Source organism: Bufo gargarizans, chromosome 1, assembly GCF_014858855.1.
Source record: "Bufo gargarizans isolate SCDJY-AF-19 chromosome 1, ASM1485885v1, whole genome shotgun sequence".
NCBI classification, from domain to species: domain Eukaryota; kingdom Metazoa; phylum Chordata; class Amphibia; order Anura; family Bufonidae; genus Bufo; species Bufo gargarizans.
The window spans coordinates 161,908,054-161,980,142 of NC_058080.1; the positions used below are offsets into that span (position 1 = coordinate 161,908,054).

A 72,089-nucleotide genomic window follows, 5' to 3' on the forward strand; every position below is an offset into this window, starting at 1 on the left:
AGGTCGAAAAACGGGGGCCCTTCTCAGCCAATAGGACCCAGAATTACTTTTGAGAGAGTCCCCTATCCTGAAAGTTGCGGGTCTTTGGAGCAGTCTCGTTGGGGCCCACCTCTCAGCCGTGCGTGGTGGGGGCCCAGTTGCTGGAGTTGAGAAGACTGGGACATCAAACCAGTCCGGCAGTGATGGGTGGGATGTCCAGAAACTATCTAAGCTCTCCCGCCTGGTCCGGGAGTGTAGGGCAAATGTTGTTCCATTCTTACAGATGACCAGGTGGAATGGGTGGCCCCAGCGATAAGTGGCCCCAACATTAGTAATAACTTGCAGAAGAGGTTTGAGAGAACACCTCATGAGCAAGGTTCTCCTAGACACATCAGCTAGGATTTGAATCTGTGATCCAGCGAATAATGTAGGGCCCTGCCTCCAGGCTCTTTGTAAAAGTTCCTCTTTTTCTCTAAAGAAATAAACTATACATAGAACGTCACGCGGAGCTGAGTTCTCTGGACGCCTAGGGCCTAAGACCCTTTGCACTCTATTGAGTTCTATTTCAGACTCTGCAGGTCTAGAGAGAAGAGAGTTGAATATAGTGGACACAGCTTTGTGCAAATATGTGGCGGAGACCTCCTCAGGAATCCCACATAGATTAATATTATTAAGTCGGCCCCTGTTTTCTTGGTTGTCTAGCTGTAAAAGTAGATGCCTGTTGTGAGGCAATTATTGTTTCCACATTGTGCGTCCAACTCAGTTGAAACTTGAGCTTGTGAAGCCAGTTTAGTAGAAATATCTTGCAGAAATTCATATCATTTCAAAGGGTTCACATACTTTTTCTTGCAACTGTATTACATAATAGCAGATACCACAATTTATAAAATACAATGGGTTTAGTAAGCAGTAGTGTTAAGCGAACACCGCATGTGCTCGAGCGCGATGTTTGAGTCAGTGTATTTAAATCTAATTTAGCCTTTATTTCTTTGCAGAAGATTGCTGTACAGTGAGGGAATCCGCTGCTTAGGAGTCCCTGCTATGACTCCATATATATCTAAGTCCATATATAGAGTCAGTGCTTGTGGATACCCCAGTGTATTTAAATCTAATTTAGCCTGTATTTCAGAAAAGCTTCTGCCGGGATTCGACCTTTTGCATTAGAAGAAAAGCACTCAGCTATAATAGCTGCATAGCCAGTTACTTTAAAAAAATTAAATAAAATTAGACTTCTACTGAGACCTATACAGTAGAAGTCTCTATTTTTTTATTTTTTTTTGGTGACTGGCTATGCAGCTATTTAGTGTAGTGGTTAAAGTTCTGGGCTATGATGCAGAAGCTGTGAGTTCAAATCTCGTCAAAAACTTTTTCAGAAATAGAGATTAAATTAGATTTATGTATTTTATATTTTTTTTAGTACCGTATTTTTCGCCGTATAAGACGCACTCCCCCCCCCCCCCCAAAAGTGGGGGGAAAATAGCAGTGCGTCTTATACGGCAAATGCAGCTTATTTTGCGATTTGCAAATTTTCGTACGAATTTCCGCGCAAATTTTTGCGCGATTTTTTTGCGCAAATTATTTTGCAATTTTCAATGATACACCCGCCACGATGCAGGCTGGGAGGACGGGCGCTGGCAGTGTGTGAGTCATACGTCACGCGCCTGCGCCGCCCACTTTATGAATGAAGCAGGCGGCGTGGGCGCATGACGTATGACTCACGCTGCCAGCGCCTGTCCTCCCGGCCTGCCTTCTGCCTCCTCCCTCCTCTCGGCGAGCGCTTGTAGTTGTAAGTACTCCGCTCATTATGCGATTATGCACATAACTATTTACTATTAGACATACGATTATACAGTGAGCGGGGCCCGTGTAGTAGAATACAGTCACTGCACGGGCCCCGCTGTCATTATAAAGCCAGATGCCGGCCCCCAGACCTGTATTGAGGGTCATTCACTACAGGGACACTTATGGAGGGGATCTGTGGATGACACATAGCATAAGATGCTATATATGTGTCATCCACAGATCCCCCCATAACTGTCATACACAGATCCCCCATAAGTGTCACCCACAGATCCCCCATAAGTGTCACCCACAGATCCCCCATAAGTGTCACCCACAGATCCCCCATAACAGTTCGTCACCCACAGATCCCCCATAAGTGTCACCCACAGACCACAATTAGTTCAAAACCCACCAAAAGCACACCTTTTGGTTCAAAATAATTTTTTTCTTATTTTCCTCCTCAAAAACCTAGGTGCGTCTTTTAGGCCGGTGCGTCTTATAGGGCGAAAAATACGGTAATTGCAAAATATGTATGGCACAAAATAAATGTGTAATGACTAAAAATAAATAAATATATAAAATCATACTTTTGATATACAGTATATGAATGCATAATATGTGGGAAACTACTGCTGATGTTTTAGCCATAAAACATTTACAAATATTATAATATATAATATATTCTAAATATATAATATTGTGTGTAAATATATTATGGCTATAAACTGTATAGGTCTAGTAGAAGTACAGTACAGTCAAAGTTATATATTATATATTTTTTTTAAATAAGTAAGTATCTGGCTATGCAGCTATTATAGCTGAGTGGTTAAGTGCCTTGCCTCTAATACAGAAGGTCATGAGTTCTAATCCTGACAGAAACTTTTCTGAAATACAGGCTAAATTAGATTTAAATACACTGGGGACCTCAAGCACTGACTCCATATATGGACATAGCTATATATGGAGTCAGAGTAGGGATTCCTAAGCTGAACTAGAGTCCCAACACCCTCCCCTCTTCAGAGCAGGGGGTGCCTGGGGTTCTCCCATTAACTTTAATTGTGCTCGGGTATGGTGAAAATAACCTTGCCACTGGGTTTTGGAGGGGCCTGTTTGCCAGCCTCTTGCCTCAGGACTATGGCCCATATACTAACTTTGAAGGAGAAGACAGACCGACCGTACAGCCTAAATCTGGGGAACTGTTTTGGGCAGGAAAGCCATGCTTGCGGTCGGCCAAATGTGACTTCCATGGAATTCGGTGACCCGTGCTCGGATAATGGTGATTTTTGGATATGTTGTTCACCCAGATCAGAGCTTTCAATGGATGTAGAAATTATGGGGGGGGGGGGGGGTTGAGGTGGTTTCTGTGTTTTGGGGAAAAATTTGTGTTTTCTGCCTGTGAGTGATTAAGTTAGCCCATTATGTTTGGTAATTGTATCACAGGCAGAGCCCATTGTGTTTTGGCAATTGTATTTAGTTGATTATGTAAAAAAGGCAATGCCTATTCTGTTATTGAGTGTGTCACAGGCAATGCCATTGTGTTTGTTAATTGCGTCCCAGACAATGCCATTGTGTTTGTTAATTGCATTACAGGCAATGCCATTGTATTTGTTGAATGTATAGTTTTTGTGTTTAAACTGTAAAACTGTAAGGATTGGCTGCTATGTTATGTCCTCAGTTCCCAACCAGGTCCACGGGGGTGGTACCCTTGTTGGAAAATGTGTATATAAGTCAATGCTTGTGTGTTCAATAAAGAGTTTCTGTTTTTCCCTTCATCATGTTGAGGCTGGTGTTTGGGTAACTGATCGTCACTGGGGATTGCTATATGCTGAAGATTTGCTATACTCCCCTGGCTATAACTACTAGCTCTTGTAAGAGCTGTTTCTGTTCCTGGTTCCTGTGGTGGTTATGGTGTCGAGTTGAGTGCTTGGAGTCCTTGGGAAGCACTAGGAGGCTTCCATCAACGGAGGCACCCAGTCGGGGGGGGCAGGAGATACGTTACAGTGGTGGCAGCAGTGGGATGGCATCCTAGTGTGAGGAGAAGCAGCTCGGAGACACTGTTCGTGGAGTATATTGAGGGCAACGCTAGTATCCGTACAGCGCCCCTGGCTACAGCAGGATGGAATCGCTAATCTTCAGACAGCATTCCACTACAAGGAGGAGGATGACCCAGACTGTAAGTCAATGGGGACGGATCCGTTTGAAGATGCCACAATATGGCTCAATCTTCAAGCGGATCCGTCCCCCATTGACTTTACATTGAAAGTCTGGACGGATCCGTCCGAGGCTATTTTCACACTTAGCTTTTTTTAGCTAATATAATGCAGACGGATCCGTTCTGAACGGAGCCTCCGTCTGCATTATTATGAGCGGATCCGTTCAGAACGGATCCGCCCGAACGCTAGTGTGAAAGTAGCCTAAGGATTATGATGGCCCTGGCATGTTGTTTGAGTCCTTCGCAGAACCGGAGTTCGTAGATGCTGGAGAGTCCTGGTTCTGGGATATCTGTGACTACAGGGAGGCTATGCATGATTGGGCTACAGCGAGATAGGTGAAACAAGACCTGGCATCTCTAGTGACAATGGAGTTGGAGCTTGAGCAGGATTGCCAATACTTCCTCAGCTCAATTCGGCCCCAATATACACTGCCGGAGAGCTGGGTGGCAGTCCCAGACCTACAACCCTATAGCTGGAAAGACCTGACTGAAGTATCCCCTGCTTCATTACCAGCTGTGGAGGTAGGGGACCTCAGAAACTTGTCCTGGGGGGAACCCCATATGGCAGGTGGAGATGGGACCGAGGTCTCTCCACCAGCCCTACAGGGATGTTGGGCAGTCGGCCCAGATCCCCAATGGCAGACGGATTTTCAGGGAGTAGGAACAGTCAGTCCTGCTCCTAAGCGGCAGTATGTTTTGCAGGGAGAGAAGAGCATCGTCTCCACTCCCCAGTGGCAGAGTACCTTGAAGGGAGAGGAGACAACCGATGTCTTACGTGTTCGATAAAGAGTTCTTGTTTTATCCTCCATCATGTTGAGGCTGGTGTTTGGGTAACTGATCAACGCTGGGGATTGCTATACGCTGAAGATTTGCTGTACTCCCCTGGCTATAACTATTAGCTCTTGTAAGAGCTGTTCCTGTGGTGGTTACGGTGTCGAGTGGAGTGCTTGGAGTCCTCGGGAAGCACTGGGAGCATCCATCAACGGAGGTACCCAGTCGGGGTGCCAGGAGATCAGCTACATCGGGTGCTCGGTACAACACCCAAGCATGCAAAGTGTTCTACTCGAGCACACAAGCACTTTGGTGCTCGATCAACACTAGTAAGCAGTTTAATGTTTCCTTCCATGTTTCTAGTTGCGACTCCTTATGCCAATAGGGCTCAAAATCAGTAATAATTACTGCTGTAAACTTGCCCTATAGTAACAATATAGGAGTTATGCATATGGAATCTAAATATGCTAAATAGCATATTAATAATACAAAGTATTTAAAAGAAAAAGAAAACTGAAAAGATAAGAAAAAAAAAACAACATGCTGAAATAAAGAGAGCTAAGAAAGGAGGAAAAAAGGGTGGGAGGGGAAAGGAGGGGTCCCACATTGTTTAGGGCAGCCACTCGCTGAGTAGTCCACACAGATAGAAAAATAAGGGGTATTCGTGACTCCTGTTTAGCCAGCTGGACATTTCCTCAAATTTGTATATCTGATTAACCTTAGACCTCCACTCTTGAATAGAAAGAGATTGTACATCTAGCCAGTGTAGGGGATAAGCGCTTTCACTGCTGCAATAAAATGGATCACAAGGTTCCTCTTCGTCGGGTTATATAGCTTAGTCGGTCTAGCAAAGACAATCATATCCAGAGTGATCTGAAAATCTGGTGTAGTGAGTTTTTTTATCACTTCACTAACCCCTTCCCAATATGGTACAATCAGGGGACAAGACCACCAGATGTGAGACAAAGATCCTACCTCTCCTCCACATCTCCAGCACCACTGAGAAGCAGACATGCCTCTCTTGTAAAGGAACTCAGGGGTCCTATACCATCGGGAGAGACGTTTGAAATGATTCTCTTGGAGACGTACACATGGTGAAAAGCCATGGGTAGATGCCAATATTCTTTTTGTCTCTTGTTCCGTCATTACCACCTTAAAGGGCTTCTGTCACCCCCCATTTAGCAATTTTCAGTATCGGACATTAGCTATTTGCTAATGTCAGTTGAGCCCATATATTACTCTTACCTCTCTCTGTGCTGTAATTTCTTATCTGCCCATGAAATTCTGTGCCTACTCCGTACCGATCCTCATTCAGCGCAGGCGCTCTGAGAGAAGGACGCTCGCTTGCCCGCTCCTTCCTCAGAGCGCTACGCGCTCAGCGTACACCCGGAAGAGAAGACTGTCGATTATGTCAGTCTTCTCTTCCGGGTGTAGTGTGACCTAATCGGCGCAGGCGCACTGAGGAAGGAGCTGGCAAGCGCACGTCATTCACTCAGTATGCTTGCGGCTCGGATGCGGACCCAAACAACGGTGTTGTGCATGAGGCCTATGTAGAATGCCATCTTTCCCCCTGACCTTAGGTATATATGTCACATTTTTTTCTTTTTTAAGTAATGAGGACATCAGTTTAACTTCTTTGTTACTATGTGCATATGTTTTATATTGAAAATACAGCATCTGCTTTGCAGCCCTCTGCGCAAGAAGTCTATGGAGCTGGTGTCTAAGTTTAGTGAGGTCTCCCTGAGAAGCCAGGCTTGTGGATTGTTTACTGAGTCTTTCTAACGTGGCTATCTGTGCAAGTAATGAATTTATGGCTTTTTGTTGTTCTTAAAAAGTGAAAATTTGATTTATGATTATTATTCTGTCCCATTACTTTTGGTTCCTTAACAAGTGGGAGGCACTTATGCAAAATATTGTAATTCCTACACCATTCACCTGATTTGGATGCAAATACCCTCAAATTAAAGCGGACAGTCTGCAATTAAACCACATCTTGTTTGTTTAGTTTCAAATCCATCGTGGTGGTGCATAGAGCCAAAAATGTAAGAATTGTGTCGATGTCCCAATATTTATGGACCTGACTGTAATATGTCATTCCTATTGTCTTCCTGATCATGATCATCCAGTGATTAGGGACCTTCAAGAAGTTTCCTCAGGACAGCAGCGTGATCCCATATGGACCCCACCCCCTGAGGATTATCAGTCTCAAATTCCTTTTGAGGATGAGTTTATGGGCAGCTTAGGAATCAAAGCTGACACTGCAGGCTTCACGGAAATTGCTTATTTTTTTTCCAAAATCTTTTTCTCTGAGGATTTTATAAATTTAATGGTGGACCCAACTAGTCTTTCTACCCAGCAACTTATTGGCCAATACATCAGGGGTGGTTTAAGTGCATGATAGGCCCGGGGCTGTCTACCCAACTCGGGCCCATATTTTTTGTATGAAGAGGCTGCGGGGCTTCATGAGCACCACAGTCTCTTCCTAGGCTGTATGACATCACATTCATCGTTCACATGGTCTAAGTACAGCTCTGTCCCATCTGATTGGGTCTGAGCTGCAATACCAAGCGCAGTGCTATCAAATGGACAGCACTGTGCTTGGTAAGGAGCAAAGAGGCTGCGGTGCTCACTGGAATATCACGGTCTTCTCAAACAGCTGATTGGCGGGTGTTCCAGGAGTCCGACTCCCACCATCTCTTAAATCTGTGAGTACAGATGTCATAGATGTTACCTGCAGTTCTATGTAACACCCCACAAAACACTGTGAATTATTGTGTTATGTGGGGTGCTACATAGGACTGCAGGAAACAACTACTACGTTATCTGTACACTGTTATCACTGTTATCTGGGCTGGTAAAAATGTGCCAAATTTTAAATACATATAATTATAATAAAAAAGACTTGGAGTATAATACAGCGCCACATGCCTCTTATATCCAGGAACATCTCCTGTCATGTAGACCTTCTCTTTCCTCTTCTACTGCGTCTGACCCATTACAAATTATTTCAGCCACATCTCGTTTCTACAGAGTTTTTTACACAGACACGTTAGATTTCTCAATTTTTCCATCAACCTCCCCATCCTGGTGTCCCAACAATGTCATTTTGCTGCCACTCCCAATACTGTGCCCACTGTGCTCCCCAATGTGCGAGGTACTATACTGCTGAAAAAATAGTGACCCCAGTAGACATAATTGGGGTCATTTATCAAACTGGTGTAGAGTAGAACTCACTTTGTTGCCTATAGCAGCCAATCAGATTCCACTTCTCAATTTCCAAAGGATCTGTCAAAAATGAAAGGTGAGATCTGATTGGTTGCTATGGGCAACTCAGCTAGTTCTATTTTACACTAGTGAGGAGCGGCAGGGGCAATATTCGAATTTGCGATATTTTGCGAATATTTGTCATATATTAGCAAATTCGAGAATTTGCAATTTCTTTTCTTGCTTGTGAAAATCAGTAATTTAATATGCTCGTATTGCACGCGCGCAATACAGGCGTGGGTCACTGTTGCTACATTTTTTAAGCTGCTAAAAGTTTCCTGAGACTGTAGAAAATGGTTGGCATGGCAGAACATTACAATAGCTTTATATGCAGATAGAGTGCTCCAATATATTTGCGATTGCGCAAATCTGCAATTAATGAGGTGTACACTAGAGACGAGCAAATTTAATGTTATTAAATTCGTTTTAGCTTCGTTTGGTGGTGAAAGGTGAATTGCGTTATGGATTCCGTTACCACGGACCATAACGCAATTCTATGACGGATTGCATAACGGAATGCCTTTAGAAACATTCCGTTATTTATTACGTCATAATAGAAGTCTATGGCATGCGTAACGGTTCCGCCTGGTCTCCGTTATGCATTCCGTCATAGAATTGCGTTATGATCCGTGGTAAAGGAATCCATAACACAATTCAGCTTTTACCACCACCCGAAGCGAATACGAATTTCAAAATATAAAATTCGCTCATCTCTAGTGAACACCCCTAAACTAACATCTGTGTAGATAAAGCAAATACATTTTAAAAGGAGGGTAAAATTCTGCCGATACCTGTCCAGCAAGAGGGCAAGGTATGGCATTAAACTGTATAAGCTGTGCACCCATTGGTTCTGGGTTTAAGAAAGGAAAGAAACCTGGATTGTACCCCCAGAATGAACCTCCTCCCATCCTAGGATTAACTTGAAAGATAGTGTGGGCCTTAGTGCACCCAATGCTGGACCAGGGTAAGTTCCTAAGTTCCAGAGGTACTGTAGTTTTTGGCACTGTATGCAAAAATCTGAGAGATTTTCCTTGGTCCCTGCTTGGGCAGCCACTCAGGGTGACAGCAAGGCTCTCTGCAATGATAAACTTTATGTTACACAGTTCACAGTAACAGAACCTACTCTGCCCCTGTACAACGTACTACTACCACTACCCCCAAACCATACTGCATACTGGACTACAATATGTACATGGGAGGGATTAATCTTTCAGATCAAGTGCTAAAGTTGTACAGTGCCATGTGGAAAAATAAGGTGGGGTACGAAAAACTGGCTGTGCACATTGTACAGATGGCACCGTATAACGTTTAACATGTTAAGGCCAGGAAAACCAGGAAAGGGAGGGCCTAAGTACCTCTGGAAGTGATGGTACCCATACTGTACCAGACCAACTTGTCCCTGGTGAAGTCCCCTAAACAGCAAGGAAGGGAAGGAACCCAAAAAGTTGCAGAATGTGTTCCAAAAGGGGGATGCTTAAGGGTACCATTTATCACTTTGAAACCTGCGCTGGAAAACCTGGCCTAAGGATTGCTTCAAAGAGTATCACTCATCCATTGATTATTACTTTTATACTGTATGTACCCTGTAATTTTAAAAATCTTTGAGCAGTATAGTTTCCAAAATCAGGTCATCTCTTAAGGGTTTACACTGAAGGGGTACCTCAGTGTCAATTTAAATGCAACATAGTGCCTGAAAACTATTCCAGGGGAATCTGCCCTCCAATACCCAAATGATGCTCCTTCCTTTCTGAGCCCTGCATTGTACATTTGCAGCAGTTTACAACCACATATGAGGTGTTTCCATTTTCAGGAGAATTTATGGGATGTTTTTTTTTATTATCACCTGTGAAAATTATAAATTGGGACAAAAGCAAAATTTTATTATGATATTAAATTATATTTTTTATTTTCATGCCCAAGTGGTTTTATATTCTATGAAATGCCTGTTTGGTCAAAGCACTCTATATACCTCTCAAGAAATTCCTTGAGAGTTGTAGTTTTGAAAATGGGATCACTTTTTGAGGGTTTCCACTGTAGCGGCACATCAGAGTTCTCAAATGCTACATGGCACCCAAAAACCATTCCAGCGAAACCTGCCCTCATAAAGCTATATGGTACTCTTTCCTTTCTGAACCCTGTGGTGTACCCATACAGTAGTAGGGATGGAGGTAAAAAAAACAATCATTATTTTCTGGGTGAATACAATACTGATAATACCATTTTTTTTTTTAAATTTTACTACTTTTGCACAGTTTTTTGTTAACTGTCACCACATTCCAAGACTCATGCCATTTTTATTTTTGCAGGACAAGTTGTAATTTTCAATACAATAATTTTGGGGCTACATGCAATATGACTTTTTGATTGCTTCCTTCCCTGTTTTGGAAGGCAGATAATCAAAATACTACAGTTTTAAAAGAGTTTATCACTTCATCCTGCTGGAGTGCCGTCCTTTTCTGGATATATTGGTTGGGTGGGAGTCGATTCCCCAGGACGTGCCCCGTTTTTCCTAGGCAAGCCAGTGCCCATTTTAATATATAGTATATAAGATATATATAGAATATATATATATTATACATAGAGTAGAGAGAGAGAGAGAGCGAGGAGAAAAAGTAAGGCAGCACTTCGGTCTTCTGGTGAATACTTTCTTACACCCAACACCTATTCACCTATTTCTGCTCTACATTCATTGTTCCATGTCCTAGGAACAGTTGGGGATTTGCACCTGGCATCTAAGGAGTTTATTTTATTTGTTTCTATTTATAAATATATATATATATATATATATATATATATATACAGTACAGACCAAAAGTTTGGACACACCTTCTCATTCAAAGAGTTTTCTTTATTTTCATGACTATGAAAATTGTAGATTCACACTGAAGGCCTCAAACCTATGAATTAACACATGTGGAATTATATACATAACAAAAAAGTGTGAAACAACTGAAAATATGTCATATTCTAGGGTCTTCAAAGTAGCCACCTTTTGCTTTGAATACTGCTTTGCACACTCTTGGCATTCTCTTGTTGAGCTTCAAGAGGTAGTCACCTGAAATGGTCTTTACTTCACAGGTGTGCCCTGTCAGGTTTAATAAGTGGGATTTCTTGCCTTATAAATGGGGTTGGGACCATCAGTTGCATTGTGGAGAAGTCAGGTGGATACACAGATGATAGTCCTACTGAATAGACTGTTAGAATTTGTATCATGGCAAGAAAAAAGCAGCTAAGTAAAGCAAAACGAGTGGCCATCATTACTTTAAGAAATGAAGGTCATTCAGTCCGAAAAATTGGGAAAACTTTGAAAGTGTCCCTAAGTGCAGTCACAAAAACCATCAAGCGCTACAAAGAAACTGGCTCACATGCGGACCGCCCCAGTAAAGGAAGACCAAGAGTCACCTCTGCTGCGGAGGATACGTTCATCCGAGTCACCAGCCTCAGAAATCGCAGGTTAACAGCAGCTCAGATTAGAGACCAGGTCAATGCCACACAGAGTTCTAGCAGCAGACACATCTCTAGAACAACTGTTAAGAGGAGACTGTGTGAATCAGGCCTTCATGGTAGAATATCTGCTAGGAAACCACTGCTAAGGACAGGCAACAAGCAGAAGAGACTTGTTTGGGCTAAAGAACACAAGGAATGGACATTAGACCAGTGGAAATCTGTGCTTTGGTCTGATGAGTCCAAATTTGAGATCTTTGGTTCCAACCACCGTGTCTTTGTGCGATGCAGAAAAGGTGAATGGATGGACTCTACATGCCTGGTTCGCACCGTGAAGCATGGAGTAGGAGGTGTGATGGTGTGGGGGTGCTTTGCTGGTGACACTGTTGGGGATTTATTCTAAATTGAAGGCATACTGAACCAGCATGGCTACCACAGCATCTTGCAGCAGCATGCTATTCCATCCGGTTTGCGTTTAGTTGGACCATCATTTATTTTTCAACAGGACAATGACCCCAAACACACCTCCAGGCTGTGTAAGGGCTATTGGACCATGAAGGAGAGTGATGGGGTGCTGCGCCAGATGACCTGGCCTCCACAGTCACCAGACCTGAACCCAATCGAGATGTTTTGGGGGTGAGCTGGACCGCAGAGTGAAGGCAAAAGGGCCAACAAGTGCTAAGCATCTCTGGGAACTCCTTCAAGACTGTTGGAAGACCATTTCAGGTGACTACCTCTTGAAGATCATCAATAGAATGCCAAGAGTGTGCAAAGCAGTAATCAAAGCAAAAGGTGGCTACTTTGAAGAACCTAGAACAGGAATGGCCAACCTGCGGCTCTCCAGCTGTTGCAAAACTACAACTCCCAGCATGCCCAGTCTGCCTACAGCTATGAACCTACAGCAGGGCATGGTGGGAGTTGTAGTTTTACAACAGCTGGAGAGCCACAGGTTGGCCAGCCCTGACCTAGAATATGACATATTTTCAGTTGTTTCACACTTTTTTGTTATGTATATAATTCCACATGTGTTAATTCATAGTTTTGATGCCTTCAGTGTGAATCTACAATTTTCATAGTCATGAAAATAAAGAAAGCTCTTTGAATGAGAAGGTGTGTCCAAACTTTGTCTGTACATGTACAGGTCCTTCTCAAAAAATTAGCATATTGTGATAAAGTTCATTATTTTCTGTAATGTACTGATAAACATTAGACTTTCATATATTTAAGATTCATTACACACCAACTGAAGTAGTTCAAGCCTTTTATTGTTTTAATATTGATGATTTTGGCATACAGCTCATGAAAACCCAAATTTCCTATCTCAAAAAATTAGCATATTTCATCCGACCAATAAAAGAAAAGTGTTTTTAATACAAAAAAAGTCAACCTTCAAATAATTATGTTCAGTTCTGCACTCAATACTTGGTCGGGAATCCTTTTGCAGAAATGACTGCTTCAATGCGGCGTGGCATGGAGGCAATCAGCCGGTGGCACTGCTGAGGTGTTATGGAGGCCCAGGATGCTTTGATAGCGGCCTTAAGCTCATCCAGAGTGTTTGGTCTTGCGTCTCTCAACTTTCTTTTCCCAATATCCCACAGATTCTCTATGGGGTTCAGGTCAGGAGAGTTGGCAGGCCAATTGAGCACAGTAATACCATGGTCAGTAAACCATTTACCAGTGGTTTTGGCACTGTGAGCAGGTGCCAGGTCGTGCTGAAAAATTAAATCTTAATCTCCATAAAGCTTTTCAGCAGATGGAAGCCTGAAGTGCTCCAAAATCTCCTGATAGCGGCTGCATTGACCCTGCCCTTGATAAAACACAGTGGACCAACACCAGCAGCTGACATGGCACCCCAGACCATCACTGACTGTGGGTACTTGACACTGGACTTCAGGCATTTTGGCATTTCCCTCTCCCCAGTCTTCCTCCAGACTCTGGCACCTTGATTTGCGAATGACATGCAAAATTTGCTTTCATCCGAAAAAAGTACTTTGGACCACTGAGCAACAGTCCAGTGCTGCTTCTTTGTAGCCCAGGTCAGGCGCTTCTGCTGCTGTTTCTGGTTCAAAAGTGGCTTGATCTGGTGAATGCGGCACCTGTAGCCCATTTCCTGCACACGCCTGTACACGGTGGCTCTGGATGTTTCTACTCCAGACTCAGTCCACTGCTTCCGCAGGTCCCCCAAGGTCTGGAATCGGTCCTTCTCCACAATATTCCTCAGGGTCCGGTCACCTCTTCTCGTTGTGCAGCATTTTCTGCCACACTTTTTCCTTCCCACAGACTTCCCACTGAGGTGCCTTGATACAGCACTCTGGGAACAGCCTATTTGTTCAGAAATTTCTTTCTGTGTCTTACCCTCTTGCTTGAGGGTGTCAATGATGGCCTTCTGGACAGCAGTCAGGTCGGCAGTCTTACCCATGATTGCGGTTTTGAGTAATGAACCAGGCTGGGAGTTTTTAAAAGCCTCAGGAATCTTTTGCAGGTGTTTAGAGTTAATTAGTTGATTCAGATGATTAGGTTAATAGCTCGTTTAGAGAACCTTTTCATGATATGCTAATTTTTTTTAGATAGGAATTTGGGGTTTTCATGAGCTGTATGCCAAAATCATCAATATTAAAACAATAAAAGGCTTGAACTACTTCAGTTGTGTGTAATAAATCTAAAATATATGAAAGTCTAATGTTTATCAGTACATTACAGAAAATAATAAACTTTATCACAATATGCTAATTTTTTGAGAAGGACCTGTATATATATTTTTTTGTTTCACTACTATTTAAGTGTTTTTTTATCTACTGTATTTGCTTTCTATCTCTCCATGACGTTCTTATTTTTCCATCAACAGCTGCACAAAAACTTGTTTTTCTCATTGTTAACATTTTGGCACTTATATATGACTTTTTAATTGCTTTTTATTCCATTTTTTGGAGGCTGGCAAAATACGAAATTTCTGGCATCATTTTTTGAAGGTTTTTTTTATATGATGTTTGCCTTGTGGGATACATAACACAATTTTATACTTCAGGTCTATGAATGCAGCAATGACAATTATATGTAGTCTTTAATGGCAATTTTTTTTTCTTTCCTGTCATTATCTGATCTTTAGTGTAAGGCTACTTTCACACTAGCGTTAATATTTTCCGGTGTTGAGATCCGTCATAGGGTCTCAATACCAGAAAAAACGCTTCCGTTTTGTCCCCATTAATTGTCAATAGGGACAAAACATAACTGAACAGAACGGAACGCTCCAAAATGCATTTCATTCCATTCTCATACCGGAGAGCAAACCGAAGCGTTCTGCGGTTTGCTTTCCATTCTGGGATGCGGAGCAAGACTAATCCGTCATGACCCACAATGCAAGCCAAAGGGGACAAATCAGTTTTCTTTAAGACATCCTGACACAATAGAAAATTGATCTGTCCCCTATTGACTTTCAATGGAGTTCATGACGCATCCGTCTTGGCTATGTTAAAGATAATACAACCAGATCCGTTCATAATGGATGCAGATGGTTGTATTATTAGTAATGGAAGCATTTTGCTGAGCCCTGCCGGATCCAGCAAAAACGCTACTGTGAAAGTAACCTAAAACATGTAGTTCACTTCCCAAGTGATACCTGTTACATGCTACTGTACTACTTGATAACAATTCTTACTAGAGTGGAATATCTAATATACTGATATGCAAACAAAAAATACATTTTTGCTCACTGATTGTTGCCCTAAACAGCTTTCAATTAGCTTCAGAAAACAAACCATTAGTTTTATTTTCTTAAAAATGTATCAGTTCTTAAAATATGCTAAAATGATATAAGCCATTGGTGTCAAATAAAATCCTGTGTTAAGTCTTGCCCTCAAATTAGGAAACTAAAACAAGGACTTACCAAATTAAAAACTAAAAAGGAAGGTATATGGAAGAAGATAAAGAACTAGCTGCCTCAATTAATACTTCTGTTCAGTTTTTACAAAGGAAAATGAAGGAGAAGGACCTCAGTTAGGAAAGATGACTAATGAATCTTTTGATGCATGTGTCTTTACAGAGGAAGAGGTTCAAAGTCAACTGTCTAAAATTAATACAAATAAGTCACAGGGGCCTGATGGGATACATCCAAATCTATTAAAAGAGCTCAGCGGTGAACTAGCAAAACCATTAACAGATTTATTTAACCAATCACTGGCAACAGGAGTCGTCCCAGAAGATTGGAAATTAGCAAATGTTGTGCCCATTTACAAGAAAGGTAGTAGGGAGGAATCGGGCAACTATAGGCCAGTAAGCCTGACATCAATAGTGGGAAAATTAATGGAAACCATACTTAAGGAGAGGATTGTGGAACATCTAAAATCCCATGGATTAAAAGATGAAAAACAGCATGGGTTTACTTCAGGGAGATCGGGTGACTAAAATAATAGATGGAGGAGGTGCAGTAGACATTGCTTATCTAGACTTTAGTAAGGCTTTTGATACTGTCCCACATAGAAGGCTTATCAATAAAGTGCAGTCTTTGGGCTTGGACTCAAATATTGTTGAATGGATTAGGCAGTGGCTGAGGGACAGGCAACAGAGGGTTGTAGTCAATGGGGTATATTCAGACCAAGGGGCTACACTTGTTACCAGTGGGGTACATCAAGGATCTGTTCTGGGACCCATATTGTTTAATATCTTTATCAGCAAAATTGCAGAAGGCCTCAATGGTAAGGTGTGTCTTTTTGCTGATGACACAAAGATTTGTAACAGGGTTGATGTTCCTGGAGGGATACACCAAATGGAAAAGGACTTAGGAAAACTAGAGGAATGGTCAAAAATCTGGCAACTAAAATTTAATGTTGATAAGTGCAAGATAATGCACCTGGGACGTAAAAACCCAAGAGCAGAATATAAAATCAGTGATACAGTCCTAACCTCAGTATCTGAGGAAAGGGATTTAGGGATCATTATTTCAGAAGACTTAAAGGTAGGCAGACAATGTTATAGAGCAGCAGGAAATGCTAGCAGAATGCTAGCAGAATACTTGGGTGTATAGGGAGAGGAATTACCAGTAGAAAGAGGGAGGTGCTCATGCCGCTCTACAGAGCACTAGTGAGACCTCATTTGGAGTATTGTGCTCAGTAATGGAGACCATATCTCCAGAAGGATATTGATACTTTGGAGAGAGTTCAGAGAAGAGCTACTAAACTGGTACATGGATTGCAGGATAAAACTTACCAGGAAAGATTAAAGGACCTTAACATGTATAGCTTGGAAGAAAGACGAGACAGAGGGGATATGATAGAAACTTTTAAATACATAAAAGGGAATCAACTAGGTAAAAGAGGAGAGAATATTTAAAAGAAGAAAGAAGAAAAACTGCTACAAGAGGACATAGTTTTAAATTAGAGGGGCAAAGGTTTAAAAGTAATATCAGGAAGTAGAGTAGTGGATGCATGGAATAGCCTTCCTGCAGAAGTGGTGGCTGCAAATACAGTGGAGGAGTTTAAGCATGCATGGGATAGGCATAAGGCCATCCTTCATATAAGATAGGGCCAGGGGCTATCCATAGTATTTAGTATATTGGGCAGACTAGATGGGCCAAATGGTTCTTATCTGCCGACACATTCTATGTTTCTATGTTTCTCAAAATTAACCCCCTTTTACCCCAAATTTTGCAGGCATTTTTTTGGGGGGAAAGGTAGCAACAACTCTATCCCCAGTGTGACAGTACTATTGACAATGGTGCCTAAAGCGCTGAATGCCCAGGATCCGAGTTTTCTCTAGGGTGTCTGTCCTTAGACATCTGGGCACCCACTCCACCTAGGTGTAGAATAGCTGTGCATGTGAAGTATAAAATTATCCTCAAAGGTTGACATTAGCGGTATTTAAAGTATTGTACTTTTGTTTTTATGAAAGGTTTGTATACATTTATATTGTATATGAAAATGTATATGTATTTATGTTAACATATAAACTATAAAATGTGATTGAAATAATAGGTCATTTTCTGATGACACTTTCCCTTTAAGGCAACAATGTTTGAGCTTGGAGTCTATTTTGTGATGTATGATGAATAACAAAATTATTTGTCTAAGGTGTTGTCCTGTAGCAGGACAAACACATTTCTGTTTGACATGTCATTTGCTTAAGTCATATAAATAGCTTTTTCAAAAAATTATAACAAGAGTAGAGTTTCAGGAAGTTATCCTATGACTATTAAAGACAAATAGAAGATAGATATACTGGTAATAACTGAAGTGGCAGTAAGTTCTTCATATTATTCCTCAAGTACTGGTCAGACAAACACACTAACTATCACATTTATCTGGTACACAGTGTATTTCACTCCTGTTCATTTAGTTAACATGAGATACTGCCCTAGGGATCTATATAATAGATGTCAGGCACCAGGAGCAGGATTAACCATCTAATTTGGAATTGCCCAATTAGGATGTTACTGGACAGAAGTGTTAGATCTTGTGAATATTGTGTATACTTGGGGTAATGTCAGAGAAATACTTGTACAGGAAAATTATCGCTTAGCTATTCTCAGTTATTTTATTTGGTCAGCAAGCTAACTGCACTATTGGGAATCCCAGTCAACACCTTCTCTTATAGAATATATTGGTACAGTAAACATACACCTCCGTCTAGAAAAATTTGTATATTTGAAAATTATTTGTCTACATAGATTTAATAAAATATGGGGTCTATGGTTAAAATCACAAGCCTGGCTCCCCTAATCATAGTAGCAGAATGATTTCCTGAACTTCCACGGGTCTTGTGTCAAGAACTCACCTAGCGATGCTCCCATGAAGTCCCCTCACTCCTTGGTGGCACTGCCAGCATTGTTCTGTTGCTATGGCAGCAAACTCCACTGACAGGGAGCAGAGGCATTGGACCAATCAATTATTGAAGGCGTTCTGCCAAAGGGAGATTTAAACAGGCCAACAGGTGCATATGATTGGTATTCTAAGCCTCACTACTGTGTATTGTACTCCAGTTGGATACCTGGTGCTCTGACTTTTGGATTGTCTTTGATCTTGCTCCTGATTGCCATTTATTTCCTGACGTGATCTCTTGGCCTTGACCCCAACTGGTATTTGACTTTGTTTGTATCTTGTCTTGTTTGTGACATATCTTTCAGGTTTGGACTCTGGCCTGATTTTAGACTTTGCTTTTGGATTCTGATCCAGTCCTGGTTTTGCCTGTCTATCATTACATTTATTATTTTCTCCGTTTGCATTTTCCCTGATCGGGCCAAGCACCTAGTCAGGAAGGGACTCTCATCCAGTTGTGGGCCGTTGCCTTACGACAGATCTTGCAAGTACATAGAGACAGAGCTACGGGTGAGTTCAGGGTTTCCCTACCATGACATCTTGAACGTGAGAATGAATGGAGAGATATGATTATTTTTCTTAATCCAATTATACTGTATATATCCCAGTGAAGCGTGGGTTATGAAAAATGTTATGTAAACTCTTTTGACATGTGCAATACACTATAATACTGTATATTGCTACTACTGTATGTAAAATGAGGAGTGTGGGGAAAGGAGGAGAATTGTTTGATATGTCATTATTGACTGACAAAAAAAATAAAAAAAATCAGGAATTGTGCCCCAAAAACTGCAAGTTACAATTTAATAGTATAGTGCTAAACATGTGAAGTTCAATTTCTAAGAGAAGATGTGACCTTAAAGTGGTTGTGCCATAAGCTGCTTTTCATAAAGTACTCTAGCTCCTATTCCTCCTTGGATTGTATTGTTTGTTTATTTATATTTTTTTCATATTTTTCAAAAATTTGCCTTATTTGCAGTTTTCTTTTATCCCCTGCTTGAATTCTAATTTGTGGTTGGTCATGTGTCTGCTGTCCCATCATTCCTTAGGGCAGTGAGATGTGTCTTGACATAAGCAGAATATGTGATGCTAACCAGTTCATTTTTAACTCAACATATTCCAAATTCCCTGTGTAACTGGATTTATAACAGACATAACTTGTGGGAATATTCATCATTTGCTATCTATCTATTGTTACGAACCAGCGGGTGTGAACCCACTGTGCCACATGTCCTACCTCCTCTAAGGGCGTTGTCTAAGGGAACCCCTCGATCTTCACAGTACCCTTGATGGTGGGGATAAACTTTCCCGAGGGGAACACCAGGTTGCTACCTCTTGAGGAGGATTGGCATACAAGGCAGCTGGTCCAGGCAGACCAGGAGGTACCTGAGTGAGGTACCAGAGGTACAGGCATTGTCAGAAGGCTGAGTCATAACCAGAAGCAACAGTGCAGGACCGAAGGATGAGGCAGAGGCGAAGTCAAACAGGCAACAGGATAAGGAATCAGTAAGATGGTTAGAGAGGGGATGGGTAGTGGCGGCATATCATTCCGTATATACCACCTATTCTAGAGGGGTCTCTATTTTGGTACATAATAAGATTAAGTTTGAACTTTTGGCACGTGAGGCCGACGATGATGGCAGATATCTCTTTTTATATTGTTATTTAGAAGGGATTAAAACTGTAATTGCAAATATATATATTCCACCACCATATAAACCAGATGTTCTGTATCAACTGTATAGATTTATGTTAAACAAACAGGAATGTATATTGATTGCGGTGGGCGATTACAATGCGGTTATGGATCCACTCAGGGATAGGACATCTAGCAGGGGGGGAGGAGTACAAAATGTAGACTTATGTAAGGTAGCCAATGAATTCAATTGGGTAGATGTTTGGAGGGTTCAGCACCCGGATGAAATTAGATATTCTTGCTATTCAAAAACACACCAAACTTGGTCGAGAATAGATATGACCTTTGGAAATAAAAATTTAATGTCCCAAAATAGGATTACGACAAAATATATACCCATGGCTCTGTCAGACCATAATGCAATGGTGGTTGAGCTGGATTTGAATAAAGATAATACTCTGTCAGTGTTTAAATTCAACTCTCATTGGCTGCCATTGATTTCAGATACAGAGAGTATAATTGAGGAACTAAAAATTTTTTTTATGGAAAATAACGGTTCTGCTGGTAGACTTGTGGTTTGGGACACTTTCAAGGCTTTTTTGAGGGGAATTTTGTTCAAAAGGGTAAACTACTGGAAAAAAAGAACTAGAGAGAATGGGAAGGCATTGGAGAAAAAATTGCAAGAGGCAGGGATGGCAAGTATGAGAAATCCTACTGTACTAAATAAGAGAGTCTGGGAGGAAGAACAGGAAAAGATGAAGATTTATCAATTAGAGAAAAGTAGGAATGAATTGCTCCTTCAAGGCATCCAACTAGCCTCGGAGGGTGAAAAGGTTGGCAAAATATTAGCAAATATAGTGAGAAATCAAAAAGGGAAATCATGGATAGGTGCAATTAAAGATAAAACGGGTAAACTAATCACCACACCTGAAGGTATTAAAAAAGTGTTTTGGGAGCACTTCTTAGAGTTATATAAGTCTAGGGTACAATACTCAAAACAAGAGTTAGATTTTTACTTGGATGAGATTGCCCTCAGTAGGATATCTAAATCCCAAAAAGAATATTTGGAAAAAGAAATAACGGTGGCAGAAATAAATCTAGCTCTAGGGAAGGTTAAATCCGAGAAAGCACCGGGTGGGGACGGGCTCCCCTTTGAAATATATAAAACCTTTTCCCAGGTTTTGGTACAAGAATTAAAGATAACACTGGATGAAGCTCAAAAACTGGGTGACCTACCGAATTCTATGAAGGAAGCAATTATCACACTAATCCCAAAAAAAGGAAAAGAACCAACAGATCCCGGCTCATACAGGCCAATATCCCTGTTGAACACGGATGTTAAAATTCTCGCAAAAGTCCTAGCGGACAGGCTTTCAAGGGTCATTAAAGGAATAATAAATAAAGATCAGACAGGATTTATACCGGGTAGAACAATATACTCCAATATAAGAAGGCTATTTCTCAATATTGAAGCCAACAGACTGGATGCAGGGGATAAAGCGATACTCTCACTGGATGCTCAAAAGGCATTTGACTGTATTGAATGGGAGTATTTATGGGCAGTATTAAGGCGAATTGGTATAGGGGAAGGATTTATAGGGTGGATTCAGTTAATATATCTAAATCCCAGGGCTAGAGTAGTGGTGGACGGGAGCTTGTCCCTGCCTTTTGCCCTATTTCGGGGCACCAGGCAGGGATGCCCTCTCTCCCCACTGCTATTTGCCATTGCAATCGAACCCTTGGCAACCATAATAAGAAATGACAAGGAGATTAAAAGTTTTCAATACGCGGGTGGAGAAGAAAAATTGTTAATGTATGCGGACGATATATTACTTTTTTTGCAAAACACTGGGGACCAGTTTAACAGAGTGATAGAGATAATAGATAAGTTTGGGTTCTTCTCTGGTCTAAAGATAAATTGGGGGAAATCACATATGTTATTATTAGGAGATAGACAATTACAGGGAGATACACGGGTGCATACTCTCAAAAAACACGAAAATTTTAAATATCTCGGCATACAAATCTCCGGAAACATAGAAGAATATGAAAAGCTAAATGTCCTTCCCTTAGTAAGAGAACTAAGAACGAAAATACACATATGGAAACGACTGCCAATGTCAATCCAAGGTAGGGTAAATTTAATAAAAATGGTCTTTCTCCCAAAGATACTGTATGTGCTTCAAAATGCCCCAGTTAGAGTACCGCAGACTACCTTCAAACTATTTGATAGACTAATGGGGGACTTTATTTGGAAGGGTGCGATCCCTCGAATAAAGAAGGAAGTCCTTCAGCTTCCAGTGCAGGAGGGAGGATTAGCAGTCCCCAATTTGTTTCTATACTATTTAATAACTCAATATGGGAATATAAAGGGTAGTTTAGATAGTCAAGTGGGTAGGCAAGAATTAAATAGATGGGGTTGGAAAGAGGGAGGAAATCACTTAGAGGTGTTGGAGTCTGGTTTTTTGGGTAAAAAAAATTCTGACAATAGGATATTAAATCTAATAGAACACGTATGGGGGGAAATTAAAAAGATATTGGAGATTAAAGGGTTTTTGAAATATACACCGATATGGAAAAATTTTTATTTAAAAGAATTAGAAACAATAAGGGACTATATAGACTGGGGGAAAAAAGGAATGATATATTTAGACCAGATCTTCGAGGAAGATAAGCTGAAGGACTTTAATACAATGGTGCTGGAATTTGGGATCCCCCATACTGACACCTATAAATATCTTCAACTCAGGAATGCATTGCGGACAGTGGTCCAGGAGGATAGGTATAGGAGGGAAAAATCAGACAGGTTGGATAAGTTTACTGCAGTAGGGGAAGGAGGAGGAACAACCGCAAGGAGATATAGGCTTTTGATGGAAGGTAAGAGAAAAACGATTACAATGCTTGCTGTAGGAAAATGGGAAAAGGATCTAGATTCCCTTACAGAAGATAATTGGAAAGATGCTCTCAAAAATTATGCGACAATCTCGGATAGGGGCTCACATAAAATCTCACAATTCTTTATAGTACACAGATTACACCGATCTCCATGGATGTTGAAAAGAATGGGAGTGAAAGCAACAGATAAGTGTCCAAAATGTTGGGAGGAGAGAGCCGAATTAATACATTGCTTTTGGAGATGTCCCAAGCTCCATAGATATTGGACAGAAATAATGGAAACCGTATCTTTGCTTTTGAAGGTTCGACTGCCCAGAGATCCAATAATTTGTATCTTAGGGGCAACTGAACATTTGAAGCTAAATAAAAAACACGACTGGTTCTGAATAAAGTACTATTCCAGGCCAGATTACTTATACTAAGGAAATGGATAAAAGTAGACTTACCGACAGCGGGACAATGGAGAAAAATGATAGATAATTTAATTAAAGAAGAACGAGTGATGAAGAATCATAAAAAAAGGTCATTAAATCTCGACCAGGTATGGAAAAATTGGCTGCTTTAGTGTTGGAGGTGTTTAAATTTCCTTTTTTTTTTTTTTTTTTCTCGCGTCCCCACGTGGAGGGTGGGGGGGGGGGAGGGAGGGGAAGGGAAGAGAAAAGGAAAAAGAATTGTAATTACTATGTTTAGAGCTAGAATAATGTGTTATCTCCATTTCTATGGATCTGCTTTGTATTCGAAATTTAAATAAAAAAATTATTTGGAAAAAAAAAAAAAAAACAGGCAACAGGTCAGGGCAGGTGGCACAGGTACAGTTCAGAAAATCCAGGTAGGTAGGGATAAGACAGGTATCAGAGTTGAGGAACACAAGCAGATATCAGGAACCTTAACAGGACCTTGACACTGAGGGATCTAGGAAGTGGGCTGAGCCACTTATATATGTGCAGGAGCACTAGGATTGGTCAGCAAGGTACGTGATCCAACCCATAAAGCACAGGAAGTGACATGCGCCGGCCCTTAAGGAAATGCTGCAGGAAACAAGCAGCAGGAATGCTGTGGCCAGGGCTAAAAGGAAACACTGGCAGCAGATCACCTCTAAACATAGCGCCTATGACCGTGGCGGTAAGCAGGGGGCAGCGGCGAACAGCATCCGCTGTTACATCTATCTATTTATCTATCTAACGAAGATAAAGGCCAAAGGTTGGGAGCAGCACAACAGAAAACTGTCACAACATCCTGTCACAACGCCCCCCCCCCCCCCGCATCAGCGATCGCCACAAACCACAGGTCAATTCAGACTTGCGGTTTGCAGTTTTACCTTATCCGGCAGGTGGCGGTGCCATTGGGTCCCCATGCAGCTGTAGGGGGGACCCGATGGCATGGAAGGCAGCGCAATGCCTTCCTTAGGCATCTGTGCTGCCTTCCGGTGACGAGCCTGTGAGATCCAGTCCCCTGGATCTCACAGACCGGAAGCTGTATGAGTAATACACACAGTATTTGGGCGATTATCTTAGGTAGGGTCTAATTTTTTGCGAGATAAGATGACGGTTTGATTGGCACTATTTTGGGGTGCATAGGACTTTTTGATCGCTTGCTATTACACTTTTTGTGATGTAAGGTGACCAAAAATTGTTTATTTAGCACATTTTTTATTTTTTACGGTGTTCATCTGAGGGGTTAGGTCATATGATATTACTACTCATACAGCCAATGCATTCCAATACAGAAGTGTTGGGATGCATTGTGAAAGGGATTAGACCCCCAAAAGTTGAAGTCCCAAAGTGGGACAAAAAATAAAGTAAAAAAATAGTTGAAAAAATAAAGTTTTCACCCCAAAAAATTAAACGTTTCAAGTAAAAATAAACAAAACGTCATTAGACATATTAAGTATCTCCGCGTCTGTATCGACTAGCTCTATAAACATATTACATGACCTAACCCCTCAGATGAACACCGTAAAAAATAAAAACTGTGCTAAATAGCAAGCGCTCAAAAGCGCGTTTGCCCACCAAAATAGTACAAATCTAACCGTCACCTCATCCCGCAAAAAATTAGTCCCTACCTGAGACAATTGTCCAAAAAAAAAAAAAATATGGCTCAGAATATGGAGACACTAAAACATAATTTTTTTAGTTTTAAAAAAGCTGTTATTGTGTAAAACTTACATAAATAAAAAAAAGTATACATATTAGGTATCGCCGCGTCCGTATCGACCAGCTCTATAAAAATATCATATGACCTAACCCCTCAGATGAACACCGTAAAAAATAAAAAATATAAACTGTGCTAAATAAACAATTTTTGGTCACCTTACATCACAAAAAGTGTAATAGCAAGCGATCAAAAAGTCCTATGCACCCCAAAATAGTGCCAATCAAACCGTCATCTCATCTCGCAAAAAATTAGACCCTACCTAAGATAATCGCCCAAAAACTGAAAAAAACTATGGCTCTCAGAATATGGAGACAAAAATGATATTATTGTGTAAAACTTACATAAATAAAAAAAAAGTGTACATATTAGGTATTGCAGCATCCGTAATAACTTGCTCTATAAAAATATCACATGACCTAACCCCTCAGCTGAATACCGTAAAAAAAAGAAAAATAAAAACGGTGTAAAAACTTTACACTTTACATCACAAAAAGTGAAATAGCAAGCAATCAAAAAGTCACACACATCCCAAAATAGTGCCAATAAAACCGTCATCTCATCCCGCAAAAATCATACCCTACCCAAGGTAATCGCCCAAAAACATGTTTAAAAAAAGAAATGATTTTGTAAAACTTACATAAATAAAAAAAAAAGTATACATATTAGGTATCACCACATCCGTGACAACCTGGTCTATAAAAGTATCACATGATCTAACCTGTCAGATGAATGTTGTAAATAACAAAAATTTAAAGTGGTGCCAAAACAGCTATTTCTTGTTACCTTGCCTCACAAAAAGTGTAATATAGGGCAACCAAAAATCATATGTACCCTAAACTAGTACCAACAATACTGCCACCCTATCACGTAGTTTCTAAAATGGGGTAATTTTTTGGGAGTTTCTACTCTAGGGGCGCTTTAGGGGGGCTTTAAATGGGACATGATTTAAAAAAAAAAAAACAGTCCAGCAAAATCTGCCTTCCAAAAACCGTATGGCATTCCTTTCCTTCTGCGCCCTGCCGTGTGCCCGTACAGCAGTTTACGACCACATATGGGGTGTTTCTGTAAACTTCAGAATCAGGGCCATAAATATTGAGTTTTGTTTGGCTGTTAACCCTAGCTTTGTAACTAGAAAAAAATTATTAAAATGGAAAATCTGCCAAAAAATTGAAATTTTGAAATTGTATCTCTATTTTCCATTAATTCTTGCGGAACACCTAAAGGGTTAACAAAGTTTGTAAACTCCGTTTTGAATACCTTGAGGGGTGTAGTTTATAGAATTGGGTCATATTTGGGTGGTTTCTATTATGTAAGCCTCACAAAGTGATTTCAGACCTGAACTGTTCCCTAAAAATTCGTTTTTTTTTTATTTCTGAAAAAATTCAAGATTTGCTTCTAAACTTCTAAGCCTTGTAACCAAAATGACCAAAAAATAAAATGTCATTCCCAAAATGATCCAAACATGAAATAGACATATGGGGAATGTAAAGTAATAACTATTTTTGGAGGTATTACTATGTATTATAGAAGTTGGAAATTTGCAATTTATTACACATTTTTGGTAAATTTGGTATTTTTTTATAAATAAAAATGTTTTTTTTTTTTACTTCATTTTACCAGTGTCATGAAGTACAATATGTGACGAAAAAACAAACTCAGAATGGCCTGGATAAGTCAAAGCGTTAGTTATCAGCAGTTAAAGTGACACTGGTCAGATTTGCAAAAAGTCCTTAAGGTGAAATAGGGATGAGTCCTTAAGGGGTTAAAGAGGACCTGTCACCACAAAGTGCAATGCAATTTGAAAGCACTATGTTATAGAGCAGGAGGAGCTGAGCTCATTGATATACAGGTGAAACTCGAAAAATTAGAATATCATGCAAAGTTCATTTATTTCAGTAATGCAACTTCAAAGGTGAAACAAATATATAAGATAGACTCATTTCATGCAAAGCGAGATATTTTGAACCTTTATTTGTTATAATTTAGATGATTATGGCTTACAGTTAATGAGAACTCCAAAGTCACAATCTCAGGTACCCTTTGCTCAGGGGGTATGGATTAATTAGCTGACTGGATTGTGACAGTTTGAGCCTAGAATATTGAACCTTTTCACAATATTCTAATTTTAAGTTGCATTAATGCAATTCCTTTTAAGTTGAATTATTGAAATAAATGAACTTTTGCATATGATATTCTAATTTTTCGCGTTTCACCTGTATATTCTTGTACGAAGAAATTCAGTAAAACCTGTAATTTATACATTTATATCGTTGCTTTTTCCACTTTCTATGAACAGCTATCGGTAAAGTAGGGAGTGGTTATCAGTGACTAACATATATCTCTCTATGCAGACTTGTACACACAATACTATCAATCACTAATAACTGAGAATCAGGGCCGTCTTTAATATTAATTGGACCTTGGGCAAAAATTTACTTGGGCCCCCTGGATCCCGCCTTCCCACACCTTAGCAGGCAATCACGCCCTCGAACCACAACACATAAAAAATCCACATATCTGGTAGAGTACAGTGAATGACTGTAAATACTTCCAGTTCTGAAGACTCCAGCGGGTCAGGATCAGTGCTCTGGGCAGCTGGGCTCAGGCCGGAAGTGGGCACCGCTCTGCAGGAAGGAGATCAGGGCTCAGCTCACCCTAGTGTTACAGTGCACCCCACAGTATGCAGTATAGCACTCTATAGTATACAGCAACCCACAGTATAGCACCCTATAGTATACAGCACCACACAGTATGCAGTATAGCACCCCACACTATACAGTACACCACAGTATATAGTAGAGCAGTATAGCAGCCCACAGTATACAGCACCCCACAGTATACAACACCTCACAGTATACAGTAGAGCAGTATAGCACCTCACCGTATACAGCACCCCAAACTATACACGATACAGCACCCCACACTATACAGCCCCCCACACTATACAGTACAGCAGTATAGCACTCCACAATATACAGCACCCACAGTATACAGCCCCCCACAGTATACAGTACAGCAGTATAGCACTCCACAATATACAGCACCCACAGTATACAGACACTCACACTATACAGTACAGCAGTATAGCATTCCACAATATACAGCCCCCACAGTATACAGCCCCCACAGTATACAGCCCCCCACAGTATACAGCCCCCCACAGTATACAGGCCCCCACACTATACAGCACCCCACTATACAGTAGTTTACAGTATATTAGCATAACAGCCCCTGTCACCTTTTTCTGATGTAATCTTCACAAAACAAAGCTCCACAGTTAAGGCAAACTTCTACAGCAACACTCCTGGTAGGACCTTAATGACCTCATAACCATGTGACCAGTAATATTGCTAGGTTACTGGTCACATGGTGAAGATGTCATCTAAGGTCCTAGAGAATCACAGCTCTCACAGTACGCTGCCTGGAGTGCCGGCAGGCATGGCATGGCAGCACCCCCTGTGTAGCTGACACCCGGGGCAGTGGCTAGCAGGGCTCAAGAGGCAGCTGCCTTGGGCCCCCCAGGAGCAACTGGGCCCGGGGCAGCTGCCCCTTTTGCCCCTTGTTAAAGACGGCCCTGCTGATAATCATGTTAGGGAAGATGACAGGTCCTGTTCAAAGAGGTTGACCACTTAAGGCAATGCTTCTTGGTAGTGATGAGCAAAGTTTCGAAAAATTTGATTTGGCTGCTTCACCAAATTTCACTAAGAAATTTGCTTCACGATGAATTACTTCATCACGAAGCGCAATAACAGGGAACAGCAATTGCTCCGCCCCCCCTTAGATGCCACGTTAATGGCTGTTCGTGGCATCTGAGAATAATAGCGAAGGCTTTTAAGGGTTAATCTGTTGTAAAAAAAAAAAAAACACCTTATCTATTTCAGTGCGAAGAGGCCGCCATGGCCATCTTGATTGAAGATCCCGCCTGAACAACATGGTGAAGTCATACATCACTGCACACAAAATTTTGTGCGGGATCTTCAATCAAGATGGTCATGACAGCCTCTTCTCACTCAAATGCATGAGGTGTGATCAATGGACATAATAAAGCATGCTTTCATGCTAAAACCACGGACACACGGACTGTGGCAAAACACAGATGTTTGAATACAAATGAATGAATGGATATAAATGAAAGGGTATGTGAGTCCTTGGAGAACACAAACATCACACGTATGTACATGGAATACTGACGTGTGAATGAGGCTTTATAATCTGTAGCATGGTTTGACAGCACAAATCCACTATGTCTACACTACCACCACAGGAGAAATGAAGCTCTACACAATAACCATTCAAATTAATGGGTTTTCAATGCAATACATGGGTGCTCTGAATCCTCTCAAACAAGAGATGCTATTTTTAGCTGCTCTCCATTCTGGCTAATAATTGGATCCATAAGTTGCATATTAAAAGTAGGAGTAGCATTACCCTTGTGAGTCACAATAACAAAAAAGCTTAATTATGACTGTGTGAGTCTTAGTTAATCACCACTGGAAGAAGATGATTAGACTCTTCTTTAGCATTTTTCCACTTGTTCCAGTCAAGCATTCAAGTGAGCTACTCTTATTTTTGGCCAAGTAGCACTTACTCATAAATCTTCCTCCACTGACTTCCTATGTTTATTTTCTGATAATTACTTTATTTTCATCATATGCTTCCTTGAAATATGAGCAGAAGTGCTTGACCTAAGCTGAATGTTGTGATCACTCTTGATAAAGTCATTAGCAGATTTCCTTTCAAGTGTAGTGCTAAGCATAGTTCCATTGATGTAGCCTATTCAGGACCTTGTGATTTTCCTTTTTTATCTTTTCGTTTTTTATTCCCTGCATTCCTAGAGCCATAGCTTTTTTATTTTTGCGTTCACATATCCACGAGGGCTTCTTGTTTTTGTAGGACAAGTTGTACTTTCTAATGGAATCCTTTAGTATTGGGGGCTGGAAAAAAAGAGGTGACATTTAAAAAAAAAAATTAAATACCGCCAATTAGAGATGAGCGAATTTCTCAAAAATTTGATTTGGCTGGTTCGCCGAATTTTTCGAAAAATCTGCCTAGATCTGAATATATTTGTGACAAATTGGGATAAAAAACAGCTATTTACGGACTGCATAGAGCCTTTATATGGGTGTAGAACACTGTGCCTTTCAGTAACACGCATAGGGAGTGTGCTGGGGTAGTGAAATAATACTATATCAGTATGATATGCTGATGACAGGCATCGCTATTAGAATCACTGCACACTTAACTTATTTGGGCAGTCACGGGGCCAAAACTGACCAAATAACTCAAGTATTAACTCAGCCTTACAGGTAGCTGTTATCGTCAAGAAGAAACACTCCTTTTACAACCTTGTCAGCTGATAACACATAGATGTCTACAGAACCTGTTCTATTAAATGCTTATGTAAGTAGAGCCCCCGAGTTGAGAGTGTGTTAGCAGTAAGTTTGTGTTGAAGTCACTGATTATTTTGCATTTGCTCTGATCTGTCAGAAAAATAACCCTGAAAAAATAGATCCTGTCTGGGGAGCATACGCCTTCACTCAGTCAGCATTTGCTCAATAATCCATCAGTATTGGTAATGCAAAAAAACCAAACAGGAGTGGATCTAAAACAGAGATGACGTGAAGGTAATATTTGCAGCAGCATAATACCACAGAGTGGCATGGTGGCATAGTGTGGAAATTGATGATCTAATCTGATGCATCAGGCATTGGTGGGTGGAAATCGTGGCTGACCCACGCCTGATTCATCTTGACAAAAGTAAGTCTCTACACATTTTGGGTGAACAGGCGAGTTCTTGAGGTAACAATGGCCCCCGCTGCACTGATGCCGGACTACTGGCCGGGCAGGACAGCTTTCCAGGCCAAACTCACTTTTTCTCTAGAAATATGACAAGAAACGCTTTCAGCGCAAATAACACCAAATGTGAACTGCGTCTATTTTTCTCCTATTGTAGTGAAATATGACAATAAATGATTTTAGACACAACAACCAAAATTTTAGGGCATATTAGAATATCTAAACTGGAGGAAATCACCTACTCATAACAACCCCACCAAAATAATGAAACAACCTTTTGGAAGAAGCCTGTGTGGCGAAACGGCGTTGGGTGAGGGAGGCTGTTGGGTGAGGGAGTCAGAGTGCGGTCATTGGTATGCTTTACTTTTTATCCTGGGCCCATTGCTTTTCCTGGTTAATAATCTTTAAAGGCCATTTTCTGCTCCTAGTTGTTATTTTTGCTTTGGATGATTTTTTTCCTTTTTGGGCAACATGTATATTGACTTTTGATTTTTTGTACCTTTAATGGCTGCATGACTCTACAATTTCCTTCTCAGTCTTACTTGGGGTTCTATTTGCTGCTATCCTATATACTTTGTTTTATGCTGTATAACTAATAAAGATATAACTTTTTGATTATATGTATGGAAGTTGTTTCATTATTTTGATGGGGTAATAAACGCTTTTAGGGCAAATAACAGCAAATATGAACTTAGTCTATTTTCCTCTTTTTCTCTAGAAATATGGCAATAAACACTTTTACCGCAAAAACACCAAATGTGAACTGCGTCTATTTTTCTCGTATTGTAGTGAAATATGACAAGAAACACTTTTAGCGCAAATAACAGAAAATATGAACTTAGTCAATTTTTCTATTTTTCTCTAGAAATATGGCAATAAACGCTTTTAGCGCAAATAGCAAAAGTGACCTGCATAAATATTTCTCGTATTGTATTGAAATAGGCCACTAAACGATATCAGCGCAGTTAACAGCAAAAGTGACCTGTGTATATATGTATCTTTTTCCACAGATAAAAGCTACTAAAGGCTTTTCAACATGGCACTGTCACTCCAATAACTAATTGCTGGAATTACAGAGCTGTATTATGAGACTATCTGGATCCCCAAGTAATGTTTCCCTGCACTTGTAAATCGCTTTTTTTCCACAAAGAGGTTTTTCCTATGACTCTCCCTAGCATCTGCACACGTCTCTCCCTGCCTGTAAAATGATTCCTCTCACTATCCTTTCCCTGCACTAGTCAATCGCTTCTTTCCTTTTTTTTTAAAAAAATAGTTTTTCTTTCACTCTTCCTAGCGCCTGCATACACTTCTGTCCCTGAACAAAGTAACGATAGTGAATGGTAGACTCTAAGATGGCCGCTGTATTTATAGGGCTGTGACATCACCGGGCTGACTGGCTGCTGATTGGCTGCATGCATGGCATTATGGGTCATCCCGCCTTCCCAGAGTTTCTTGCCCCATGTCCTCACACATGTAGCCGCCATTTTAGCCGCGATTGTAGCTGGCTAGTCGCCATGTTAGGAAAAATTGTGGTTCATTACCACAAAGCGCAAGGAAATTTGCATTCGTTCAGAATAACATTTTTACTGAAATTCGGAACGAATTCGACTTCGTCAGCTTCAATTCGCTCATCTCTACTGCCAATGTTATGTTGTTTTTTTTTTTTTTGTAATGCACTGCCTAAGCGGGAAAACTGACCTGTTACTTTCATTCTCTGGAAAAGTACAATTACAAAGATACTATATTTATGTAATTTTTCTTGTGTTTTAATACTGAAAAAAAAAAATTATACTTTCATTATGACATTTACCATACGGTATAAATACGTTTATGTTTTAATAGTTTGGCTGTTTTCAGATGCAAAGATGCCTGTATATTTTTGTGTGACGTAACTGTGGTTATTCTCATTTTTTTGTCCAATTGGGTCTCTTGTTTGTGTCTCATTATTTTGCATGATTACTTGCTGTATCGTGAAGAGTTCTTTGGGCAGGACCAACAATGTTCACAATCCTTTGTTTACTCTCTTACTTCCAAGTAACTTCAGCTGTGGCCTAGTAGAGGACACAAAGGGATCTCCAAAAACCCTGTTTTGGTAAATGAAACTTTGGTGGCCAACACAGCTGTGTAGACAATGCTGTAATTTCAGTTTTGGTCCTGAGGTAGTAGTATTTTTTTGTGTTCTAGTGCAGGGTAGACACTGGAACAAGATGAATGTTGTAACTGCTGCAAGTCCTATAGCTGTGCCATGTGATATTTATAAAGCCTTTATTCCTAGTTATCAAAAATATTATAGTTCAAACTTGTTAGAGCACAAAATATGAAAGAGATGAAGGAGATAGGCAACCAGTCAGGGGTGAACTCTAAAGTCAGATATAAAAAATACCCTCATTATACATCAAAATAATATTATGCATTAATTTCCAAAATGCTGTAAAAACAGACAAAAAAAGAAATATGTCAAACATAACTTTATTTTGCATTTCATGTTTCCCCAGATTATCCAGTTGGCCTCAGCATGCACACTTTACTGATTACCTCATGCAGAAACAAAGCTAACAAATCATACTGTTTGCCACACTGAAGCCTCTTAAATTGCGTATAATTTTTTTGTTGATATTGGCGGTACTGTGAGGACAGTTTGCAAGATGAATTTTTCAACAGATTACAATAATCAGTCAACTAATGGATCCTACTTCCAAAATATGATGCCACCTGAAGATTGTAGTTTGCCATTGGCAATAACTTTTACATTATGTCTGGCCTATGGAGTTGTTATCATTCTTGGACTCTCTGGGAATTTGGCTCTTATAATCATTATATTGAAGCAAAAAGAGATGCGCAACGTCACCAATATTCTAATTGTAAATCTCTCATTTTCTGATCTTTTGGCAACAATAATGTGTCTCCCGTTTACTCTGGTTTACACCCTGATGGATCACTGGATTTTTGGAGAAGTAATGTGCAAGCTGAATGAATATACTCAGTGTGTTTCAGTCACAGTTTCTATATTCTCCTTGGTTCTCATTGCTATTGAACGTCATCAACTCATCATAAATCCTCGTGGATGGAGACCAAATAACAGACATGCATGTATTGGAATCACAGCAATATGGATTGTAGCCATGGCTGGCTCTTTGCCTTTTATGATATACAATACTCTAACAGATGAACCATTTCGGAATATAAGCATTGATTCATACATTGGAAAATATGTGTGCATGCAAGAGTTCCCAAAGGAGAAATTCAGACTTTCATATACAACTTTGCTATTTGTTGTGCAATACCTTGGACCACTCTTCTTTATATTTATCTGCTATACAAAGGTAATATTTTATTTTTTGTAGTGTGGTCTAATATTTTATCCTCATACTTTATATGATTAAATTAGATAGGCACACTTCATCTTGAATTGCTCAGAGACTTATGATTTCTGTAAGCCGTTTACTATCCCCTAGCTATGTGCTCTACCACACCATATATATATATATATATATATATATATACAGTACAGACCAAAAGTTTGGACACACCTTCTCATTCAAAGAGTTTTCTTTATTTTCATGACTATGAAAATTGTAGATTCACACTGAAGGCATCAAAACTATGAATTAACACATGTGGAATTATATACATAACAAAAAAGTGTGAAATAACTGAAAATATGTCATATTCTAGGATCTTCAAAGTAGCCACCTTTTGCTTTGATTACTGCTTTGCACACTCTTGGCATTCTCTTGATGAGCTTCAAGAGGCAGTCACCTGAAATGATTTTCATTTCACAGGTGTGACCTGTCAGGTTTAATAAATGGGATTTATTGCCTTATAAATGGGGTTGGGACCATCAGTTGCCTTGTGGAGAAGTCAGGTGGATACACAGCTGATAGTCCTACTGAATAGACTGTTAGAATTTGTATTATGGCAAGAAAAAAGCAGCTAAGTAAAGAAAAACGAGTGGCCATCATTACTTTAAGAAATGAAGGTCAGTCAGTCCGAAAAATTGGGAAAACTTTGAAAGTGTCCCCAAGTGCAGTCACAAAAACCATCAAGCGCTACAAAGAAACTAGCTCACATGCGGACCGCCCCAGGAAGGGAAGACCAAGAGTCACCTCTACTGCGGAGGATAAGTTCACCCGAGTCACCAGCCTCAGAAATCGCAGGTTAACAGCAGCTCAGATTAGAGACCAGGTCAATGCCACACAGAGTTCTAGCAGCAGACACATCTCTAGAACAACTGTTAAGAGGAGACTGTGTGAATCAGGCCTTCATGGTAGAATATCTGCTAGGAAACCACTGCTAAGGACAGGCAACAAGCAGAAGAGACTTGTTTGGGCTAAAGAACACAAGGAATGGACATTAGACCAGTGGAAATCTGTGCTTGTGTCTGATGAGTCCAAATTTGAGATCTTTGGTTCCAACCACCGTGTCTTTGTGCGACGCAGAAAAGGTGAACGGATGGACTCTACATGCCTGGTTCCCACCGTGAAGCATGGAGGAGGAGGTGTGATGGTGTGGGGGTGCTTTGCTGGTGACACTGTTGGGGATTTATTCAAAATTGAAGGCATACTGAACCAGCATGGCTACCACAGCATCTTGCAGCAGCATGCTAATCCATCCGGTTTGCATTTAGTTGGTCATTGTCCTATTTTTCAACAGGACAATGACCCCAAACACACCTCCAGGCTGTGTAAGGGCTATTTGACCATGAAGGAGAGTGATGGGGTGCTGCACCAGATGACCTGGCCTCCACAGTCACCGGACCTGAAGCCAATCGAGATGGTTTGGGGCAAAAGGGCCAACAAGTGCTAAGCATCTCTTGGAACTCCTTCAAGACTGTTGGAAGACCATTTCAGGTGACTACCTCTTGAAGTTCATCAAGAGAATGCCAAGAGTGTGCAAAGCAGTAATCAAAACAAAAGGTGGCTATTTTGAAGAACCTAGAATATGACATATTTTCAGTTGTTTCACACTTTTTTGTTATGTATATAATTCCACATGTGTTAATTCATAGTTTTGATGCCTTCAGTGTGAATCTACAATTTTCATAGTCATGAAAATAAAGAAAACTCTTTGAATGAGAAGGTGTGTCCAAACTTTTGGTCTGTACTGTATATATATCAAAAAGATAACACAAGGTGAAAAACAAATTAGTAAAACATTATAAAATATATAGTTCATAGATATAACGTTCATAGATGTAAAGGGGTCCTCATATTGTGATGTCAGCCAAGCATACAGCCACCTAGTGTTGCTACAGTGTGTTCTGAGCAACACTTCTCACTGAGTGGTGTGCTATATATATATGTCTGACAGCAGAAATGACGACTCACTTTAATAGTGCCATTGCAATGCAAGTCATTAACAATAAAATCAACCTATCAAGTATCTTGTGAGATGATAACCCAAAAATGTTTAGTACATAATGTCCATCTTTGTATTAAATGTTAATTAATCTCCTGCAACAGTCTTTCTGTAGAGAACCGCTTAGTTGTTCATATATTTAAGTTGTTCATGTACTTATATCCTCTTAGATATTAGACCATATGTTCCCCACTTTATAGTATACTATATATAGTGGTGAATTATGAAACGGCTCTTAGTCACCCATTATGGTTGCTTATTCACCTGCTCCAAGATTAACTGTACTTTATTTTTGGTATCAATCCATATGTTACTCACAGTTGGTGGTATAATGTGGATAAGCATCTCTTTCCTTTATGGGGTGGCAGTAAAATGCCTCTTACCTCCGTGTATTCTATATGAGGAAGTTGCCATTACCCGCTCTGATCCTGTCCGCTGGCATCTCAAGTAATCTCCTGTTGGCTGGTGTCCCATGTGGTCTCCTGCTGTCAGCGGCACACGTGGTTTAATGTAAACGCCGTTCAGATCAGGTAGATATAGTTACAAAAGTCCTTCGAAGCTCTCCAGTTTTTCTTTAAGGATAAAGGCTTTAGTAGATCATTTTCCATAGATCTTGGATCTTAGATCGTATTTTACCATGGGAAGTCAGTTTACTGTAGGTGGATGACTATGTCTTGGTAGATTTGCATTGGTTCCATACTGAGGAATTGAGCAGTGCTCCATGAGATGCTTGGGATATTTTTTTTATAACCTAACCCTGCATTACATGTCTCCACAACTTTATTCCTGACCTGTCTGGTGTGTTTCTTGGTTTTCATGATGCTGCTTTAATGGTCTCTAACAAACCTCCGAGGCCATCACAGAACAGTTGTAGTTATACTGAAAATAAATAAGACACAGGTCGAGTCTATTTACTAATTAGGTGACATCTGTAATTGAGCACATTCAATTTTATTTAGGGGCATAAGATTACAGGGAGCTGAATACCATAGTATGCCACACTTTTCAGATTTTTATTTATTAAAATTTTTTGAAACCATGTCTCATTTTCACTTCACACATACTTGCTACTTTGTGTTTGTCTATCAGATAAAATTCTAATAAAATACATTTGTTTGTGGGTGTAACATGAAAAAATGTGGAAAAGTTCAAGGGGTAGGAATACTTTTTTAAGGCACTGTACATAACAAATGCCAGTGTAAACCTGTGTCAGACCTAATGCATTTGGATGTATAGATATGTAGTACAGCACCCATAGTATAATTAAAATAGATTGTGCTGTATTTGAATGTCTTTACGAAAGTACATTATTCTCCCCTCGAAGTCAAGATTTTATTAATGAATTTGGTATTAAAGGGGTTGTCAAATGGGCTTGCTTCTCTGTTATATTTTGTGCAGAATCAGTTGTATTCCACATACAATTATCAAGTATTTTATTGCAATAAATTGCATGACTAAGGATTTCATGTTTTATAATGAAAACTATATACAATTTCACACTATACTTTGTTGATCAGTCCTGTCGCATTATCTGGTTTAGTGCTCTTATAAAAAAAAAAAGAAGAAGAAGCAATGATGTTACATAGCCAGCTTTCAAGACAACTTTGGTCTCTTTGTCAGGAGTACTACAGGAGTGTCTGAAGAAACAGCTAAATATATTATATATATATATAGCAGAGACATGGTGTAACGAATTGACATTTGAAAAACAACAGAATATCAGAGATCTTGAGAATGAGTCCTTACAGTCTTACAAATAAGCGCTGAGAAAGTTTAATGGGCTCTAAATGATATCTCACAGACCTGATGCTCCCATGTCAACTGCAGACTCTTTAGATCTTGTAGTGTGCCATAAATCCCTTCAGACAAATTCAGTCCAGCATTCAACATGTCAAGCAGTATTATGAATTTCTATTTTCAAATTCTGGCTCTTTGATATTTGAAATCACCTTTCAATATAACTGTCCCAGGCTACAAAAATGCTTCAAGAAAATGTACCCTTTTCTCTTTAATTGTGTGGCGGTTGGACCTCATGCTTGTTTTAGGTATCTATTCAGTTTCTCCCACATAGAGGCCCCCAACAGGACATCTAGTGCAGAGAATCAGGTACACAGCAGTTGGATGTAGAACACGTGAACGTCCCAGGGATCTTATAGTCTTGCTGTGTGTTGGGGATCTGGCTCTCGTCTACCATCACCATATTTTTTCAGACTTAGAGGTTGCCGACAAAACAGCAGACAGGATCTGGTAAAATTATTTCCAGCTGTTAATCGCTATGTATGACGCAATGCATTTTTTTCAGTCCTCCTCAGTACCTCCAGCTGTGGGTTATAGGTCACCACCAGAGGCACAAACTGGTTCTTTTTCTTTTCCTTATATTTCCTCTGGGTATCCTGGGGTCTCTTGTGATCTGACTCTCAACCAAAGCAGACTATTGGTCGGTCTGCATGGCTCAGGTGGGGCGGTGGGGTGGCTTCCACTCCAGGCACATTGAGAGGTCTGTGGTCTATAGTCAGTCAATTGGGTGTGGTCAAGTCTGTTCCAACTCATCAGGCAGGGATGAGCATTTACATCTGAATGGGATGTTTTTGCATTGGGGCTGTTGTCCTGCTTTGGTTGGGGGTTGTATCACAAGAGCCACCAGAATACCCAGATATCAACTTCTCCAATGCAAGGAAAAGAAACAGAAACAGCGTGCGCCTCTGGTGGTGACCTACCACCCACAACTGGAGGTGTTACGTAGGATCCCCATCACACAGCAGGGCTATAAGATCCCTGGGACCTTCAAAAGTTCTGAATCAAATGTTGTGTACCTGATTCTCTGCACTGGATGTCATGTTGGGGGCCTCTATGTGGGATAAACTAGAAAGAAACGTAAAGCAAGGATCATGTCCCATTGCCACATAATTAAGGAGTAAAAGGTACATTTTCCTCTGGCAAAGCATTTTTGTAGCAGGGACACAATGAAGAACACATGAAAGTAGCAATATTAAAGAGAGCACTTTAATATTGAACTAGCACTAGTTTTCTACCATTTGGTTCTTGCACATGCTAACTAATAAAAGTACATTTTATTTCTCTTTCTTTTTAGATATTTCTCAGACTAAAAAGACGGAATAACATGATGGATAAGATGAGAGACAATAAGTATAGATCCAGTGAAACAAAGAGAATCAACATCATGCTCTTTTCCATTGTGGTTGGATTTGCTCTATGTTGGCTGCCGTTTTTTATCTTCAACTTGGTTTTTGATTGGAACCATGAAGCAATTGCAACCTGCAGCCATAACTTGTTATTTTTGATTTGCCATCCTAACAGCAATGATCTCTACTTGTGTTAATCCCATCTTCTATGGTTTTCTCAACAAAAACTTTCAGAGGGACCTACAGTTCTTCTTTAATTTCTGTGATTTTAGATCTCGAGAAGATGATTATGAGACTATAGCTATGTCTACCATGCACACTGATATTTCTAAAACATCTCTTAAACAAGCAAGCCCAATAGCATAAAATGGATGATGAAATGCCTGCATACTGGCAGTGTGTTGAAAATATGTTCCCTTTGTTCCTCTAATAAGCACAAATCCATTACATAAGTCACTTCACAAACATTTGTGTTTTTGGTACTTGTTAACAGTAGCTTTGTATTTGGACTTTGGGAGTTTTTTTTTCCATTGTTATGTCTGTATCTCCCACACAATTATGGGATTTTGTATAAAGACATATTGCCATATATTTATATAATAGCATTCTGCAGCTATGTGCTTTTACTCTGTTCTTGTGGGTTAGAGCGATGTTTGGCACTAAGAACAACAAAAATAACACTGATCACCCAAAACTGTGAATGTTACAATATTTTATACTTTACACTTTAAGATTGTACTAATAATTATAGTCAGTTGATATCAGATGTGATATTTATAATAATTGTTACTTTTTCATAGAATTGTACAGAAAACACACATGTATATTTTACAATGTGTGTTAAGGCACTGCTTTATAAGTATATGCTTATTTTTTTTCTTTTAATATACACTGTATCTGTAGTTGTACCAGGGAAGACAATATTTTAAGGAAGTGTGCCTTAAAGTTTATACAGTGAGAAAAATATTACTGTAGATGTGCTTTTCTTCTATAAAGAATATATTGTATTTCTTGTTTATTTCCCATTATTGTTGGTGGTAATAGTTTTCATGGCTGTTATATGTAGATAATTCTCTTTCAATATTAGGTCCATTTTATCATAACAATAAATATTAAAAACTTATGAATAGTTATAATAACCGTACCCTACTGTATCTGTTGCCTTGTCTTTGCTTGCTGCTCTGGTACAAACAAGGTAGCATTTCCATAGTTTCTTTACACATCACTGGGTGACTTGAACATTCAGTTGTATCATCCCTTGATCTTACTGTATGCTCACAAATTCATTCACCTGATACATTCCATTATTCCAAGCAATCAGGAACAACAATCAAAGAGAAGGCAGCTAAAGAACACATTATATAAGTGGCAGTCACAGAAATATAGGTAAATATTCAAAATTTGCCATTATGGTAGTTGAACATGACAGTGTTAAAATAAAGTGGCTAATGCCTTTTCAACTCACTATCATATGCTATAGACATAGAAATAAGGATAGAAAATATATCTTGGGCTTTTACTTAAGTTCCCGCAACATCAACAATTCGTTTAACATTAAAAATATGTAGCGAAATTCGAAAGTTCATTTTTATCATGATGGGCCTTGCTGATAAGTTTTATGGCAGTATGATCGATGGGCATCAATGCTCTAGTGCATTACTTGACTTCTTCATACATATTGGCCTATTATTGTTAAATAAGCATTCCCACAAAAAAAAAAAAAAAACAGGACAGGAAGCCATTTTCAATATGTATTCATATGGGAGCCTCAATATCAGTCTCACAGGAATGAACAGAGAAGTAACTGGTTTCCTGTCCTGTGTCAATTTGAGATGCTGGTCCCATGAAACAGCTGAGGATCAGAAGGGAAGTTATGACCCACAAATATAGTCTCTAGTAGGTAGATTACCTTCAATAAAGGGTGCTTCTTTAAGTCACCACATTTATCATCATTAATCCAGCTGACATACGAGATGTGCGCATATTAGCAGTATCGAATGCTGTTGGTCCCATCTCCTTAGGTGATTGCAATCTGTAGAAAATTGCAGTTTTATAATATGTAAATTACTCCCTTGATGCAACAAGCGTGGTGACATTGCACTTAGAGGCCCCACTTCCTATCTCCTATGTCGCACCCCCACTGCTAAGACTGACAGGCTAGGCAGGGAACAGCCCATTCAGGTACCGCTGTGTGCTCCATCTCTGTACAGCGCATGCGCCGAACGTGCTCCTACAAGATTTCAGGGCCAGACTCATTTAAAAATTATAAAACAGCAGTTTTCTACAGATTTCAGCCACTTAAGGAGATGGGACAAACAGCATTACATTCAGCTGACACATGCTGATAAATGTGACAGATGGGCCTTTTTTTTATTTTTCCATTACATAATACACTGCTTGTTCCCATGATTATGGCCACCCTGTAATCCAGGAATGGTGGACGTGCTTGCAAGAAGCCCCAGCCTCTCTAGTGGCCAGGACCATAGAAGTGCACATACATGTATGTGCTATTTACTATATTGTGCAAGCACTTCCACCACTGCTGGATTGCAGGGTGATTGTAACCATGGAAACGAGCAGTGTATAATGTGATAGAAAAACGAATCCAGCCAGCAAAGGAGGCAATACAGACAATCACAATACATTAGTAGGTGGCTTGTATTAACTTTTTCTACATAATAAATGCTATTTGCTGAAGTGACACAACCCCTTTAAGCTTTCACTCTTTCTGCAGACTGTTCTTTTCACTTAAACCCATTAGCAGCTGTTCTAATGGCGCAATAACTTATCTCTTCACTCCTCACAGTTGATAAACCTCATTTAGGCTGAAGTCTTATCAGTTTGATAAGAATTCAGGTAAAATGATTGTTTATGCGGTTTTCAGAAAGTACAGATAAGAACTACTTATCAAAGCTATCAGAGCTGCTGTAGATTTTTGGTGTAAATGAAGATATGTAAATTTGCCTCGGCTGTGGACCACTCCGCTTTCCTGCCCTTGCTGTGCTCCTTTTTGGAAAAGTGGCGAGTGTGGTGTAAAAAGAGGCATTTTTTATTATTTTTTTCAAAAAAGTGCATTTAAAAAGTCACAAACACACAGGTTGAGACTTTTAAAGCCACCTTTCTGGCACAAGAGAGATGATACATCTCCCGCTATGTACATTGCTGTGACATTGTGTTATTATGCCAGTGTCCCTAAAATAAAAAAATAAGTCAACTTGCAAGTCATACTGAAATTCCTGCCATTTCATACATATAACCCCTTTGCAGACCTACTGTATTTGGCCCAATAGTAATAAAACAGTTGTATTTAGGTTGATCCTACAGTTATATATTATTGCCTTCCATCTGCCCTTAGTCTTGATAGTTTACAGACACCTTTTGGCGAGACACATTACTGGCCAATACACTTTCTTTACATAAAAGTTGCACAATTTGGGTTTAGTTTTAAATGCTCATGTACATTACTATACTTTGACTTTGAGTGCCCACCTTATGTCTTTGCTGCATGTCAGCAGCCCTACAAAATTGGAAGAACCAGAATTTCAAAAGTTTGTAACAATATAATAATTGGACTTTTTTTTGCTCTATAAGCATCACTTGATGATAGTTGTCCAATGTTTGAAAGTTTTTTTTAGCCTGCTTCAGTAAAGAATAAAGTATATTTTATCAACATCCTTATTGTGATGTTTCACCATGTTCATGAAGCAGCAGTATAATGCATTCATTTTGCTTAGCGCAATCTGCATTGGTCGTAAGACATATAATGTATGTAGTGATGAGCGGCAGGGGCAATATTCGAATTTGCGATATTTCGCGAATATTTGGTAGAATATTCATCATATATTTGTGAATTCGCAAATTCGAGATTATTTTCTTGATCGTGAAAAATTGTCTATGTAATATTTGCATAATACGAACTAAATACAGGTGTGGGTCACTGTAGCTAAATTTTTTAAGCTGATAGAAGTTTCCTGAGACTGGAGAAAATAGTTGGCACGGCAGAACATTACAATAGCTTTATATGCAGATAGAGTGCTATTTGTGAGTGCGAAACCGGCACTAATGATGCAAATATTTTGGCGCAATACGTGCAACTTCACATTTTAATAGGTCTGACTATTACTGATTAGTGCACTAAGTATTGTTGTGAACTTGTGACATCACAGCACTATGTATGTATGTAACATACATACATGCAGCACTATCTATGTAGCATGTATGTATGCATAGCAGAACCTATCAGATACACTATATCACTATCTAACCTACAAGGACTATCTCCCACTAACTATCTGTAATATATATATATATATATATATATATATATAAGCTATCTAACTATCTAATGTAATGACACAGGAAATCAGAGCGCACAGCAATAACACTGCTGTCTCTCTCAGATCTGCAAAATACTGCATACAAGGGCTGCTGGGGAGGGTCTTATATAGTAAGGGGTAGGCAACTTTCCTATTGGTTGCTAGGGATGTTGCTAAGCTCAGACAAAGACATTGCAGTCTTCTCATTGGCCCACAAGCAAGAAGGGAGGTTACTGATAAAAAAAAAAAAAAAAATCTAGAATATTCAAAATTATGAATATATATCACTATATTCTAAATATTTTGCAAATTCTCCAAGTGCCGATATTCATGATTAATATTTGCTATTCAAATATTTGCGCCCAACACTAAATGTATGTAATTCATAGAAACTACTCTTGTCAGAAATAAAACCATATCATGTAGCACATTGCTCTCTTTTATCAGCAATTCTATGACATACTGATATAGAATGTATATATAAGGATTAGATTTCTTACAGTGATATTCTTTTTTTCTAATCTGTTTTAATTTTATGATTATAGATATTATTATTATACTTTTTCTACATGATTAGGGGGCTACCATCAGAGATGTACTTCACAGCAGTCATATAGACCACAACCTGTAAGCTGGAGATTTCTAAGTGAGAGTCTTCTAAACATTCTCTTCGTCCCGTGAAGAGGTCATTGTGCAGGGAGGGGAGGAGGTAAGCTGTCTCAATCACCTACAGTATTAAGAATGGTGTGACCCTATGTTATCAATACAGAGGTGATATCTTTCATCTAATTATTATCCTGTCTGTGTTGATAACAAGATAACTACTTGGAAAAAGTGATCTCTATAAAATAGGAATTGTCACTCTATCATAACGCTTATAAGACAATGTGAAAAATGCAAATTTTTTACAATAAACTGTAGGTATTGATAACAATAGGTCATTTTCTGATCATATATTCTTTTTAAAAACAATCAATTCATGTACACGCGTGGACAAATTATTGGTACTTTTCCATTAAAGAAAGAAAAACCCACAAAGTTCATCTCCAATCTCTTTGAAAGTTGTTCTGGGCTCGCTAGTTACCATTCAAATTATCTGTCACTTCAATTTGTCAGCAATTTTTTTTAACCGCATTAAATAAAGGATCAATCATTTTAGAAGCTGGACTACTTTTCCTATACTGGACTGTAGTATCCAGGGTAAATTACTGCGTCAACACTTTGCGATGAATAAGTGGGTTTTGGGTTGCAGTTTGGGCACTCGGCTTCTAAAAGGTTCCCCATCGCTGTTCTAGGCTGACAGACAGCATGGATCTGCCAATCAGTGACACAGCAGGCAGGGAGATGCCCGTACATGGCAAACAGAACAACATTCTGTGTTCAGCTGTTAATAAGGGTGGATGGGAGTATGCAGTGTCTGACTGAAAACAAGTTTACACAATGCAGAGCGGCACAAGCCAGCAACTCTTCTAGTGTAAAATGAACAGTGTAGGAAAAGAACAGAAATAAATAAATAATTGGGGGTTATTGATCAGGGAAAGCAGTTTGATGGAGTGAGGGGCACAGTACCTAATAATACATGCTGCATAACCTCATTTTAGCTCTTCTGCGCTACAAAAGCAGTCAACTGCAATAAAAAATATAATTTTTCTAATTTTCTAACAGAGGGACAGATGTTTTTTCCACAAAACTTAAAAATTCATCATATTATTGCTTGCACAGCACCCCAGAAGCATTCTGCTGCTGAGCATTACATTTGTCCAGTTTTATTATGTGTATGAGTGTGTGAATAAGGCCATAAACAAAACACACTTGTAATTTTGCTGTTCTATAATTGGCGTGACTGTTTGTCAAACTTGACTTTTCATTTAGGTATATCATGACTTTGACTTTGCCAAAAAATGGAAGGGTTCAAAATGAAAGAACCAGGTCTTGTCCTACCTGAAGCAAAATGTGGGTAGTAGCAGCAGCTATCCAGCCACAAGTAGTCGTAGAAGCAGTCTACAATTCTCCCTGGCTTTGGAAAGGTGCAATATTATAACTACGTACAAAGAGGAAGAGATTGTGAATTGGAAGAGCTCACTTGTCCTCTCAGTTGCAGCAGGATGACGTGGAGGTCACTTTTGAGTTGACTTTAGAGTTTTGAGTTTAACACCAGGCCTTAAAGAAAGGTGTCACAGCATTACTTCTGCTTCTCCTCCTGTAGCCCCTGAGAAGCCTTTCAGTGGTTCCTCTCTGTCATCACATATCATTCCTAGTGGTGCGCCTCTGACAGTTAGTCAAGAGAGTCTCCCTGTTGATGACATGTTTAAGTGTCTGTGTTTGGACTGCCATGAGGAGGAGGCTCCAGGGGAGACGGGTGACCCCATGTACAGTATATCTGTACTGCTGGTAGCGCTGATGGCACCCATAGCAGTGGTGGTGGGGGTAGGGGCAGTGATAGCAACAGTGACACTCTGGACAAATACAGAACAGGGAATTAAGAGGGAGACAAAGAGGGAGACAAAGGAGCCCAATATGAGAGCTCATAGTCTGATAAAAGTAGAGGGGAGTTTGAGGACTATGACGATGACTGTGTGTTGTATAGGACCTGGGAGCCTAATCAGGGTGCTGAGGAGGAGGAGATATCATCAGAGAAGAATGGTGGCCATAGCAGCAATAAAGAGACGAGGCAACATACTGCCAAAACTTCTGAAAGAACTGTCAGGGCCAGATCTGCTTATGTTGTGGTCAGCTTAGGAACTGGTGATGCTGCTGATACTGTTGGCACAGGCTTGAAATCTGCCAGACCTAGGCCAAGCTACGTAGGCTGCCTCTAGCTCTGTGCAAGCAACTCCCATATGGTGTTTTTTCTTCACAAGGAGAAGTGTAAGTTGTGTGCAAGATCTGCCGTGGGCATGCAAACACAAAAATTGGCTGCATCACTGGATTTTGTGGGAAAATAGAACTGGCATTCTGAAATCAAAATTAGTCTGTCCTCCTTCTCCTGGTCTTCTTTGTGGCAGCCAGCCGCATCCCCAAGCAGTTAGTGTTGATCACGAATATTTGAATTTTGATTTTTTTTATTGCGAATATAGGTACTTCGAAAATTCGCTAATATTTTGAATATAGTGATATATTCGTAATTTTGAATATAATTTTTTTTTTTATCAGTACACATGATCCCTCCCTGCTTCTAGCTTGTGGGCCAATGAGAAGGCTGCAGTATATTTGACTTTAGGAGTAGTGTTGTTTGCAAATTTTTGTAATGCAAATTTTTATTGCAAATTTTTAAACAACTATTAGACAAAGAAGATTATATATTTTTTTTGAATATTCGCTATATTGCTATAACTTCATTTTTTCGAATATTTGTAAAGAATATATAGCAATATAGCGAATATTTGAAAAAAAAAAATGAATATAGAGCAATTTAGCTAATATAGTGCTATAATCTTCTTTGTCTAATAGTTGTAATTTTTTTCTCATCTGAAGTTCAGATTGGAAAAAAAAATTGCAACTATAAAAAAAAAAAGATTATAGCATTATATTAGCTAAATTGCTCTATATTCTTTTTTTTATTTAGAATATTCGCTATATTGCTATAACTATGTTTTTTCGAATATTCGTAATATTCTAAAACAAGAATATATAGCAATATAGTGAATTAAAAAAAACAATATACAGCAATTTAGCTAATATAGTTCTATATTCTTTTTTTTTATAGTTGTAATTTTTTTTCCAATCTGAACTTCAGATGAGAAAACAATTACAACTATTAGACAAAGAAGATTATAGCACTATATTAGCTAAATTGCTCTATATTCGTTTTTTTGCTCGAATATTCGCTATATTGCTATAACTTTGTTTTTTCATATATTCGTAATATTCTAAAACAAGAACATATAGAAATATAGTGAATATTCGAGAAAAAAACGAATATAGAGCAATTTAGCTAATATAGTGCTATAATCTTCTTTGTCTAATAGCTGTAATTTTTTTCTCATCTGAAGTTCAGATTGGAAAAAAATTACAACTATAAAAAAAAGATTATAGCACTATATTAGCTAAATTGCTCTATATTCGTTTTTTTATATACGCTATATTGCTATAACTTCATTATTTCGAATATTCGTAATATTCTAAAACAAGAATATATAGCAATATAGCGAATATTCGAAAAAAATGAATATAGAGCAATTTAGCCAATATAGTGCTATAATCTTTGTCTAATAGTTGTAAGTTGAAAAATTCGCAATAAAATTTGCATTACGACAATTCGCATATTACACTATTATTACCTTGCCGATTTTTCGAGTAAAAAAATCTTAGACTATAACGAATATTCGAATTCTACAAATATTCTACCAAATATTCGCAAAATATCGCAAATTCGAATATGACCCCTGCCACTCATCACTACAAGCAGTACAGTGTCCTTGTCATTATAATCCACTGCTTCTTCTTCTGCTCAGACTCTTCCTCCTTATCCTCCACTACATCAATAGACATTCGTAACGAAATGTGTGGCCATGAGAAAACTACTCTCAACCAGCAGTTATATTTTATGCAAGCTGAACTCCCACTTGGCCGAGCTGCTTAGTTGTGGTAAATGTGGCCAACTTCTACGCTTTCACCTAAATTAATTTTTTGGGGTGTGGCCCAAGTGGTGGGCTGGGACTACTTGGCCAGGCAAGCAAGTATTCAGCTGCTGTATGGAAAATTTGACTCTTGTCGGTCTGCAAATATGACAATCTTCTGCACCTTCGCCTAAATTATATTTTTTCTGGGGCATGGCCCAAGTGGTGGCTGAAAATCTTGGCCTTGCAAGCAAGGGTTCTATGGTCATATGGAAAATTTTACTCTCGTCCACACCTTCACCTAAATTTAATTTTTCTAGGATGTGGCCCTGGAGATGGACTGGGACTCTTGGCCAGGCAAGCAAGGATACCACTACTATTTGGAAAATTTGACTCATCGGTCTGCAAATGTTGTGCACTTCTGCACCTTTGACTAAATGTAATTTCTCTGGGCCCTGGCCTGGACAGTGGGCAGGACTCTTGACCTATGCATGTCATAAGAAGCAGGCATTCTGACTCTGTTAGGCCTCTTTCACACTTGCGTTGTCCGGATCCGGCGTGTACTCCACTTGCTGGAATTACACGCCGGATCCAGAAAAACGCAAGTGTACTGAAAGCATTTGAAGACGGATCCGTCTTCAAAATGCTTTCAGTGTTACTATGGCACCCAGGACGCTATTAAAGTCCTGGTTGCCATAGTAGTAGTGGGGAGCAGGGGAGCAGTATACTTACAGTCCGTGCGACTCCCGGGGCGCTCCAGAGTGACGTCAGAGCGCCCCATCCGCATGGATGACGTGCCATGCGATCACGTGATCCATGCGCTTGGGGCGCCCTGACGTCACTCTGGAGCGCCCCGGGAGCCGCACAGACGGTAAGTATACTGCTCCCCCGCTCCCCACTACACTTTACCATGGCTGCCAGGACTTTAGCATCCCGGCAGCCATGGTAACCATTCAGAAAAAGCTAAACGTCTGATCCGGCAATGCGCCAAAACGATGTTTAGCTTGCGGCAAGTCTTCAGGATTTTTGGCCGGAGCAAAGAGCGCAGCATGCTGCGGTATTTTCTCCAGCCAAAAAACGTTCCGTTCTGGAACTGAAGACATCCTGATGCATCCTGAACGGATTTCACTCCATTCAGAATGCATTAGGATAAAACTGATCAGTATTCTTCCGGCATAGAGCCCCGACGACGGAACTCTATGCCAGAAGAAAAGAACGCAGATGTGAAAGAGCCCTGAAGGCACAATTTTTGGACACTTAGCCCCACAAAAAGCAACTATTATTTTTGTATTTAAACACCATATGTCCTGGATATGGGTCAATTTTTGGAAGCTTTGGAATATGAAAACATGCACCGGTGCAGTGTGATTTTGAACACCCTGTTAGATAATGCCATCAAACATGCGTTTACCCATAGCTATTTACGTGTATATGTCAGTGTATATAATTGCTATTCATCTCCTGACGAAGCCTGTAGAGGTGAAACACGCATTGCGGAGTTAGCTAGTGTTTCAATGTGACATGTGCAAGGATAGTTTAGGTACTATCTAGTTAACCTCACAAGATTTCTTATAACTGGTATAATCTGTTTTGGCAATGTGACAGCAAATAGGTGCTTTTCCTATTGTTTGATATTATAGAATTATACAGACCCCAGCTAATTTTCTGCATCATCTCCCCCTAGCTGATTCTGCTCTCTCTTTTCTATTTTTTTTTTATATTTATGGGCTATTATATGTTTTTAATTAATTTGGGCATTTTATTATGATCTGTCTATGGGTCCTATTGTTTCTTTTGGATGACAATATTTGTTATTGCTGTCAAGATTTTAGGGAGGGGGAAATAGGGAGAGAAAAAAAAAAGCAAAAATTCATTTAAAAAAATTAACTAAAAGAGATAATAGCTTTCCCTAAAAATGTCCTAGGAGTCTAGAGGGCATTATACACAATTTTTCAGGGAAACTGGAGAAACTTTGGTTCAGGAAGAGTCAATTTAGGTCTGAACTGAACTTTTAAAAAAATTTGGCAAACCTGAAACAATTCAATTTTCAAAAGGTTTACTCATCTCTAGTGCCACTCATTTCCAGGGTAATGAACATATGACATACAGAGAGATACATTTACATATCCTGAGTGCCTATTAATGAAAACCTCTAACAGTGATACTAGATTATGTCTTTACTGTAGATCCATTAAATGTCACATAACAACCCAAACCCTGATGCTGGAAAAAGTTATTCATCTGCACTTGAGAAATACTAGGGATAGATATCATGGCTTGTGGGTGTTATTAATGGAAATGTTAAGCAGGAACCATTGGGCAGTCTCTTGTTTTTTGCTCTATATTCCCTGTGAAATGCTGGGAATAGTATTGCTGGTGCTTATCAATACATTTAGCTCAACAGTCCTCCTGCACTATGTCACAGCATTATGCAAACTTGTTCAAATGCTTTAATGGTCTGAGCTAATCAAGTGTAACTGCAAATATAAACATGATGTGTTTATAGTAGTGTTCTCTGGGGTGGGACCTACCATACATAGAGGATGGATTGGATTGTGCACAATTATTTTAAGCATTTCATTTTTAGACAAAATGATTACCATACACTGTAAGAACCCATATAGTCCATCTACTCTACCCTACATCCAGAAAAATACTGTTATGTAGCATCCCATTAGAAGATTAAAGTTCAACTTAGAAAATAAATCATTAACAGATCTGTTTTGAATATTTTCTTTATTCTGTTTCTTACATTACAAAACTGAAATGTCTTTGAGGTGTTTTACATAGAAACCTAAATTATATTTACAAACATCAGCAAATAATATCAAGTTATCAACCCATGCTTTTCTGATATTCTGTAATATAACAGTGGCGGTCCGGGATTTTTATATTCATGGCCTAGCCTTATGATAGGCCATAAGTCTCTGATTAGCTGGGGTCTGACACCCATAACCCTGCCGATCAGCTCTGTTGAAGTAATCCTGGTCTTGAACTACACAGCTCCATCCACTTTGTAGTGGACAAAGCTGTTAGTGCCATGCTGCAGTGTCTATCTCTGCCCTCTACACAGTGGATGGCACTACTTCAGAACAGCAAATGGAGAGTCATTGGACCCCTCCCAATTAAATAGTGATGACCAGTCTTGAGAAAAGACGATTATTACGAAAATCTTAAACAGCTACTTTAAGCACTGTAATATTTAAAGTCTATTTTCCTTCAGAATTCAGTTTTGTGAATATAGTAAGTAATGGCAGTAGGCTCAGGTAATGGCATATTGACAATCATCTTTTGAAGTCTATAAAACCTACAGAAAGTTGGCTTTTTACAAATACACATTTTATGTGTAATCTGTTTTAGTTAGTTTTAATGTATAAAAAAAATACAACAGTTCCACTTCTAATGCTACAGTTTGCCAAAAATATCTAATAGGTATAAAGGATAAACCTTTTTGATACAGGCAAATCAACAAGACATTGCCAATATATATATATATATATATATATATATATTTATATATCATTTTTTATTATTTTTTTTGCTTGAAGAACAAGAATGCCTGACGTATATAGTTTGCACCATTTGTCCTTTAAAATAGCTCATAGTTGCTCCTTCTTACTAAAGACCACGTGAATCCCAAAATTACATTTTAATGTTGATGTGTAATAAACTAGTAATAAATATTGTATTATGTAAAAAATATATCTGTATATGAATAACTATTCAAAATAACATCATATTGAGTAATGGATATTTATTTCAACTAAATATAATATTCTGTAAATATGTAACAAATCTTCAATGATTTGTTTGTAGATATAGATTTTAAATATTGTACCCCTGCAAAATTACCCTAAAATATCTCTTCTTCTTTTCAACAGAACTTGTTAATTTTTCAATTCTGTTCATTGACGTCAGTGATACTTTTCAAGGTCAGCTGCATTAAAGGGGTATTCATATTTTTTAAATTGATGGCGTAATGCTAAGATATGCCATAAATGTATGATCGGTGGAGGTCTAACCTCTATTCTGAGAATAAAGGGGCTCCAACATAGAAGTAAAGCTGTGGCCCCATTCCAATTTTTCATTAAATGTGTCACCCAGCAACCTGGTTGTGCAGGGAACTGTGGCCGACCCCTTCACTTTTTGCTGTGCAGGGAAAAATTGTGATGAAGACACAGTGCTACACCAGTGTTAGGGCCCCTTTATTGTCAGGATCATGGGAATTCAAAGGTCGGCATCTACTGATCTTAAAGTGATGACATATCGTAGTAATATGCATAATTACTTGATAAGATGCGAAAACCCTCTTAGATGGCATATAATGGTCTACATCTGCGGTTAGCAACTTTCCCAATATATAAGAACTGATATTTTATGAAAATAAAAAGCACATAAGATTAATATCAAGTCATATAGTATATGATATTTCCCCTGCAGGAAGGATGTATGGTCACTGCTTCCGTGGTTACAGGTTACCATGGTAGTAAGAGAATCCAGAAAATATGAGCTCCATTGTTTGAGTAATAAAGAAACACATTACATTCAGTCTAAAGGTAAATGATGATGTAACAAGTACATTATGTATGTAACCTTTGCGCTAATAAATGCATGCTGTGATAAAAAATATATATTCTTAAATAAACTCTATTGTATAATCTGAAATATAAAGAACCTACAGATGTGTAAGGATAGTATGATGGCTGGTATACAGTCTCATGTTATATAATCTGACAAATGCTTCTATAATTATTGTTTCCATAGTAACTTAATTTATTGCAGCCTACTCACTTATCACTGCATCTACTTACTCTAGTATTTGTGCAGTTCATATAAAAAGTTTTAAAAAGCTTTTTGGAGGTGAAGGACCTGGCAAAACTCCTTAAACCGCCATGGACACATGTCATGTGATAGGTGTCTGGTTGGTGAGGGTCCGGCTACTAGGACCCCATTTATCATGACATTGGAACCCCGTTTTCCCCATTTGAGTGGAGTGGTGGTCAAGCATGCGTAAAGCTACAACATTCAAATTCTATGGGACTGCAGGAGATAGCCGAGGGTTGTACTCGACTATTTTCAGGAGTTCCATAGCCTTTGAATAGAGGTAAATTGCTGATACTTAATCCATTTGTTTTGTAGGGACTAACAAATGTGATCAATCATCCATCCAATAAATGGGGCTGATAACTGCAAGCTGTTATGAAGTATGCTCTTTTGAAGCTAACTGATTGATAAAAAAAAAAAATAATATATATATATATATATATATATATATATGTGGTATACCGGTTCTTTGAAGCAAATGATTGTTTCTATTTGTCTACTTACAAACCTAGGATTTAGAATTGTTCTAGTTATATAGCACTTAAAAGGGTTTATTTTAATAAAATTGCATATGCAATTATTTTTAAAGTCTTTTAAAATAATGGAATGCATTAGTGGAATGCATTAGTATCAATACATAAAATATTGATTGACTAAGCATTCATGTCCATGGCTATACTATATCTTCATGTTGAAATAATACCGCTATTGATAAAGTCATGTCCTGCTATATTAAAGGCTATGAGCAGCTTCAGAGGCAATGTTTTATATTTGCATTTCTAAAACTAATTTTTTTCAATTGGTAATTATTACAAATTTTCAAAATTTTCTATTTAACACCCTACACTTTCCTTTTATCTGCAGATTATCTTGTTTTCTGTATTACAGTGACTCTATCAGGCAGCTGCTCTGACAACTGGATGTGTAGCCCTTATCTCTGAGCTCAGAAAACACAAATTTAATCCATAGTCTTATTAGGCTACTTTCACATCAGCGTTTTGGCATTGCGGTTTTGAGATCTGGCAGAGGATCTCAAAACTGGGCCAAAATGTTTTTTTTTAGCGCCAATGTATTGTGAACGGTGTATGCATCATTCAGAATGCATCAGGATGCCTTCCAGAATTCCGTTTTGTGACTGGACACAAAACTGCTGCAAGCTGCGGTTTTGTATCCAGTCATCGAAATGGAACAGACCAGATCTGTCACTAAAAACAATAAAAGTCAATGGTGTCAATGGCAACTAAAATTTAATGTTGATAAGTGCAAGATGATGCACCTGAGACGTAAAAACCCAAGAGCAGAATATAAAATCAGTGATACAGTCCTAACCTCAGTATCTGAGGAAAGTGCTTTATGGGTCATTATTTCAGAAGACTTAAAGGTAGGCAGACAATGTCATAGAGCAGCAGGAAATGCTAGCAGAATGCTTGGGTGTATAGGGAGAGGCATTACCAGTAGAAAGAGGGAGGTGCTCATGCCGCTCTACAGAGCACTAGTGAGACCTCATTTGGAGTATTGTGCTCAGTACTGGAGACCATATCTCCAGAAGGATATTGCATCTGCATTAAGTTCTTAAGGCTGCATTGTGGGCTCTCAGGCACACAATGGCAAATATATATGGGACAGCATAATGAATGTTCTCATTGAACAACAAAAACACAGTTAGGGCCCATTCACAAGAGCGTATTTTTCTGTCTGCATCTGTTCTGTCATTTTTCAGATTGAATGCGGACCCATGCATTTCAATGGGGCTGCAAAAGATGCGGACAGTACACCGTGTGCTGTCCACACTTTTGTTCTGCAGTACTGCAAAAAACATAGAACATGTCCCATTTTTGTCCAGTTTTGGGGACAAGAATAGGCGCTTCTATCATAGAACGCTCGACAAAGTGCGGAATGCGGACCCACAATTTGCCGTTTGAAAAAATGGATATGGTCGTGTATATATTGTACATGAAACTGACAACCACAGACCCCATATTCTGCCTCCACCACAATGTGTATGTACGGTATAATGTGAGTGAAAAAAAATAAAAAATAAAAATATCAATGTACCATTAATATGTCAACATATTAGTAAAAATGTTATGGTAATCTGGGATTAGATGTCTGACACTGTGTACAATAGCATACAAAAGTAATCAAAACTCAGATTTAGTGCACTGTAGATATTGGGAAATATTGTATAATATATGTTTTATTGTATTTATGTTAAGCATGCCTTTTTAAATTGTAGATTAGAGATGGAGGAATCGAATCCCACAAAGTGGAGTTCGATCTGAATTTCAGAATAAATTTGATTCGCCTAGAAGCTGATTTAACCTGAAATAGTATAAAAAACAAAAAAATTCAAACTTACAGCAACTCCTCCATTTGCTCGCGACGGGGCACCAGCCTCCATCTTGCTTGAAGATGTCGGCGTGATGACGTAATCTTGCGCCGCACAGGATTTCGGCCGAGATCTTCATGCAAGATGGCAGCGGCTGGCCCGTTGGGAGCAAATGGAGGAGGTAAGTTTGATAAAAAAAAAAAATATATTGTTAATTTTACACTCGGAACACGGCATCTGAGGGGTACAATGATGGGGGCGGCGCTATCACAGATCCCTTTTATTGCACCCGCTACTTACAAAGAAATGTGCTTTGTGATGAAGTAATTTGTCACAAAGCAAATTTTTTTGTGAAATTCGTCGAATCAGCCGAATCAAAGTTTTAAGAAATTCGCTCATCTCTAGTTTAGATGATATGTACTAAAATACATATAGATTTTTTGCATTATGCACTATTTCTTATAGTCTTTTATCTTGTTATGATTGTATTTCTTTCACAGCATGAAATGCAAGCAATCCATTACAGGGCAATAATGTATAGTATCTACCTGTCAGCTAAAACAAATATTTGTGATAGAAAAATAAAATGTTGCTGTATATTGCCATTTTACATAAAATATGTTTATTTGTTACGCAGAAAAATATGGTACACTGTTCTTTACACAAAATGAAATAAAATATTTAGCCAAAGTAAGACATTGCTGTATTCATCAAAATTTTCTTCATAAATCATTAAATAGTAATAATTAGCTTTGTAGCCAACTTTAAAAAAATAGTACATATGTAGTAGTTGTAAACTTGAGTGTGGTATCACATAACAGTGTAATCAAATAGCATCAAAAGCTGTAGAAAAACTCAATTATAAGTTTATTGCCATTGTTTACTTAGCTCATTGGATATCAACATGAGAATTGCTACATCTGTAATTTCCAAACTGATTAAAAAAAGGATCTAAGCCAAGTTAAAGTTAAAACCATATTCTACCAATAGCAGCTGTACCTGGCTGTAGGGCTATGACTTTAACTATTCTATTTCTAGAGTCCTCATATTACAGGAAACAGTGCTAGTGCAAGGTGAACTTTGTGCACTATATTTGCGAGGACGTTTTCCCAGCTTCAGAGGTAAGATTTTGTTTGATTACTTGACATCCTGCTGGGACTTTCTGCTGAGAATAGGAACGAGGGAGCTATAAATTAAAATTGTGGATATATGCTGCAAGACATACCACACACTGGAAAATACTGGTAAAATAAATACAAAATTCAGATCTTTTTGCATTGGGTTGAAATTAGTTCCATATGACTTCCATGATCATGTAAAAACACTAGACTAATGCGTAGGGAGGAAATTAATTTGTGTATTGTAATTCTTGGGAGCAGGATATAACAGGAACTTGATTAACTTGTTTGTGTGCTTCATGGTATCACAAATCTTATATTTTTGAACAGTTATCTTACTTGGGGGATAGAGGCCTGTTTAACCCCTTGGATACAGGAGTTTTTTTTTGTTTTTTTTTTGTATTTTTCTTCCCTGTCTTTCTGGAGCTATAACGGTTTTATTTTTCCATTCACATATCCATATGAGGGCTTTTTTTTTTTTTTTTTGTCCAAGCTATACTTTCTAATATCACCATTTAATATGGCATACAATATAGTGGGAAAAGTTTTCTGGGTTTTGTTCCTACAGTGTTCCTATGTGGCAAAAATGATGTTTACCTTTCATTCTCTGGGTCAGTACAATTACAACAATATCACATAAATGTAGTTTTTTTTGTATTTTAATGCTGAAAAATGTTACATTAGATTTTTTTTTACATCTGTATTTTCTGACCCCCATAACTTTTTGAGAACTACAGTCTAAGCTGAATTTGCTATTATATAATAACCGCAGATCTAATACACTGGTTCTCTTCAGAGAGACTCAGCATATTAGATTGAAGGACCAGCTTCCCTGATAGCCACAGGGGTGACCTGGTATTAACCCGGAAACCTTTTTTTACAGAGGTCACTAAGGGGCCATAGGCTAGGCCACCTTCATTTTATATTATGCCTATTCTAAACACTACATGGATCTCCTATGCAGCGGAAAGAAGCAGCTTGGGTCTTGCATGACAGCTGGGCTCCTCCTCTAACAGCCCAGATCAGCAGAAGAGCAGATATCAGCCATTTAACCCAATAAATGCTGTGGTCAACAGCAGTTGTGGCATCTAAGTAAATGTAGGGGGCTACCTCTGGCAGGCGGGCCTCATGAAGGCCTCCAGGCTTGCCCTCAGTGTATGCCTATTAGGACTGCAAATTGCTGTCCACAATGCACGTGCACCGTCTGTGTGCATGCCATTTGCGGATGTGGACCCATTCACTTGCAAACTTACAACAAAAATCTTTGTGATGGTATTTTTTTCTCATCTCACGAGAAAAAGTTAATACAAGTTAATTAATGAGTTTTGTGTACCCCAAAATGGTGCCATTAAAAATTGCCCTCCAAAAAACAAGCTTTCATACGTCTACATCGTCACTATAGCCCAAAACAGGCTGGTTACTAGGGAATTAAAGGCTATGTGCAGGTTTTCAAACTTTTTTTCTTTAATAAATCTAAAATATAATTTAAATCAATTTTAACATGTCTTAAAAAATACTACCATTTTGTCTGCTAATCTACAGGCAGCAGAAAAGGGGCAGATAATGTAGAGAGGATGACTGCAGAAGCAGGATAATCTGTTTGCAAACTGTTACCATGGAAACACATAGATAGATGTATAAAGGTAGGCTTATTTAACCCCATTGATTCCAAGTTGACGATAACATTGATTGCACGCATTTAACCCCTCAGATGCCATGGTCAAATGCAGGGCTGGGACAAGGTATTTTAGTGCCCTTGGCAGAGCAGGCAAATTGCACCCGCCGCACCCAGAATCAATTCACCCAACTTTCTAATGAAGAGATTTAACCACATTTTTTAAGAAACAGTTAAGGTTATACCAATTGTAAATCAAGTGACTTACAGCTGATGTCTCCATATATTTCAGTAGTTCACTTTCTTTCTCTTCTCCATTTGGTTCAGACCATCATGCACAGGGGTATGCCTACACAAGATTAATAAATGGCACATGGTAGATGGGGGCTGTTAGAGATTTTACATTAGTACCCAGGAGAATAGGTTACACCTCTGACTTGACTCTGCAGTCCATCTGCACCCTCTATAGCAAAGAACCCCCTATACAGCTGCCCCTTTAGCATGCCCATCCTGTAGCTTCCACCAATGCTGTGCCTGCTACTGCCCTGTGTGCCCACATTGCAGTACCAACAAAGCTGCTTGATGCCCCCCAATCACTGTACTGCCAAAATAGTAAAGTCAAACGACAATGCTACAGAACAAGAAAATAATTGGACCCAAAGCAAACCCCAGACAAGTCCCCAACAATAATACAAACCTCCTGACAAACCCTAAAATTAACACAGACCCCAGATTATATCGACATTCGTACAAAACCCAAATGTGTAGAGACCACAAGTTCATACAGACTCTAGGATCAGACCCCAAATATATGTGGCTCCCTATAACCTCCTTCCCTTAAATGCAGACCTCACATCAGACCCTAAATTAACGTGGTTCCCTATAACACCACCCCACCAGCCCTTAAATGGGATCTCAGATCAGACCCCAAAATTCATGTGCTCCTTCCCCCGCACAGATCCCTGCAGACCTTGGATCAGACCCCAAAATTCATGTGTACCCCTTCCAGCTTCAGTTCCTTGCAAACGTTAGATCACAACCCATAGTTTAGGAAGCCCCCAGAGATCCTTGTAGACCTTAGACAAAACCCCCAAATCCATGTACCCCCTCCCACAGATCCCTGAAAACCTTGGATCAGACCCCAAAATGTATGTGTGCCCCTCCTTCAGATCCTTGCAGACCTCAGATCAGACCCCAATTTTCACGTGCCTTCCCCTCCCACACAGATCCCTCCTGTGGATCTCAGATCAGACCCCAAAATTCATGTACACCCTCCCACCAATCCATGAAGACCTCAGATCAGACCCCAAAATTGATATGCCCCCCTCCCTCAGATCCCTACAGACCTCAGATTAGTCCTCAAAATTGATATTCCCCTCCCTTAGATCTCTTCAAATCTCAGATCACAACCCAAAATTGTGTGGTCCCCCTCCCTCAGGTCCCTGCAGACCTTATATCAGACCACAAAATTCAGGAGACCCCCCCCCCCCCCCACCTGCCCAGATTCCTGCAGACCTCAGATAAGACAAAAAATTAAAATAAAACAACTCACCTCTCCAGCTCCAGACAGCTCCTCTACTCTGTAGCACGGCTCTTCTTGCAGCTCTGCACTGTGACCTAATGTCTGCACAGCATCAGGTCAGAGTTAGGGTCATGAAGACAGGACACAGCTCATCTACCAGAAGAAGCCTAGGGAGGGGTGAGTGATAACAGAAATATGACATAGATTTTTTATGACTGTTGCCATCACGGTATTTCGCATTGTAACATGATTTAAATATTTAAATACTTTCATAAAATGTTGCATGGCTTTCTTGTTGAACCCCATACGTTTCTGTGTAGCTACACCCTTAAGGGGTTATTCTAAAAAACAATTATTCATCACTTCTCCACAGGATGGGTGATAAATATTTTAAATGACCACTAGGATCCCCTGCAATCCCAAAAACTAGAGATTCCTGAGTTCTCTCTCTAAATGGAGCAGAAATATGCATATCTATTCACTTCAGTCTCACAGAAGTGAATGGAGTGGAGCAGCGGACAAACCTGCACAATACCACAGTATACACTAATGAGAACCAGTATAAAGTATAAGTGTAAACCAGTGGCGTAGTGGGGGGGGGGGGGGGGGGAATTGTCCAGGGCGCCAAATTGCAGGGGGCACCAGGCAGCAGGCAGTAAAATTAGGGCGATGGAAGACTATGGCTCCTGTCAACTCTGTTATGCTTCATAGCCTTCAGGCCACTAGGCCTGAAGCCTATGAGGCAGTAGAATGGCGCAGGAGATTGCGATTACCTCCCTGTGACCTTCTGCATCGGATCTTGTGCGATGACGTGATGGGGCGACTCAGGAGGGCACGGTGATGTGTTCATGACCGCCTGTGCCAGGACGTTCAAACGCAGGCCACAAGCGATGCAGTGAAGAAGAGAGGTGAGTATTTATTTTTTTGTTTTAATATATGCCTAAGGCAGGCTGTACTGGGGGCTTTATGAGGGTGGGGAAGGAGCATTACTATATACTGATAGAGAGAGAGTGGGCCATAATGATTCAGAGGGAGCCAATACTTCTAATACAGAGGGGGTCATTATACTATTAATACAGAGGGGGTCATTATACCATTAATGCAGAGGAGATTATTATACTATTAATATAGATGGGGTCATTATGCTATTAACACAGAGGGGTTCATTATACTTATAATACAGAGGGGGTCATTATACTATTAATACAGATGGGCTCATTATAATATGAATACAGAGGGGGCCAATACTTCTAATACAGAAGGGGTCATTATACTTATAATGCAGAGGGAATCAATATACTATTACTACAGAGGGGGCATTATACTATTAATACAGAGGGGGTCATTATACTATTAATACAGAGGGGGCCAATATTTCTAATACAAAGGGGGTCATTATATTATTAATACAGAGGTGGCCATTATAATATTAATATAGAGGGGTCCAATATACTAATAATACAGAGGGAGCTATTATAAATAATAATAATACAGAGGGGGCCAATATACTAATAGTACAGAGGGGTATTTTATTTATAATAATACAGAGAGGGCCATTATATGTTCTAATAATACAGAAGGGACACTGCGACAGGTCTTTATAAATACTGGGGCTACTACAGGGATCTGATTTGTTTGCCCCTTCAACTTCTGGGTCTCCAAATTGGGCACATGACTTGAGCTTGCCCTTTGCACCTTGGAGGTGCTGTCCTGCCCTGTAGCCAGTGTATTGTCTGAACGTGTATTTAGCATGGCAGGAGAGGGTTATCACAGACAAGCGCAGCCGCCTGGCGGTGCCCCAGCTGCATTGGTGACCGCTTCCTCCTCCTCAGCCTTCGCCTTGTGCTTCCACTGAGCCCCGCTGTTAGGTGGGAATGCCATCAGCAGCGCGTTGACCAGCGTGCGCTTGTAGTCGCGCATCTTCCGATCAGTAACAGACGTTTTTACTAAATTTAGTTTCCTGTCATCAATGCAGAGCAGGGGTTTTTCACCGGCAAAAATGGCTTAATGTACACCATCAATGTAACAGACACATTTTTGAAATTTAGATCCCTGTCATCTATGCAGAGCAGGGGTCTAGTACCTCATCATCCTCCACATAATCTTCCACCCACTCTTTACCCCTGCCCTCCTTGTCGGTCTGCAGAAAGCCGCAGCAGTTGGCACCTGTGTTTCGTCATCATCAGAGACAAGCTGCGGTGGTCTTCCCATGTACTCATCCTGAAACGTAAGCGGTTGGGCATCAGTGCACTCAATCTCTTCCACTTCTGGGGCAGGGCTATGTGGATGGCCCACGGAAGCCCTGCCAGCAGAGTAATCAAAAAGCATAAGAGACTGCTGCATGACTTAGGGCTCGGACTGCTTGCCTGATTTGCAAGGGGGTGTGTTGAAAGACAGATGGCCATGGGCTGTAGGTGCCAACTCTGATCTTTCAGCAGGGGACTGGGTGGGAAACAATGTGAAGGAACTGGAGGCACTGTCAGCCACCCAATCTACTATCGCCTGTACTTGTTCTGGCCTCACCATTCGTAGAGCGGCATTCGGGCCTACCAAATAACGCTGAAGCTTCTGTCGCCTACTAGCACCTGAAGAAGGTGTTTCACTTGTGCGTGTAGCTGGCAAAGATCGACCATGTCCTCTCTCTGCAACAGGAGCTGCAGCAACACCAGCAGCACCACGACCAGAGCCGCGTCCCTTATTTGACGCTCTCCTCGTTCTTTACGTTCACTCACCAAACTAACAGATGGTTTATGTCAAGCGACAATGTAGCCGCCAATAGTCAAAAATTAAGTTCACTGACAGTAAGGCTGTGCCGGTGTCTTAAATAGAAAAATTTGGGGGAGGTCACACAAAAAATTTGAATTTGTCAACCAACAATGTAACAACATGATGAAGGGCTGGATTCGGTAGCCTGAAACATGTTACTGTACACCTCTTTCCTGTGATTTTGGTGGATTTTATACGATGAACCAATAAAGAACTATTTTTTTACTCCACAAGAAGCTGGATTCTCTTTCCAACAATGTAACAGCAGTATTGACTGGTTTTATTGGACTGTCAGAAATGCAGCGCAGGCCACAAATGTACTGTCTAGTGTCTAGCACAAAAAGGGTGCTTTTTTCAAACAACAATATAACACCAGTACTTAACAGGTTTATTGGATTGTCAGAAATGCAGCGCAGGCCGCAAATGTACTTTATAGCACAAAAAAGGGTGCTTTTTTTCAACCAACAATGTCACAGCAGTATTTAACGGTTTTATTAGACTGTCAGAAATGCAGCGCAGGCCGCAAATATACTATCTAGCACAAAAAGTGAGTTTTTTTCAACTGACAATGTAACAGCAGCAGTTTTAGTAGCAACGGTTTTAGTGGACTGTCAGAAATGCAGCGCAGGCTGCAAATGTACTATCTAGCAGAAATAGTGTGCTTTTTTCAACCAACAATGTAACAGCAGTATTTAACATTTTTTGTGGACTGCCAGAAATGCAGCGCAGGCCAAAGAATTTACTTCTAGCACAAAAAATGAGAATTTGTTAACCGACAATGTAGCAGCAGTATTTACTGGTTTTATTTGACTGTCAGATATGCAGTGGTGGTGTCAGAAAGAGAAAAACATCATTTTAGGTCACACAAATATGTGACAGACTAATGTAATTGAATTATTTTGACTGGCAGGTATGCACTGCAGGCCGCAGGGGTACTTGACTGCCCAAAAAAGGGAATTTGTCCCCCTGGAATCTAACAGATGGATTTAATGAATAGATTTTCCCTGTCAGATATTCAGCACAGGGGTACTTCACAGAAAAAAATGTAAATATGCCTCCCCCCCCCGGGGCCCTAAAGTCACAGACAGATTACCTATATTATTTTCCCTTCCCCTGCAGTGCAGGTGTCCTTAAAAATGCCTAGATGTTGCCCACTGAGCTACCAGAACAGGATTAAAGTAATGTCTCTGGCACACATGCAGTGCACTTGCAAAAATGGTTGCCGACACCCACCTAACAAAGTCAGATTAAAGCTTATTTCTCTGTGGCACTGGGCTCAGGGGTACAACAATGTAGCATAGTACCCCTGTGCTGGCCAATCCCCTGTCGAAGGCGCAGGCCCGGATGCCTCCTGCCCTGCACCTGGACCTTTGCAAGCAACATCAGCGACCACATACACTTTTGTGTCCCAGCGCAGCATACAATTGTCCTTACCCCAGGCATTTGAACGCAAGATCAATTACCCAGCCACTCACTTACAGGCCATAGCACTAAATGCGCAACTTTCCAAATTACTGGCCCTGGAAATGTTGCCATCCGCCACTATTTTTCACGGTGTGCCATGTCCGTTTTACACCAGCACGTGTCCCGTAACATCAACCGTGCCCTGACCAATGCAGTTACTTGGAAGGTCTACTTAACCACTGACACATGGACAAGTGCTTGTGGCCAGGGATACTACATTTCCCTGATGGCACACTGGGTGAATGTTGTGCAGGCCGGGAGCGAGTCATACCCTGGGATGGCACAGGTGCTACCGACGCCAAGGATTGCAGGCCCTAATTCCATAAGGGTTTCTGCCACCACCTACGTTAGTGGCTCCAACCCCTACTTCTCCTCCTCCTCCACTTCCACCTCAGAATTATCCACTTGCAGCACCAGTCAGCCATCAGTTGGTAGCTGGAAGCAGTGTAGCACTGCAGTGGGGAAGCAACAACAGGCCGTGCTTAAACTGATCTGCTTAGTAGTGATGATCAGCAGGGGTCATATTCGAATTCGTGATATTTCACGAATATTTTTTAGAATATTCATCGAATATTCGAAAATTCGAAAATTCGCGATTTGTTTTCTTGAACAAAAATCGGCAAGGTAATGATTGTGTAATATGCAAATTTTCGTAATTTGAATTTTCGGATTAAAATTTTTATTGCGAATTTTTCAACTTACAACTATTATACAAAGAAGATTATAGCACTATATTAGCTAAATTGCTCTATATTCGATTTTTTGAATATTCGCTATATTTCTATAACAGTTTTTTCGAATATTCGTAATATATAGAATATAGCGAATATTCGAAAAAAACTAATATAGAGCAATTTAGCTAATATAGTGCTATAATCTTTTTTTTTATAGTTGTAATTTTTTTCCAATCTGAACTTCAGATGAGAAAAAAAAATTACAACTATTAGACAAAGAAGATTATAGCACTATATTAGCTAAATTGCTCTATATTCGGTTTTTTGAATATTCGCTATATTGCTATATATTCTTGTTTTAGAATATTACAAATATTAGTTATAACAATATAGCGAATATTCGAAAAAAAACGAATATAGAGCAATTTAGCTAATATAGTGCTATAATCTTCTTTGTCTAAAAGTTGAAAAATTAGCAAAAAAAAATCGAATCCGAAAATGCTAATTTCGAAAATTTGCATATTACACAATCATTACCTTGCTGATTTTTTCAAGAAAAAAAATTCGTGCATTTTCAAATATGACCCCTGCCACTCATCACTACTACTAAAGTCAAGTATATTGCAGCCTTCTTATTGGCCCACAAGCTAGAAGCAGGAAGGGATCATGTGTACTGATTTAAAAAAAAAAAAAAAAAAAAAAAAAAATTTGAAAAAAAATCGGAAAAAAAATCGGGGGGGGGGGGGAATCGGGAATTTTCGAATTTATGAATATATATAACTATTCGAAATATTCGCGAATTTTCGAAGTACCTATATTCGCGATAAAAATTCGAAATTCGAATATTCGTGATCAACACTACTGCTTAGGTGGCAAACAGCACACCGCCACAGAGCTGTGACAGGGGATAAGAGACCAGACTGAGCTGTGGCTCTCGCCACTCAACCTAGAACCAAGCATGGTTGTGTCTGAAAATGGCCCTAACTTGGTGGCATCTTTGGAGCTCGGGAAGCTAACACGCATTCCATGCCTAGCCCACGTCTTCAACTTATTGGTTCAGCGGTTTCTCAAAACCTACCCCAATTTGCCTAAACTACTGGTGAAGGTGCACCGCATGTGTGCCCATTTCCAAAAGTCATCTACAGCTTCCGCCGGTCGGTCAACGCTGCAGAAGCACTTGCAATTGCCAGCTAACCGACTGTTGTGCGACGTAACCTCTGCGTTTTGGCCAGGCTTTGTGAGCAGCAGAGGGCAGTAGTGGAATACCAGCTGCAACATGGTCATCGCCTTTCCAGTCAGCCTCCGCTCTTCACAAGCAAGGAGTGGACATGGATGTCTGACCTCTGAGGTTTTAAGAAACTTTGAGGAATCAACACAGATGGTGAGCGGCGATAATGCTATAATCAGCATCACCATCCCACTTCTGTGTCTATTTAAACTCTCGCTGCTCACAATTAAGGCCGACGCTTTGCATATGGAAGAGGTGGAAATGAGGGAAGACATTACACAGGGTGATAGCCAAACCACACTGAGTTCGTCTTCTCAGTGTGAATTGGATGATGAAGGGGATGAGGAGCAGGAGGAGCAGGAGATGGTTGCCTCCGCTACAGAGGGTAGTACCCATGGAAGTTGAATTCCACCTGTTCAGCATGGGTGGGCAGAAGAGGAGGTGGAGGAGGAGGAGACTGAGAGTCATCCTCCTGATGACAGCGAAGTCTTGCCTGTTGGGACTTCTGGCACACATGACTAACTTTATGTTAGGCTGCCTTTCCTGTGACCCATGCGTTTTACGCATTTTGGACAACACGATTACCGGTTGTTCACCCTTCTTGATCCCCGCTACAAAGAGAACTTCTCATTTCTCATTCCTGTAGTGGAGAGGATGAGCAAAATGGTGCAATACCAGAAGATCCTTGTAGAAAAATTGCTCCAAAAATTTCCAGCTGACAACGCTGGCAGCAGAGTCCGTAGTTCCTTGGGCAACCGAGGAGGGGAGACAAGTGAAACACATAGCAGTTCCAACAGAGGCAATGCAACACTCTCCAAGGCCTGGGACCGTTTCATGACACCCCGCTAGCACCCTCACCCTGATGCGTGGCCTAGTGTCACAAAGAGAGAAAAGTTTTGGAAGATGGTGAAGGAGTATGTAGCAGACTGTGTCAGCGTCCTCAATGATCCCTTTGTGCCTTACAACTACTGGGTGTCCAAACTGGACACGTGGTACGAACTGGTGCTCTACGCCTTGGAGGTGCTGGCATGCCCTTCCGCCAGCGTTTTGTCAGAGCGGGTATTTAGTGCTGCTGGGGGCATAATAACTGATAAGTGCATTCGCCTGTCAACTGAAAATGCTGACAGGTAGTGATGGAAGAACATCGGCCGAGATGGTTTGCGAACGCACGAACGCAATCAAATGTTCACAAACCGCATGTTCGCAGCGGGCCCCATTCACTTTAACGGCAGGCGAACCTGAAAAACCTTCAGCTAATACTTGTAGCCACCAAATACTTAGTAGAAGTGCGCAAATAGTCCCACAACATGGGCAGTGACATACTAGAGGGGGATTAATGACAAAAATTCCAACAAAAAATATGTGTCTTAATCAGAGGACATTTTTATGCGTCTTAAAGGGAAATTCTCTTAAATGTTCCCTGTTGGGTACTTATACTGCGATATATCAATACATAATGCTATTATTCATTTTGGTTCAGTAGATAATGCAAAAAACTGACTTTTATCATATGCAAATTACCTGTCTACCAGCGAGTAGGCGCAGGCGCATTGAGGATGGAGCGGCCGAGCGAGCGGCCTTCCCTTTTAGTGCGCCTGCGCCGACTTTAGACAGGTACGGTGCAGGCGCCAGATTTTGAATGCGTTCGCTGACCCTGTCAATCAACATGAGGAGGGGGTGTCTCTATGAGAGGAGGATGCGGCTGCTACCAGCAAGTAGCCGCCCTACTTACTGGTAGACAGGTAATTTGCATATGATAAAAGTCAGTTTTTTGCATTATCTACTGAACCAAAATGATTAATAACATTATGTATTGATATATCACAGTATAGGGATTATAAGTACCCCCCCCCCCCCCCAAAAAAAAAAAAAAAGACTTTAGTGGGGTGACAGAAGCCCTTTAAAAATTAGCCATTCACCTGACATAAAAGAAATTCTGATTATGTGGCTCGAGGTACATTATGCGGTCAATGGATAAAAATTTTACTGTAGGCCACTGGACTACAGGCCCCAAACATAAGGCATTCACTGGACAGAAAAGATCAAGTGATTACCGTATTTTTTGCCCTATAAGACGCACCGACCCATAAGACGCACCTAGGTTTTTGGGGAGGAAAATAATAAATAAAAAAATTTAACCAAAAGGTGTGCTTTTGGTGGGTTTGGAACTAATGGTGGTCTGTGGATGGCACTGTTTTGGGGGAATCTGTGGATGATGCACTGTTATGGGGGATCTGTGGATGACGCACTGTTATGGGGGGATCTGTGAATGACGCACTGTTATGGGGGGATCTGTGGATGACGGACACTGTTATGGGGGGGATCTGTGACAGACACTGTTATGGGGGGGGATCTGTGGCTTGCACTGTTACAGGGGGGATCTGTGGCTGGCACTGTTACAGGTGGGACCTGTGGGTGGCACTGTTACAGGGGGGACCTGTGGGTGGCACTGTTATATTTGTGCCATCCACAGACCCCCCACCCCATAACAGTGCCATTCACAGACCCCCCAGCCCATAACAGTGCCATCCACAGATCCCCCCCCCGCCGCTCCAGTATACAAATATAAAATGTCTTATTCAATTAAAAGTGATTAAACATGCCCCCTCACTCCTAATATTACCGTACATCCTAACAGCTTCTGTACAATACAGGCAGGCAAGCCGGACGGCCGGCGCATCACTCACTGACGTCACTTGCCTGCGCCACCTGCTTCATTCATAAAGTAGGCGGCGCAGGCACGTGACATCAGGGAGTTACGCTGCCGCCCTGCCTGCATTCTACAGAAGCTGTTAGGATGTACGGTAATATTAAGAGTGGGGGGACATGTTTAATCACTTTTAATTGAATAATACATTTTATATTTGTAGAGTGCAGCACTGGAGCAGCGGGGCTATAGTACAGTGACTACACCTTCCCGTCGCTATTGCCAGGCCACAGCCCCTCCTCCCAGTCCCTCCCCGCTCGCTCCTACATTGCAGCCTTTGATGTAAAACTGTCAGCATTTGCCCCATAAGACGCAGGGGCATTTTCCCCCATTTTTTTGGGGGGGGGGAAGTGCGTCTTATGGGGCAAAAAATACGGTATGTGGCCAGAGGTATATTACACGGTCAATGGATATCAATTTTGATGCAAGCCAGTACAAATACAGGTCAAATACATATGTTTAAAAGAACTAAAAATATCATTATATTGGATTAAAAATATGGCTAAAAAAATCCCCCCTCTTGAAAAAAACCCTAATAATAATAATTGAAATTCGACAACACGTGGTTGTCACCGGTGTTGAATTCCTCCAAGGCCCCAAAAATTATGTGGCTGGATGTAGATTACACGGTTATTGGATATCAATTTTACAGCAGGCCAGTGAACTACAGGCCCCAAAAATTATGCATTCACCGTACAGAAAAGAATGATTTGTTCTAATGGCGTTTGTCTATATATAGACTATATAGAAAGTATATTATTGGTATATAATACCCCTGCTTCAATCAGTTTTTTTGGGGGGCAACTGGTATATCACACCAGTTGAAATTATTTGTTCCAATAGTGTTTGTCACTCTGTGTAGCTGCGGTAACGCAGCAAAACCGCAAACAAATGCTGCACTTACCAGATGCACTATATTGAAAGTATATAATAGGTATATAACACCCCTGCTTTAATCAGTTTTTTGGGGGGGCAACTGATATATCATATCAGTTGAAATTATTTGCCCTCACCTACAATCTTTTAGAGGGTCAGCTCACCTGCAGGCCCTCGCATATAATGTTTTAGAGGGTCAGCTAACCAGCAGGCCCTCACCTACAATCTTTTAGAGGGTCAGTTCACCTGCAGGCCCTTGCATGTAATGTTTTAGAGGGTCAGCTCACCAGCAGGCCCTCACCTAAAATCTTTTAGAGGGTTACCTCACCTGCAGGCCCTTGAATATAATGTTTTACAGGGTCAGCTCACCAGCAGGCCCTCGCATGTAATGTTTTAGGTGGTCAGCTCACCAGCAGGCCCTCGCATATAATGTTTAAGAGGGTCAGCTCACCAGCAGACCCTTGCATATAATGTTTTAGAGGGTCAGCTCACCAGCAGACCCTCACATATAATGTTTTAGAGGGTCAGCTCACCAGCAGACCCTTGCATATAATGTTTTAGAGGGTCAGCTCACCAGCAGACCCTTGCATATAATATTTTCGAGAGTCAGCTCACCTGCAGGCCCTTGCATTTAATGTTTTAGAGGGTCAGCTCACCAGCAGGCCCTCACCTACAATCTTTTACAGGGTCAGCTCACCTGCAGGCCCTCGCATATAATGTTTTAGAGGGTCAGCTCACCAGCAGACCCTCACCTACAATCTTTTAGAGGGTTACCTCACCTGCAGGCCCTTGCATATAATGTTTTACAGGGTCAGCTCACCTGCAGGCCCTCGCATGTAATGTTTTAGGTGGTCAGCTCACCAGCAGGCCCTCGCATATAATGTTTAAGAGGGTCAGCTCACCAGCATGCCCTCACCTACAATATTTTAGAGAGTCAGCTCACCTGCAGGCCCTCGCATGTAATGTTTTAGAGGGTCAGCTCACCAGCAGACCCTCACATATAATGTTTTAGAGGGTCAGCTCACCAGCAGACCTTCGCATATAATATTTTAGAGAGTCAGCTCACCTGCAGGCCCTTGCATTTAATGTTTTAGAGGGTCAGCTCACCAGCAGGCCCTCACCTACAATCTTTTACAGGGTCAGCTCACCTGCAGGCCCTTGCATATAATGTTTAAGAGGGTCAGCTCACCAGCATGCCCTCACCTACAATGTTTCAGAGGGTCAGCTCACCTGCAGGCCCTCGCATGTAATGTTTTAGAGGGTCAGCTCACCAGCAGACCCTCACATATAATGTTTTAGAGGGTCAGCTCACCAGCAGACCCTTGCATATAATGTTTTAGAGGGTCAGCTCACCAGCAGACCCTTGCATATAATGTTTTAGAGAGTCAGCTCACCTGCAGGCCCTCGCATGTAATGTTTTAGAGGGTCAGCTAACCAGCAGGCCCTCACCTACAATCTTTTACAGGGTCAGCTCACCTGCAGGCCCTCGCATATAATGTTTTAGAGGGTCAGCTCACCTGCCGGCCCTCACCTACAATCTTTTAGAAGGTCAGTTCACCTGTAGGCCCTTGCATGTAATGTTTTAGAGGGTCAGCTCACCAGCCGGCCCTCACCTACAATCTTTTAGAAGGTCAGTTCACCTGTAGGCCCTTGCATGTAATGTTTTAGAGGGTCAGCTCACCAGCAGGCCCTCACCTAAAATCTTTTAGAGGGTTACCTCACCTGCAGGCCCTTGCATATAATGTTTTACAGGGTAAGCTCACCAGCAGGCCCTCGCATGTAATGTTTTAGAGGGTCAGCTCACCAGCAAGCCCTCCAACCATAATGTTTTAGAGAGTCAGCTCACCTGCAGGCCCTCAGATGTAATGTTTTAGAGGGTCAGCTTACCAGCAGGCCCTCACCTACAATCTTTTAGAGAGTCAGCACACCTGCAGGCCCTCGTATATAATGTTTTAGAGGGTCAGCTCACCTGCAGGCACTCGCATGTAATGTTTTAGAGGGTCAGCTCACCAGCAGACCCTCACATATAATGTTTTAGAGGGTCATCTCACCAGCAGACCCTTGCATATAATGTTTTAGAGGGTCAGCTCACCAGCAGACCCTTGCATATAATGTTTTAGAGAGTCAGCTCACCTGCAGGCCCTCACATGTAATGTTTTAGAGGGTCAGCTAACCAGCAGGCCCTCACCTACAATCTTTTACAGGGTCAGCTCACCTGCAGGCCCTCGCATATAATGTTTTAGAGGGTCAGCTCACCAGCCGGCCCTCACCTACAATCTTTTAGAAGGTCAGTTCACCTGTAGGCCCTTGCATGTAATGTTTTAGAGGGTCAACTCACCAGCAGGCCCTCACCTAAAATCTTTTAGAGGGTTACCTCACCTGCAGGCCCTTGCATATAATGTTTTACAGGGTAAGCTCACCAGCAGGCCCTCGCATGTAATGTTTTAGAGGGTCAGCTCACCAGCAAGCCCTCCAACCATAATGTTTTAGAGAGTCAGCTCACCTGCAGGCCCTCAGATGTAATGTTTTAGAGGGTCAGCTTACCAGCAGGCCCTCACCTACAATCTTTTAGAGAGTCAGCACACCTGCAGGCCCTCGTATATAATGTTTTAGAGGGTCAGCTCACCTGCAGGCACTCGCATGTAATGTTTTAGAGGGTCAGCTCACCAGCAGGCCCTCCAACCATAATGTTTTAGAGGGTCAGCTCACCTGCAGGCCCTCCAACCATAATGTTTTACAGGGTCAGCTCAGCAGCAGGCACTCGTCCATAATTTTTTCGATGCTCAGATCAGCAGCAGGCATTTTCCCCTAATTTTTTAGAGAGACAGCTCTGCAGCAGACCCTCACCCCT

General features: G+C 40.3%; 1 protein-coding gene across 1 annotated transcript; it reads left to right on the top strand.

Annotated features, from left to right (window-relative positions):
* Positions 1-18,739: 18,739 nt before the first annotated feature.
* On the top strand, positions 18,740-40,691 carry NPY1R (neuropeptide Y receptor Y1). Its single transcript, XM_044297492.1, is given in 4 exon segments — positions 18,740-18,768; positions 33,235-34,062; positions 39,189-39,407; positions 39,409-40,691. Coding segments are annotated over 3 exon segments (1,095 nt in total). The 5' UTR covers positions 18,740-18,768; positions 33,235-33,384; the 3' UTR covers positions 39,607-40,691.
* Positions 40,692-72,089: the final 31,398 nt, after the last annotated feature.